We start from the raw sequence: 64,257 nt of genomic DNA, 5'->3' as shown, positions 1-64,257 counted from the left end.
AATCGATGATCAAGAGAGGATTATGTTACCAAGACGTTGGGCATAATCAATTTTGATTTAATCTAATCGTGAAACTAAATTGAGTAATTTGTAATCATACATGAAATTACCAAGAGAAGTGTTAGTATCGAGCAATAATAATAGTAGAAGAAATGAGAAGAATAGAAAAAGAGAAAAAGGACACAAAGATATAACGTGGTTCAGCACACAGTGTGTGTGCCTAGTCCACGGTTGCACTAGAGAAGAGCTTTATTACTTGGTATTTAGAAGTTTACAAGATGTCTATATATATAGCACTTAATGAGACATAACAGAAATAAAATAAGCGATGTGGGACTAATTTAGACCACACAACTCTAACAATTCTCCCACTTGGGGTCTAAGTTTCAAACAACAACAACTTCTTGTAAACATTGAGCTCATCTGCTCATTCCCTAGTGCAACGCCTTCGTCTTCAATTATCCTCGAAGGCCAGCTGAGGTTATGCAAAGCCTCAGCTTGTCAGTAGTGACAGTCTTGGTTAACATATCTGCTGGATTCTCTGATCCTGAGATCTTTAGCAATGACAACTCTCCATCATTTATTAGCTCCCTGATAAAATGGTATTTCAATTGAATATGCTTGCATCTAGAATGGAAGACTGGATTCTTAGCAAGAGATAGAGCACTCTGACTATCACTGAACAATGGAGCATCATCTTGTTCTTTCCCCAATTCTTTGAGAAAATTCTGCAACCAAATCATCTCCTTAGCTGCTTCTGAGATGGCTATGTACTCGGCTTCGGTGGTTGAGAGAGCAACACTATGTTGAAGTTTAGACTTCCAACTCACAGCCGTACCTCCCAAAGTGAAAATGTAACCGGTGGTGCTTTTTCGAGTATCTAAATCTCCTCCCAAATCTGCATCTGAAAAACCTTGTAAGGAGATATTACCTTTTCTGAAGCACAAACACATCTCTGATGTACCCTTCAAATATCTGAGTATCCATTTTACACCTTCCCAATGCTCCTTTGCTGGATTTGATAGGAACCTACTGACAACTCCCACTGCATGTGCTATATCAGGTCTGGTACACACCATAGCATACATCAAACTCCCAACTGCTGACGCATATGGTACTTTTGACATGTAACATTTTTCTTCATCTATCTGCGAAGACTGACTCTTTGAAAACTTCAAATGAGATCCCAGAGGAGTATTTCTGGTCTTGGCATCTTCAAGGCTAAATCTATCAAGTAACTTGTGTATATATTTCTCCTGAGACAATTTCAAAGTTCCTTCTGATCTGTTTCTGAGAATTCTCATACCAAGTATTTGTTTAGCTGGACCAAGATCCTTCATTTCAAAGTTTTCTGCTAACTTCTGCTTCAACCTGTTGATTTCCGCCATATTCGATCCTGCAATCAACATGTCATCAACATACACAGCAAGAATAATATAACTGTTAGCATATTTCTTAACATAGCAACAATGGTCCATGTTACATCTGTTGAATCCTGAGTTACTCATAAACTCATTAAACTTTTTGTACCACTGTCTCGGTGCTTGTTTCAAGCCATATAAACTCTTATTAAGCTTGCATACAAGATTCTCCTTGCCTGGAACTTCAAAACCTTCTGGCTGAGTCATGTAAATGTCTTCCTCTAAATCTCCATGTAAAAACGCAGTTTTGACATCTAACTGCTCTAAGTGAAGATTCTCTGCAGCTACAATACTCAAGATAACTCTGATGGTGGTCATCTTGACGACAGGAGAGAAGATCTCTGTGAAGTCAATTCCCTGTTTCTGTTGAAACCCTTTCACCACAAGTCTCGCCTTGTATCTTCTACTACCATCAGATTCTTCCTTTAACCTGTAGACCCATCTATTATGTAAAGCTTTCTTTTCTTTTGGCAACTTGGTCAAAGACCACGTTCCATTCTTTTCAAGAGATGTCATTTCATCTTTCATTGCTAGCTCCCACTTAATAGAGTCATTCCCCTGCATAGCTTCACTAAAACATTCTGGTTCACCAGCATCAGTTAACAACAAATAATGTAATGAGGGAGAATACCTATCTGGTGGTACTGACATTCTGCTAGATCTTCTCGGAGGAGTTGATGGTTCTGATTCTGACTCAACCTCAATACCTGTATTCTGGCTTTTAATGGCTATATCACTTTCTGAAATTTCTTCAAGTGTTGCCTTTTCAGGAAGTTCTGGTACTTTACTAGCACCCACAGATTCTGCAGAAAGTCTGTCCTTATAAAATGAATTTTCATTAAAAGTGACATTCCTGCTTCTGATGATTTTCTTGTTTTGGTCATCCCAAAACCTGTAGCCATACATGTCAGATCCATAACCAATGAAATAACACTTTCTTGCTTTCGGGTCCAGTTTATCTCTATTACAAGAGTCAATTAGTATATATGAAACACAACCAAAGATTCTTAAATGTGAAAGTTTTACCTCCTTTCCTGACCATACTTCTTCCGGCAATTGATAATTCAGAGGAACTGATGGTCCTCTATTGATGAGATATGCTGCTGTGTTTATTGCTTCTGCCCAAAATACTTTAGGCAAACCAGATTGGATCCGGATACATCTAGCTCTTTCGTTTAAGGTTCTGTTCATCCTTTCTGCAACACCATTTTGTTCAGGTGTTCCTGGTATTGTCTTAATCATTCTGATCCCATGTTCTGAACAGAAATCTTTAAACTCTTGACTATCATACTCTCCACCATTATCAGATTTCAGACTTTTAATCTTTAGACCTGTCTGATTTTCAACTTCTACTTTCCACCTTTTAAATACAGAAAACACATCTGATTTATTTTTAAGAAAATAAACCCATACCTTTCTGGTGGAGTCATCGATAAAGGTGATGTAATAGCATGAGCCTCCAATAGATTTCACCGGAGCTGGTCCCCAAACATCTGTATGCACCAATTCTAGCTTTTCAACTTTGGAATTCTTCCCTGTTCTTGAGAAGCTAACCTTTTTCTGCTTTCCAAAGATACAATGTTCACAGACACCAACATCAACATGCTTCAAGTTTGATAACTTACCCTTTGTTGCCATAAGTTTCATTCCTTTTTCACTCATGTGCCCAAGTCTTTGATGCCATAAGGATGAATTATTGACAACCTCAGTAACTGCTATCATATCTTCATCTGCAACCATGTAAAGAGACCCTTGCTTCTTACCACGAGCCACAATAAGATTACCTTTTGTTACCTTCCAAGCTCCATCTCCAAAAGTGGTGTAATGTCCTTCACTATCCAACTGCCCTATAGATATCAGATTTCTTTTTAAGGCTGGAATGTGTCTGACATTGTGCAATGTCCAAAGAGTTCCACTAGAGGTCCTGATGTCAATATTGCCCCTTCCGACAATGTCAAGAGGTTTTCCATCTGCAAGATAAACTTTTCCAAACCTTCCAGAAACATAATTAGATAACAATTCTTTACAAGGAGTGGTGTGGAATGACGCACCTGAATCCATAACCCATGAATCAACAGGACTATCCAAGCTACATATTAATGCATCATCAAATTCATCAGTTGCTGCATTTGCGGATTCATCATCATCATGCTTTTTATTTCTGTGACTCTTGTTCTTCTTTGGTGCCTTGCACTGATTGGTAAAGTGGCCTATCTTGTCACAATTCCAACAAACAATATCACTTCGAAACTTTGTCTGACCTTTCCCTCTTGACTTTGATCTACCTCGACCATTCTGAGACTTTTGAGTTGTCCTTCCTCTGCTTTCAGTATTCAATGCTGAATTAGAAACATGACTGGAAGACTCCCCTGAGGCTCTCCTGCGAACATCTTCGCTTAAGATCAAGTTACGGATGTCATTGAGCTTCAATGTGTTATCCCCTGTAGAACTACTGACTGCTGTAACAGTTGCATCCCAACTATCCGGTAGTGATGACAATAGGATCAGTGCTTTCACCTCATCCTCAAATTTAATCTGCACTGATTCCAACTGGGAGAGAATAGTATTAAATTCATTAATATGATTAGTTATAGAAATACCTTCTCCCATCTTGAGGTTGAACAACCGCCGCATCAAATATACTTTGTTGGCCGCAGACGGCTTCTCGTACATATCTGATAACGCCTTTATCAAACCTGCAGTAGTCGTCTCGTTCACAATGTTGAATGCAACATTCTTGGCCAATGTCAATCTGATCACGCCAAGAGCTTGTCGATCTAACAAAACCCAATCTTCCTGCTTCATGTCATCTGGCTTCTTCCCTGACAAGGGTTGATATAACTTCTTCTGGTAGAGATAATCCTCTATCTGCATCTTCCAGAAACTGAAGTCTCTGCCATCAAACCTCTCAATCTTCACCTTCCCTTCTTCTAACGCCATTGCTCGACTATCTCCTCTAAACTGAGAAGACTCCCACTAATTCCTCTAAACTAAGGAATTCCCTTGGAATAACCAAAGGCTCTGATACCAGTTGTTAGTATCGAGCAATAATAATAGTAGAAGAAATGAGAAGAATAGAAAAAGATTAAAAGGACACAAAGATATAACGTGGTTCAGCACACAGTGTGTGTGCCTAGTCCACGGTTGCACTAGAGAAGAGCTTTATTACTTGGTATTTAGAAGTTTACAAGATGTCTATATATATAGCACTTAATGAGACATAACAGAAAACCTTAAAGGCTCTGATACCACTGTTGGGTCATCACGAGGGGGCAGCCGGGGGATCATCCACATTGGGCTTAAGAACAACTCTACAAGTGAATTGGACACCACACTCTTACCCAAAACCTTAAGGTGTTAGGTTTATGGGTCCTCTCACTTATAAAGTGTTCAACCTCCACTTTTCTAAGCAATGTGGGACTTAACCACTCACACTTGCCACAACAATCTCCCCCTCAAGTGTGAGTCCATCCATTATTGGATATGCTCCCCCTCAAGCGGAAGCTTTCTTCATCCTACACTTGTACCGCCGTAAGCCACACTGCTCCACGGGACTCGCCGCCTGACCACCTTTGTCAGGAAGACTTCGATACAAGGAGCCAGTTCAACCCTTCGTCGAACCATCGGCTCTGATACCAGTTGTTAGTATCGAGCAATAATAATAGTAGAAGAAATGAGAAGAATAGAAAAAGAGAAAAAGGACACAAAGATATAACGTGGTTCAGCACACAGTGTGTGTGCCTAGTCCACGGTTGCACTAGAGAAGAGCTTTATTACTTGGTATTTAGAAGTTTACAAGATGTCTATATATATAGCACTTAATGAGACATAACAGAAATAAAATAAGCGATGTGGGACTAATTTAGACCACACAACTCTAACAGAGAAGTAGTAATTAGATGAACCAAAAGGATCAATCGCTTTTCTCCTATTGATTTTAATCTTAAGTTATTTCCAATTCTTGTGATCGAAATTTGAATCAACAAATTCCCCCCCCATTTTTACATTTAAATGTATATGTTTAAATATGAATTCAATTCGTTTTTGAATTACAACAATCCTTGTGGAAAGAACGATTTTTATACTACTTGACGGCTATTTATATACTTGCAAATTATTCATCAACGTGGTTCAAAAACTTACCATACAGATCAATTGACTCATGGAAGGTAACTATTTGTGCTCACATAATTCGTCTCATTTCATTCCTTGTATATGTCAACCGAAGTTGGTGGCTTCACTCAACGCCATCTCCAGGGAAAGAAGGAAACTCTTTGGAAATACATAGAAAGATTTATTAGGGAGGCCGTGGAAGTTAAAGAGCTGAGAATACACTTAAGTGGTTCAACTTTGAAAAAGGCTTGAGTACACGCTCAATGTTTAGAGAGAAGTTGGAACTGAAAGAGTTACAAACCATGAGCAAACTACTCACAAGATCTCAGATTTAGAGAAGCTCAACCTCTAACTTGAGCAACACTTAAGTTATTTTTTGTCAATATACTTGAGTTATTTTATTTGGATTATAACGCTAAACGATAAATAAGTAAAGGTTTATGTCCCACAGTTTTTATATATATTTTTCTTTTCTTTTTTTATTAATATATTAAGGAATTATAGGCAAAGGATGAGTGAAGTCTTCTTTGTCCCATGATGTTTAGATGTTCTTCGCTTATCTAAAAAATAAATAAAGGTAATTTAAGTAATTTTTAAAATTTAGTTTTAAAGATAAGATATAACAAAAAAAAATAACATTTTTAGTTTCTTGAGATATATATGCTACATAAAACTAATGAATAAAATATATTAAAAATTCTTCACCAAAAAAAAAAATTAAAAATTTAAAAGATATTAAAAACATAAATTTATTGAAATAAATTCTGTTGAAATTAAATTAAACAAAATAATAATAAATAGAAATAAAAATAAAAATAAAATATACGTTGATATATTTATGCCAACTAAAATAATTTATAGCAATTTCGCCAGATGGAATGAGTCTCGTCCTACTAACTAGTGCTAGTGAGACTCTATTTTCTAGATAATTTTCTTTTTGTCTTTTCTTTATTTTTCATTTTTTTTGAAAAACAGAAAAATTCAGAATAAATGTAAAAACAACAAAAATGTAGAATTTGAAAAAATGAATTTTTTATTAAAATATATTATGATAAAATTAAATTATACATTAACAAAGTATACCAAAAAATAATTATAATTTTGTTTTTAAGTGAAATAAGCTTTTTATTTATATATAAAATAATTAAACATGAACAAAATATAAGACAGACAACAAGTTGCGCGCAAGTGTTAAAGTAATATACACACATACATATAGACACACACTATATAGTAGTATATACTATACTATTGACAAACACACGTACATAGACACATGACCCCATTTGAATTAGCTTAATTTTGAGCTTATGCAAACAACTTATGCAATATAAATTAGGTTTTTTGTTATTTTATAAGTTCACACTAGTGAAATTTGTATTTTTATAAGTTATTTTATCATAAACTACCTTGACAAACTTATAATAATACATAAAAATTGCATAAGCTGTTTGCATAAACTCAAAAATAAGCTAATTCAAACGGGGCCTATGTAGGATATACTATACTATTGACAAACGTTTTAAGTTATGGGTTTACTCGAGAATTTAGGTCACTAAACTTTTTTGTCTAAGGTTAAATATTGTTATGGTCTCTCTATTAATTTTGTCTACATTGTAACTTTGTTCATCTTATTTTTAGTTGCGCAATTTTAATTTCTATTTTAGATTTTTTTTAATCAATCCATGATTTTGACTTTTTAATTTGATGACGTATAAATTAAGTGATATGGCATGAAAAACATCGGTGTAGCAGTTGAGAATCTCTAAAATACAGTGTTAAAATGAATTGTGAACAAACCTAGAGTATATAAAATTAAAATAAAATCAATTGAAATAATACACGAGTCGATAGTGAACAATTTATTGTCACGTCACTAGATCAAAACCACAAGTTAATAAAAGTTTATAAAATGTGGAGTCAAATTGTACAACTAAAAATTGGAAGATTAAAATTATAATTTAGCTAAAATAGAGACCGAAAATATACTTAAATCTTTTTATAAAAAAAATACACTCCCTCTTATCTCAAATAGAAGTAGAATTTTTTTATCAAACTTATTTTATTTAAGTAGAATTTTTTTATCAAACTTATTTTATTAAATCTATATTATAAATCAAATACATGAATTATTCAATTATTAAATGAATATGAAAAAAGAAATTTTATTTATGCATTATTCAAATTTTGCTTTGGTCAGCACTATTTTTTTAGTAATTTACAATGAACAAACACTTTTGCAACTGGTTAACTACCAAGTGTTTAGTTAGCGCGCAATCTGACTCTGAACACAAACACACCATAGCATCGAACATCTACGGCAAATTGAAAACTCGGTAGGCGCACGTTAACCCAATATGACACTCACCCCGCGTATGTTAGCTCTCACCCATTCTTCACACACCGTCTTCTCTCTTTCTCTCCCTTATCCTACGCACCTTTTCGTTCTCTTCTTCCCTTTCTTCTCTCCCACTCCTTTTAGGGTTAATTAGGTTTCATTCTCTCTCATTCTCTCTCGGTTAATTAGGGTTCCTTCGCTCTTCGCTGCCGAAAATTTTCCCATGGATCATAATAACAATTCCAATCACTCCCTTTCCTACTCCACTCTTTTCAATCTCCAGGTTCGTTCTTCTTTTCACCATTGTTACGTAGATTAGCTATGTACATTTTAATGAATACAATGATTAAATATTTTCGATGAATTTGAATGCATTGTTTTTTTGTAGTCTTTGGTGAATTTTCAACTTCCACAACATGATGATGAATTTGATTATTACGGGAATAGTAGTCAGGATGAAGAAGAAAGCAGAGATAGTCGTCGAGGTAAACATTATTACTCTTTATGATTATATATTGAATTTTGGATTCTAATATCTAATTGTCCCCGTGTTCGACACCGACACTTATGATCACATTGAATTATGTAATTTTTTTCAAATTATTATTGGTGTCAATGTCCGTGTGTCTGTGTCCGTGCTTCATAGTTCGTGAATAGTGGTTATGTGGTAAAGTTTGTTTATATTGTGTTTTGGATTCTGATTATTTGTTTGGATTGAATTACAATGCTTGTGAATAGTGGTTATGTGGTAAAGCTTACTATGTATCTTTGGGATGCTTCTCCATAAACAGGTGGTGGGGGGGCAATTGGAAATCACAGTAATGGGAATATGGATTCAAAGGATGTGAATTTGTCGAAGAAGAAAAGGGTGCGATCTCAAAACAGTGATGACGAGGACAAAGGAAGTTTTTACAGGGCATACGTGACAGAGGAGCAATATCGCTCAATGTTGGGTGACCATGCTCATAAATACAAGAGGAGGTCTAAGGATACTACCTCTAGTCATGCACAAAATCAGGGCGCTGTCCCGCATGTTAAAAGTAATAATAATGGATTAAAAGCTCATAAGTTAGGGAATGATAACCGGGGAGGATTGCACGCTGCTGAGACTTTATCTGAATGGTTATATAATTCCAATTCTCAGAAACATGGAAACTACCGTAATGCAGATTTAGTGCAGAGAAATGGCACTGATAGGTTTGCATTAATGTTTTGTTGGCTTGGTAGTGTCTTTTAGTAGTGAATCATTTTTTTATGTCAGAAAATTACCTTACGTTTTATAAACATCGTGCAGGGTTATGTATGAACCTTCTATTTTAGAAATTGGGGATGGTATCACATACAAGATTCCTCCAATTTATGATAAGCTGGCTACAACGCTGAACCTTCCAAGCTTCTCAGATATCCATGTGGATGAATTTTACTTGAAGGGTACTTTGGATTTAGGGTCATTGGCTGCAATGATGGCTGCTGACAAAAGGTTAGGAAATAAAATCCGAGCAGGCATGGGGGAACCCCTATTTCAATATCAATCGCTTCAGGAACGAATAAAGGCCATGTCAGCTTCTAATTCACCTCAAAAATTTAGTCTGAATGTGTCTGATATTGGTTTGAATTCATCCATTCCGGAGGGGGCTGCTGGAAGCATAAAGCGGTCTATTTTGTCCGAGGGTGGTGTATTGCAGGTTTATTATGTAAAGGTTTTGGAAAAAGGTGACACTTACGAGGTATGTATTGGTTGGGATTATGATTAGTTTTTTTTTCTCTTAATCTTTTATATTTATCTTTATTTTCTTCCTTATTCCTTTATATTCAGTTTTGACTTATAACTATTTCAGATCATTGAGCGAAGCCTACCCAAGAAGCAAAAGGTAAAGAAAGACCCTGCTTCAATTGAGAAGGAGGAAATGGATAGAATTGGAAAGATTTGGGTAAACATTGTAAGAAGAGACATACCAAAGCATCATAGGAATTTTACTACTCTTCATCGAAAGCAACTCATTGATGCCAAGAGGTGCTCAGAGTACTGTCAAAGAGAGGCATGTGCTATCCCTCCTACACATTGAATTTTTGTTTTTAACTTGTATACTTCACAGCTTATGCTATTTTTAGTTTTCTGTATTTTAACTTATTTAAATCTATTTTTCCGCAGGTTAGATTGAAAATTAGTAGATCACTTAAATGGAATAGGGGTGCTAGCATTCGCACCCGGAAACTAGCCAGAGACATGTTGCTGTTCTGGAAACGAATAGATAAGGAGATGGTACTTTTAAATTCCTCTGCGATGTTTATTGATTTCGTTTATGTGCTTTCGATATTCATATTCTGTTCGTTCTTGTTTATGCAATGGTTCTTACTAATGTTTGTAATCTATTGTATCAATGAAATTTTTGGAAAGGTAGCATAAGTTATCTTTACTTATCTGTAAATGATTGATCCACATTATTCTCATGAGGCAAATTACATTTTATAATCTGTTCAGCTTATTTGACTTTGGAGACTCAAATGGGAGGAATTGTGCTCTATTTAGTAGATATATTACACCCTGTTATATCTGATAGAAAAGGATGGTGTTTTTGGTAGACTTGCATATCTCACAATTTGTTCTTAGATTTATTTTTGAATCTGAAAATGTCACGGGTGTACATTCACATTTACATTTGGCTTAAGTTTGTTGTAACTTTACAATTTCATTCATTACAGGCCGAAGTGAGGAAAAGAGAGGAGAAAGAAGCTGCTGAAGCTTTAAGACGTGAACAGGAGCTCCGAGAAGCAAAGAGACAGCAGCAAAGGCTGAATTTTCTGATACAACAAACTGAGCTCTACAGTCACTTTATGCAGAACAAGTCAGATTTACTATCTTCGGAAGCTTTACCCATGGCAGAGGAAAAAACAAATGATCAAGATGCACCGTTCATCTCATCAGATGCTGGGCCTAACGAGGAAGAAGATCCAGAGGAGGCTGAATTGAAGAAAGAAGCTTTGAAGGCTGCTCAAGAAGCAGTCTTTAAGCAGAAAAAGTTGACTAATGCTTTTGACAGTGAATGTTTGAGGCTGCGGCAGGTGGGTGAAGCTGATCCACTTACGCAGGAAGTTGCAGGAGCGAGTAACATTGATTTGCAAACCCCGTGAGTTCTCTCTCTCTCTCTCTCTCTCTCTCTCTCTCGTTACATTGAGGATTGTGAAACTAGGCAATACATATCAGCTTAAATATTGTGTTGTCACATTGCAGATCAACCATGCCAGTGGCTTCCACAGTTCAAACACCTGAATTATTTAAAGGTTGTCTAAAAGAATACCAGCTGAAAGGTCTTCAATGGCTAGTTAATTGTTATGAGCAGGTTCTGGAGCAATTCAAAATAATTTCCTCATGATTTTATTTGTTTTCTCTTGTTCTGTTCTTTCCCCCTACTTTTTGGGTTGTTGATTTGAATTTTTTGGTCATCTTTCAGGGTTTAAATGGTATACTTGCTGATGAGATGGGACTTGGAAAGACCATACAAGCTATGGTTTTTTTAGCCCATTTAGCTGAGGTAAGCTATTCAAACTGGTGTGTTTGTGGATCTCTGCGTCATTATTTTAACTTGGGTGTGTTATGCAGGAGAAAAACATATGGGGGCCTTTTCTGGTTGTTGCACCTGCTTCTGTATTGAACAATTGGAATGAGGAACTTGAGCGCTTCTGCCCTGGACTTAAAAGACTTCCGTATTGGGGAGGGCTTTCGGAGAGGACAGTACTAAGGAAAAGTATTAACCCAAAGGACCTTTATCGTAGGTAATGATAATTTCTGTTTTATTTCCCTTTCCTTGTAAAAACCTGTGTCAGTAATAAATTTGTTTCTGGGCTAAATGGTAGTTTCATTCCTAGGGTGGATGTTTCTGAATTCTATATAGCTGAAATTACTATTGTAAGTTAATTATATGATGACCTGTGACCTTTTTATATAAAATTCAAAGATAGAATGACAATTGCCTTATAACTGCAATATATTTAACCTAGTAGTTTGAAATCATCTCTTAACAGTTAGAATTATTTTTCTTGTGTACCAGGGAAGCTAAATTTCACGTACTCATCACAAGCTATCAGCTATTAGTATCCGATGAGAAGTATTTTCGTCGCGTGAAATGGCAGTACATGGTTTTAGACGAAGCCCAGGCAATTAAAAGTGCAAACAGGTTTTATACAATCCCTGTATTTGAAGTCTGTAAGGCATACCTTATTTGTTGATTATTGTTCTTGACCATCCGTTGTTTTTATTTTTGTTATAAGAAAACTGTAACTGGTTTGAATTGTCTGTAATTTTATGACATACTTGCCGATTATTGTTATTCTAAACTTTTAATGGTAGAACTTGAGTTTATATTAACATCTGCGTTGTGGTTCTTCTACTTATTAAATTTCTCTTGATCTGACAGTATAAGGTGGAAAACACTTCTTAGCTTTAATTGCCGGAATCGTCTACTGCTGACTGGTACACCTATTCAGAATAATATGGCAGAGCTGTGGGCTCTTCTGCATTTCATCATGCCAACTTTATTTGACAGCCACGAGCAGTTTAACGAGTGGTTCTCAAAAGGGTATGTATTCCTCATTAATGTCCATCGGACAATATAGTTATTTAACTGTCTTACAGTTGATATAAAAAAAAAAAACTACAGTCTTACCTATTTTTATGACCAATCATATGCCAGAATTGAGAACCATGCAGAGCACGGGGGTACTTTGAATGAGCACCAGCTTAATAGATTGGTAAGTTTTCCTTTCCCGTTTGATATTCATAGTAAGCATATCAGTAAGATGTTCTACTATATTGTATTGTGTTTGGCTGTTTTCCAGCCTTTTTCTAATGAAAGTTTGTTTCCTATCAAAAAAAAAAAAGAAAGATGTTCCACTATATTATATTGAATTTTTGAAAATAATATATATATTTTTGGAACTTTGTACACATTATTTAGGCCATTTCTGTGTAGCTTTTTTGTGTAATGAGTAGTTCCATTGGGTTTTGCATTATCAGTAAACTATTATTGTACTGCTAGCCTATTTTGTTGTATATAAATGGATATACTTGCTTCCATTTGATATGGTTTCCAAAGGATCCCTTATTTATGCATAGTTGATGTCTCGTGATACATGTTTCAGGATGTGGTAATTATGATTAAAGCCACACCATAATGTAACATACCCTTATATTAAGCTGGGGTTGTTTTAAGTCCATTACATTTTTTCTTTAACTATTTTTTTATTGCATTTTGTTTTCTCTTATAAACAGCATTCAATTCTAAAACCTTTCATGCTAAGGCGTGTTAAAAAAGACGTAGTTTCTGAGTTGACACAAAAAACTGAGGTTATGGTGCATTGCAAGTTGAGCTCTCGGCAGCAGGCTTTCTACCAAGCAATTAAGAACAAGATATCTCTGGCTGAACTATTTGATAGTAATCGTGGGCAGCTTAACGAGAAGAAAATTCTAAATTTGATGAATATTGTTATTCAACTAAGGAAGGTAGATCAATAGTCGATATCATAAATGTTTTTTATTCCCCTTTTTCTTTTATTGGATTAAATTTTGCTTCGATCATTTCATTTTATTCCCCTCCTCCCCCAAAAGAACTTTTCCGGTAATAAATATTGCTATTGAAATATGGTAGGTTTGCAACCATCCAGAGTTGTTCGAAAGGAATGAGGGAAACACATATTTTTACTTTGGTGAGATTCCAAGTTCCCTTCCACCTCCTCCATTTGGCGAGTTGGAGGATGTTTACTATGCTGGAGGTCTCAACCCCATATCATTTCAGGTACTTCCTCAAATCTTATCTGCTATGTCAAAAGTTAAAACTTTCAATTTAATCATCTGCTTTTCTCTTTTCCTTTTTCAAGTTTTTAAGTTAATATTTTCCTTCTTTTGGTCCCCCAAGTAGTACAATCGTGTGTTTTTGGCCCCTTATGTTTTCCCTCTTTGTCCTTTGGTATAGTTCTCCTCCGAACTTTCTCCTAAAATTCATGTTGAGGTGGCATTATTTATTGATGTCATTGTCAACAAATGATGCCACCTTAGCAAAAATTTGAGGGAAAATTGGGTGTGGGACTCTATCTAATCATAAAGGGGATAACATATGGGGCCAAAATCGCTCAAAAGAGGGGGCCAAAATTGAGCGCATTACTTGGGTGACCAAAAGTGCAATCAAGCATATTTTATGCATGTTAGTTTATGTTGCTACTTGGTGTCTTGTGTTTTTGAAGGCCTTCATTTCTATTTCAGATTTAATTATACAGTATCAGCCATTGGGTTGGTTAAGTTACAGTCATAAACTGGTGTTTAGGCAAACGACAACTGTTTATGTTATGAAACTTGTTAACAAATTTTCTGTAAGACATGACAGTAAAGTTGAGTGAAATTGGGATTGCGTGTTTAACTTTGAAGTTATTTCGTATTTCCCCCATTTTTATGAAAATTTATCTGAGAATCAAGACAATACATAGGAATATGAAATAGCACTGTTCGTACTTAACAGTGTCAGGGTCGAGGTTATAAAAGAGTAACAAGCAAAGATCATAGATGCTACACTAAATTCTAATACTCTTCTATCAAAGCATGAAATTGATTTTTTCTGTTTTTGTATATCCTACTCCATTGGGTTATGGTCCTTTTTTGTTATCACATGTTCCCCCTTCTCCCTCCTTTTATGTTTTTGCAGATACCAAAGCTTGTCTATCAGGATATTATGCAAAGCTCTGAGACTCTCAGTTCAGCTGTTGGTCGTGGTGTCTCTAGAGAAACCTTTCAGAAACATTTTAATATTTTTGAACCAGAAAATGTCCATCGATCTATTTTCTCAGAAGAAACAAATGTTGAAAGTGGAAACTTTGGTTTTACCCATTTGATGGATTTGTCTCCGCAAGAGGTGGCATTTTTGGCCACTGGTTCTTTCATGGAGCGACTGTTATTTTCTATGATGAAATGGGAAAAAAATGTCTTTGACGAAGTTGGAGACTTTCTTACAGAATACATTGTAGATGATCCTGAATGTAATTTCCTCGAAAAAGGTAAAGTGAGAGCTGTTACAAGAATGTTATTGCTACCATCCAGATCTGAGACCAAGTTTCTTCAGAAAAGGTTTGCAACCGGGCCCTCCCATGCCCCTTTCGAGGGCTTGGTAGTCTTACATCAGGATAGGCTTTTATCTAACGCAAGACTTCTTCATTCAGCATACACATACATCCCACCAACAAGAGCTCCCCCTGTATGTGATGCTATTTTGATTTCTAGTCTTCAGTTATTTCCTCCAGAACAATTGCCTATATTTTTTCTAAAATGGTAGCTAACAATGGAACATTTTGCGTTGTTTTATTCTCTATAGATTGATGCTCATTGCTCTGATAGAAACTTCTCCTATAAAAAGATTGAAGAATTACATGATCCTTGGGTTAAGAGGTTTTTTGTTGGATTTGCACGTACATCTGAATGTAATGGGCCTAGAAAGCCCAATCACCATCATCATCATTATTTAATTCAAGAGATCGATTCTGAATTACCTGTTTCACAGCCTGCTCTGCAGTTAACTCACAGTATTTTTGGCTCCACACCACCTATGCGAAATTTTGACCCAGCAAAGTTGCTCACTGTAAGTGGTATTCTTGTTCCTTTTATTGTGTCTTGTTAAGGTCAACAACACTGGATGAGTCTCAACTATCACATTGGATTGATTATTTTTATGTTGTGTAATGTAGGACTCTGGGAAACTTCAAACACTTGATATATTACTGAAACGCTTACGCGCCGGAAATCATCGTGTTCTCTTGTTTGCTCAGATGACTAAGATGCTGAATATTTTGGAGGTATTATCGAAGTTGAACCTTTTGATATTGGTTTTGTAACAATGATCTCTGGTTTTATGCCTGAATGTGTTCAAAGATGTGAGTCTCAAAGTAGAGGGATATAGTTATTGTTATTACAAGAAACCTGGTGTCCCTTCAAGGTGACGGTTTCATGGAATTGCCTTGGGAGGATGCTTGGAAGTTGAAAGGCTAACTAGTGCCCCTAGGAGCATTAGTTAATGAAACAAAGATAGTAAAAATATCTTGGGATTTGTTTAGTCAAACTCTTAGAAGTATAAAAGGTTTTCAATATAAAACTTACTTCTTTAGTTCCTTAACTAGTGCCCCACGGGCACTACTTAGCATGACCCTTAAAATAATTAATGAGTGGGATGTGATTTTTCCTTTTCCATTTTGGTGGTTGCATCAGTGATTTGAAATTCGAAACAGTCCTACTATTCGGGATAAAACCAGAAAAAATTGATTGAGGTGGTGAAAATATAATACATGATAAATAAAATCAACAATGATTTATTTTTATTTTTAGTTTTTATATCAAATATAGTTTAATAAAAAAAATTACATAGTACAAAATTAATTAAAGCATACACACACATTGACATAGTCATCATTCTCGTCTTTTTTCTGTTTTTTTGTCATCTAAATAAATATATTTTAAATAAAGTGAAAAGTGATGTGGCCTTGACAGATTATTATTATAAAGCGAGACAAGCATTTTTTTTTACTAAAGCGAGACAAGCATTTGTGTGCATGTCGGTTCATTTAATTTATCTTTTATCAAAATTAATATTATGAGCTGTAGATGTAACCATTATGTATTCTTCATAAGGGGGTGAATTATTTTCTCATAAACAAATGGTAGGTAGTTTTTATTGTTGGGAGGTGGCAACGGCACCTAAAATGCTTATACTTAGGTCCGTCCCTGCCTACTATGCTTAAGTTCTATTTAGACAAGCAACATTGTTTTTGCACATGTGTTATTTGTTTGCTTTTTTGCTTTGATGGTTTTGTTTCATCTTTTATTGGTGACACTAACAGATAGATGGTTTAATCTTTCTTGCAGGACTATATGAACTACAGAAAATACAAGTATTTTAGACTTGATGGGTCATCTACAATTCAGGATCGCAGAGACATGGTCAAAGACTTCCAACAAAGGTAATTTCTTTGTTGACATGTGATGAAACTCTATTTTAGTCAGACTACTGAAAATGACTTGTTTCTTTATATATTTGATTGTGTTTTTTTAATATCTTTGTTGCAGGAGCGATATTTTTGTGTTCTTACTGAGTACAAGAGCTGGTGGATTGGGTATCAACTTGACAGCTGCTGACACGGTCATATTTTATGAGAGTGATTGGAATCCGACATTGGATCTTCAAGCAATGGATAGAGCTCATCGTTTGGGTCAGACAAGAGATGTTAGTTCCACTTTCCCTCCTACTTGAAGTGTACACATCTGTTGATATTATGGATTGCCATTTTGCATGAAGTTTTAAGACTTAAGTTTTAAGTTTTAACACTGGCTGAGGCTCCTTGTTTTCCTTTCTGTCTGAAATCTCTCCCAATTTACTTAAGATGTAGCACCGAGTTTCTAAATGGTTTACTTTTTTTGTTCAAAACAATTTTTATATGTATTTTGAAACTTGTAGGTTACAGTTTATCGACTTATATGTAAAGAGACTGTTGAAGAGAAGATTCTTCTTAGAGCAAGTCAAAAAAGTACCGTACAGAACCTTGTTATGACTGGTGGTTCTGTTGGCGGTGATCTTTTAGCTCCTGAGGATGTTGTATCTTTGCTTTTGGATGATGTCCAATTGCAACAAAAATTTAAGGAAATCCCTCTCCAGGTTAGTTTTGAATCTGGTAAACTGAAATTCGTATTGACAATACTTTGAAAGGGTCTGGTCATTAGTATGAAATAATAAGGAAAAGTACGGGTTTCATAATTCTCAAAACAATGAGATTCTTTCTAATTATATCTGACATCACTTATCATTCCAGGTAAAGGATAGGCAAAAGAGAAAACAATCAATGAAGGGCATTCGAGTAAGCGAAGATGGTGATGCATCTCTGGAAGATTTGACAAACTCTGTAGCTCAGAATATTGCAGATAATGATGCTTTTGTGGAGCCGGATGGGATAAAGTCCAGTAATAAAAAGGTATGATCATACTTCTTAAATTATTCGTGCCTAATGTTTGAATCTCATCTGAACTAATTCATATGATAATTAACTGTCTATTTGATGAGGAATCATCTTGTGGCTTGAAGATACCTTTCTAGGGGCTTTTGATTTGTTACATTGCAGTTCATCTGCATTGTTGCTTGCAGAAAGTAAGGATATAAAAACAAGCTAGCTATTACTTTAATAAATCAAGAAAAAACATGAAGTACTTTTGAAGAATCCAAGTAAAGTTATTGTTTTAAGCCTATTGTTTATAACACTTGTATTTAAACCTGTGCAATGCATGGGAAGATAATCACTTCTTTTACATTATTTATAGTACGTCAATTTTGTGGAGTAACACGATTAACTATCAATTTTGTGGAGTAATAATGTTATTGAAGAATATATGAATTCAGGTTAAGACGTGTAAAAAGTAAGTACCAAATTCCTTCCCCGATAATGGTATAAGCACCAAATTCCTTCACTGTATAATATCAGCCAACATATGCTTTGCCTTTCCAACATCAAACTTATTTGCTTTTCAGAATTCAATAAAACATGAAATAACTAAGTACATCAATTGTGTCATTTTTTACAAATATGGCAAACAAAGTACATCACTTTTCTTCAACACATGCATTCATCCAAAGCAATTGCATTGATAAATCCTACCACTGCCACCCACACTGACTCATATTCCCACATTTAGAAAGAATAAAAACGATCCAATAACAACTTAATTGCCAATATTGTACTTTTCTCTTCTCACCCGGATAAACTTTCTATTAAAATGGTTCAGGATAACATTTGTGGGATTTTCATCTGCGAGAACTAAGAGTATAAACATTTTAGTGTGGTGTCCCCTTTCTTTCATATTTAAGCTTTCTGAGTGGTACATTTTAATAAATCATACTTGTCTTTCTTTCATGAAAGACACACATTTGGTTACTTATTATAGCTGGTATACTTGATCAATTGTGCATCTGCTATGCACCTATAGAAATCCATGGATCTGTATTTAGGAAGATAGTTAAATCTTTGGAACCGTAGCATTTTGTTGGATTTATGTGATAAATTTCTGTAAATTTACAGAGAAAAGCAACTTCAGACAAGCAAACTTCAAGATCAAAGAATTCTAAAAAGATGAGTGAACTTGGCAATATGCCTATAAATGAACCGGATGATGTCCATCTAAATAATGATTCAGCAGGCCAGAAACCAAAGAGACCAAAGCGGACAAAGAAGAATGTAAATGAAAAGCATGAAGAAGTTTTTATTGGGACAGCCACCATTTTACCAGAGCAGACCCAATTTCCTCCTTCACAGGATTTCAGTTTTGGAGGTTCTAAAGCAGAGACAGTTCAAGACTCATGAAGACATGTTGAATTTTATCGGTAGAATCATTTATTAAATAAATACGGGAGGTATCATCATTCTATTAAATTCTTGAATTTACATTTTTGGAGAAATTTACAGGTCAGCTCTCTCATCATCATAAATACATAGTATTTTTTTGTTGGGGGGAATCCATTTTGGCTATAAATAGTTAGGGTAAAGCTGAGGCAAGACAAAATTTTCAAACATAGGGGTTGTATATATAGTGATATAATGCTAAGTATATGTTGGTTATAGGTCCACCCCCCTTCATTGTCCTGGTTTTGTGTATAGATTGAATTGAATTATCTTTGTTAGTGTGATTCATTTTTTGGCTGTAAGCAATGTTTATATCCAGTATAGTTAACTAATATCTGTTTGCGCGACTTCCACATGTATTACCACAATTGGCTTGGTTGCATAGGGTGAATAATGTTCGCTGATGACAGTCTTGCTTTAAATCATAATTAACAATATCATTGTGAAACCATTAGGCGATGTTGTGAGGTCACTTAACATGTAGTTTTAGAACGAACTTAATCTACTTCGTTGGATGGAAAATGACACCAATTCAATTCGTGGATGTTTGCTAGATCAAAGGTGTAGTAATTTTGTGAATGTAGTATAAAAAGGAAATGACCTATACAAAAGCAATGCTTCTGCTTCCACGTTATTTCTTAACACCACTATCCTAATACCCCATTTGTACAGAATATTTTTTTATCGGTCCCTATAAGCATACAAATAGGATGTAAAAGATTTAAGGTGTGGAGAATAAGGTGAAATGTTGCAATAGCTTTAGACAAGGCCAATTGCCAAACATTGTATCTTGTGAAATCTTGTCCTAAGCTATGGAAGAGGATCAAGTTGCATGAAGAACACATCATTTCTAAACATTGGGGCAGAAGTCAGTCAATGCAAGTTTCGATTTGATCATGTGGAAGGTGAAATGTAAATAGAAAAAGGCTCCATCCCATATATTGACTTAACTAGCAATACTAAGTTGGGTTGGCCTTATCTCATAAGAAGTTCAGAGTTGTGGTAAACGATCCAGCTCAACATGCAGGGGCGGAAGTATGTAGATAACAATAGGAGCCATGGGGAATGGTAGTCATTTTTATTATGTGAAGTCAGTTTCGTTTCCCCTAGAGATTGCTAGGGTTGAGTTTCTCCGGTGAATGAAGAACTTTTTTCCTTTCGATGCTTCCTTGTATCTTGCTAGGGTTCACATTTGGTGCTTATCTTCCCCTTTCTACTTGCATATCTTAATCCCTTGTGAGTGTGTCTTTCAATTTTTATTTTTTCTCCACCAGCTTTGTGTTGCCTCCTCTTGGCCCGCATCTCCAACAGTGGTGGCAGTGCCTCCACCTGCATCGTTTTGTCCTCCGTTGGAACCTCCTCTTCTGCTTCTAAGATGGCCCTCAAAACCTCATATTTAGTCTTCCACTCATCAGATATACATGTTAAATCAAGAAAGATTGGACTCACAAAACTTGGTGCCTATGAAAGCATGAGTAGTGGTGAAGTATCTGTACCGGGTACTTTACGGGTACCGGTACACACCTAAAACACTCATTTAAACACACTTTAATATTTTAATGTCACATCACCCATATTTTTAATGCCTACCTTTTAACTGGTTGAAAAAGTAAGAGATGATTTTTTTTAATTAAAAAATAAACAAGTTAACACATGTCTTCTCCAATTCTCTCCATCTCTTCTCTTGTAGCTCCAATCACATCCATGGATCTGTACTGCAGGTTCATCGTTTGGCAATCAACTAAAGATTTTATAACTACCAAAATTCTCATTGCCACATAACTTTTTTTGAACAAGCCTCATTGCCAGATAATTGTTTAGCAAAACATGAATCAATTGTATAATTACCAAAGATGGATACTCATATACCTTCTTCATAGAAGCAATTAAATTATAAAATACCAGCAAATCCATGAAATCAAATAGTTCACTCTCGATGGAGACGGCAACGGCCGCCGGAGCTCGTGGCAAAACCAATATGTACGCAACAAAGGGATGTGTGATTGAAGTTCTTGGAGATGAAGAGGATCGGAGAAGAAAGATGTTAAAGTTTTATTTTTTTTTTATTTTTTATTAAAAAAAAAAGGAAAATATATTTTGAACTTGTTGAACCGGTTGATAGGTAAAAATTATTTTTAAAAAAGGTGATGTGGCATTAATAGATTGGACTGTGTTTAAAGAAGTGTGTGAGAGAATGTGATGCTAGCACTCCTCTTAATGATGATGAACACTGCAAAAATGTGTCGGTGGAAAAATAGCATATTATCTTTTGATTTTTTATTGCATTTCAATTCTCTCTCTTTATTTTGGATGAAAATAATGTAGATAGTAGACAAAAAAAATAAACTTCTGAAGTGTAATGATAGTAATTTACTCAAAGTATATTCTATAATGTTATATATGACGTACATGTACCTTTGTTTTCTAACATTTGTCGTATATAACCGTACCGAGTATGGGTATTGTACGTGTACATATGCATCATAGCTTGCGTTTTGGATCTAGTGTATGTCATAAGTGCAAAGGAACCTACGCGATAAAGGCCGATAGGGATTAACACGTTTAAAGCGGAGATTGTAGTAAAAGATAAACCAATGTTGTTGCCTTTTTGTAAATTGTTAGTTTGTATTTGAAGAATAAATGATGTGTGTTTTTTTACTAAATGTGATGTTTATTTTTGTGTGTTTAAATCATATTTTTGTAATTTTAATATTTAATTAAAAAAAATTCTTGAAAACTAATTTTAGTAGTAATCTTCAACATGCCTAATTGTTTATTTGACATGACTTACATTTGTAATGATTATCAAAGTGCTCCCAATTTTGACCACGTTCATTACTATGCAGAGTCTTGAAGATCCTTTGAATTGCATTAAAACGGAGATTATAGGGATGAGCATGTTGAAAACGGAGATTATAGTAAAAAAATAAACCAATGTTTTTTTTTTTTTATAATTGTAAGTTTGTGTTTGAAGAATAAATGTTGTGTGTTTTTTACTAAATGTAATGTTATTTATTTTTGTGTGTTTAAGTCGTATTTCTGTAATTTAAATTTGTCAAAAAATAAAATTGATAAAATAAAATTGCTTGATCACTTTCAGTAGTAATGATGTTTCAATATGTTTACTCTCATTATTTTTTACCTTCTTCAAAAAAGTATAAGTATATATATGTCATAAGTGCAAACGAATTACCTACATGATAACGGGCGATAGAGATGAGCACACCAATATGGTCAACCTCAACAAGTAGGTTTTCAAGTTGTTCTCCACCATATCCAAACCTCACTGTTCCGATCATAGATGCCAAAGAAATCTAACAAACCTACCATGGGTGATCGTATTGACGCTTTAGAAGGACGTGTTGATGAAGTGCAAACCACTCTGCAATCGTTGGTTGCGCAGATGCAGACCCAAAGTCTTGCAATAAGTGAGATGAGCAAGCAATTGGGAAAACAGAAGACTGCACCAGAGAATGAAGCGTCTAGCGGAGGTTCGTCTCAAAACGAATCACGTTTAGCTGGAAGAAAGTGAAGCTACCTTTGTTTGATGGAGAATATCCGGTTGCGTGGATTACGCACGCTGAGATCTACTTTGATGTACAAGGTACTGCTGATGAGATGCGTGTGAAACTTGCTCGATTGAGCATGGAAGGATCTACCATCCATTGGTTCAACTTGTTAATGGAAACCGAGGATGATTTATCATGGGAGAAGCTTAAGAGATCGTTAATCGCATGTTATGGGGGCTGACGTTTAGAGAATCCTTTCGAGAAATTGGCAACGCTAAAACAGAGTGGTAGTGTGGAAGAGTTCGTGGAGTCGTTTGAGCTGTTGTCTTCACAGGTGGGTCGCCTCCTAGAAGATCAATATCTAGGCTATTTTATGAGTGGATTAAAGCCACAAATTCGCAGAATATTTCGTACGTCGAACCCTCAAAATCGTATGCAAATGATGCGTGTTGTGAAAAACGTGGAAGAGGAATTGAAAGACGATGACGAGGATGATGGAGGGAGGTACGTAAGTAAAAAAGGGGTGCAAAATACTAGTCAAAACGAATGGGCCGGATCGTTTCAATGAAATAAAAGTTCTGGATATGGGAAGGACCCGACCCGGATGTCTAATTTGGGCGGATCTAACCCTAATTCTAAAATTGGATTTAATGGATCTCGTGTCAATTCAACGGCATCTCTTGCTTCGACAGGGAGAAAAGGGGAAGGAGACTCTCGATCTGGTTGGAAAGGAATTCGCAGCGTGCCCAACAATGAAGTAGAAGAGAGGAGAGCTAAATGGCTGTACTTCAAGTGTGGGGTTCGATGGCATCCTACCCAACACAAATGCACAGAGAAAGCCCTTCGTGTTCTAATTTTGGGTTAAGGTGAAACAATGAATGAAGATGGAGAAATTGTTTCAATGGAGGAAACTCTTTCTGATATTGAGGAAGAAGAAGAGGAGGTAGAATGCAAATCGATGGGGTGTTAGGAAGTATGGTTGGTCATCAAACAATGAAGAATAAATGTTACTAAATGTAAGTTTGGGATTGAAGAATAAATGTTTTTTTTAAGTAGCCTAGTGGGTAACTCCTGCATATAAAGTGTGATGTCTCTACCGACTGAGTTACTAAATGTAATGTTGTTTATTTTTGTGTGTTTGTGTCATATTTTTATAATTTTAATATTTGATAAAATAAATTGCTTGAAGACTTTTAGTAGTAATAATGTTTCAATATGTTTACTCTCATTTGTTTACTCTCATTATTTGAAGACTTTTATATTTTTCTTGTTTATAACAATAAATACAACATGTGTCATACCCCAATTCTTGACATAGGATCCCGCCTCATATTCTTATCATTACATTCTATGCATCACTAACAAAAAATACAAAAAAATATCTTGTTTTGCTTGCTTCTTTGGTAAGACGTGGTTCAAGAAAGTCAAGAAAAGGTTCAAAAATCAAAGATTAAGGTTTTGAAATATTTTCTAAGTACAAACTTTCATGATCATCTATCCAACTTTACAAGAAAATTTTGAGCAATCTACAAATCCATTTAAGAAGCTTGATGGCTTCTTTTAATCGGACATTTGATACTACAAGTCGATGAAAAATTTGATGCATTTGATACCCCACATGCAGATATTGTAATGTACCAAGGGTTTGTGTAAAACACAGGTTTTGCTGAGATTTAGAAGCAACATAGGCTTGTAAAGCAAGATTACAATGTTGGATTTGGTTTGATCAAGAAATTTGACATAATTATGGACCTATAAATCAGCTTCACTGTGGCCACTTTGCCTCTTCGAAACTTGGTGCTCAAGCAAAAGAAATTCAGGCTCTTGATACATTTTCTTGACTTTGTTATGGTTTTGAAAATAGAATTACTCTACTTCGAGGGTAGAGAAGCCTCCTAAGAAGAAGATAAGAAGAAAAGACTAGATTCTCATTTTTCATAATGATTCCATAAACCAATACATAGGACCAAAATAATAACAAAATACTAACAAACTTATTCTAGAATGTGAATGAGTCACCACTTCTTTTATTTTTGGGCTTGACATGACTTGGGCCTTTAGATCATAACAGACTTTCTTGATTCAAAAATCATGTCTTACCAAAGAAGCAAACACAGCAAAATATCTTTTGTATTTTTTGTTATTGATCCATAAATGGTCTCATTACTTTTGAAATTCCCAAACACTTAGAAATTTTCTAAGAGTTTTGATCTTACCAAGTGCATGACTTTTATGGACAATTTGTGATTAATTCAAGCAATCATTTTTTCATGCTGGAGGGACTTATTTGAAAGTGACATGGCATATTTCCTTATTGTGGAAAAATTAAAATTTAGTTGTGACATTTTATTTTGCGAGTCAAAGTTAATCAGTAGCTCGACCTCCGAAAATCACTGCGATACATGGGTAATCAATTATTTGACATGACTTACGGTAGTGACTACATGAATGCTCCCAATTTGAAAGTCACGAATGTCCTATACGTTCAGTATTAAGAAAAGACTTGAAGATCATTTGAAATCGAATTCAAAAAATATAACTGTAAGTCATAAGCGAACACGAACCTACATGATAAAAGTCGATATGGACAAACACGTTGGAAACGAAGAATAAACCAATGTTGATTTTTTTTTAAAAGGTAAGTTTGTGTTTGAAGAATAAATGTTGTTGTGTGTTTTTTTACCAAATGTAATGTTTATTTTTGTGTATTTCAGTCATATTTTTGTACTTTTAATATTTGATAAAAAAAATTGCTTGAAAATTTTAGTATTAAAGTTGTTTATGTATTTTTTTTCAATGTTATAAATCATTAGCATCAGCTATGAGTGCATCTGATATGTTTACTCATTATTTTTTATGTAATGTTTTTCTTGTTTATAATAATAAACTCAACATGGATATATAATTGTTTATTTGGCATCACTTATATTGATAGTGACTACGTATGTTCCCCTGTAACACCCTAAACCCCTTACGCGTACTTATTAACTTAAATACATAACATGTAAGCATTTAAGTTTTACACATCGTCAAAAATAACATAAATCAGAGATATATTAGTTATACAACAACGAAAAATAATTCTTAATTCAACAACTAAGACTACATACAATGGTTCTCTTTCTCAACACCCTGCTTTTGCACTTTTTACACTCCGCATCATTTTCTCTCTCTTCCATCTAAAAATTCGACACTCATTCAACTTTTACTCACTACAATGGTTTTGTTTAATAAAATTCAACACCCTACCCCACCAATTTTATTTCATATTCTTATTTTCTTTTATGTTTTTGTTTTGTGATTATATATTAATAACAATTATCGATTGAAATTAAATTAAAATAATTAAGTTTTAAATAAATTTTTTTCTAATTTAATAATTTATTTGAATTTTATTTTTTTTAATTTGATATTCTTAAAAAAAAATCTTGCGATTTTGGGTGTTAAAAGGGTTATTGTTGGGATTCATTTCACTAAAAACACGTTTAGAGCTACAAACAAGAGTTTTTTGGAGACTAAATAAAAAAATTAGACGGAAAAATGTCATTCTTTTTTGTGTCCAAATCAAATGAACCAAGTCTCTATTTATAGATAAAAAATGATGAATTTGGGTGAAAAATAAATAAAAATTAATTTACTATGAAATAATTGATCCCAAATAATTAGGATAGGATAAAAATTTGAAAATCACATCAAACAATAAGAGTTTGGCAAGTAAAGTGGCCCACACTTCCTCCTTCAACGTGTTTAATTTTTTCAACCTCCAACAATCCACCCCACTTTCAACACCCCTTCAACACTCAATTGCAACACTTCAACTATTTAATATTTTTGGCTAAATTGTATTTTTGCCCCCTAAGTTTCAGAAAGTTGCAATTTTGGCCCCCTATGTTTCAAAATAACATTTTTGGCCACCTATGTTTGCCCCATTTTACAAAAGGTTAATTTTAACCAAGTCAATACTGATGTGACCAGTCACTTAAGTGACTTAGCTGCCACATCAGTTTTTTTCTTCATCTTATAATTAAAAAAATATATATAAAAAAAACGGAATGGAAGAGTCACACGTTTTGACTGTTAGTGATGGTCTCAGGTTAAAGAAATGAACCAGTTATGATAAAGCAATGCAAAAGTTAGATACAATAATTTTGATTACTTGATTTGTGCAAAGTTAATGTAATTTGTGATATCAAATTGATGTGAAAACTTTAAAAATTGACGATTTGGCATAAACCATTGAGATTATACAATGGCTACTTAATTTTGGTTCTGATTTGATTTCATCCATCTCTTTTCCCATTCTCAATTGGTTGGTTGTTTGCTTGTGACCATTCAACTTCTGTGGACAAGAAGTTGCAGGAAAGGCAGAAACAAGATGAATACTTTGTAAGATTCCATTGTCCATCATGGTTAAATAAATTTAATGTCTTGGAAAAAAAGAGGCACGAACAAATAAATGAGTACCTTTTCCTTCAATTTATGTATAATAGAGACTCGTGAACATCGTGATTAAGCTGTATTTGCTCAACCTCGGCATGCCTAGGTTGTTGGAAGATAGTAGATTCTGGAAGACTTTCGATCACTGACATGTTGCGGAAGATGACTCTTAATAATGATGTTTCATTAATGTTTACTCTTATTATTTCTACTAAGGTAACTTATGTAGATCTTGTACAAAATCAAAGGTAGTATTAATACAATTTGCCTTTTTTTTTAATATAAATTAAAAAATTATACAAATAAATGGTGGGTGGCTCGTAGGAGAGAAAACATGAGGAAAAATTGGATATACGAAAGAGTTTTGGTTTCTCCTTGTTTTTTAATAAACATTTGGGGTGTTACATATGTTTGTCGATTGTTAGAGTGTTAACGTAGTTAAGATATTAGGACGATGACAAATATAATGTCCTTTGATTTGTGTTTTTTTTTAAATGCCTAGCTAGAATCTAGTGCACCCCTTTTTGTTTTGGTTTAAGTGGAAAATCTTCCGCTCACACCCGTAGGGACTTATATTCTGAGTCTTTTGAACAAATAACTGGCAAACTTCCCTACATTTTTAACATTGTTGCATATTCAAAGTCACATTCAAATCTGATACTTTGGTTAAGTTAGAAGACACATGTAGGATAAGTCGTCTCATCTAGTTCACCCCTTTAGGTGCACAAGTTAGTTAATAGTTAATTATCACCAGAATTAACAACCAAAAATAATGGTACAATTTCTCGATTTGATCCCACTCTTTTTAATATTTATTTCATATATAGTGTTTTTTATCGCATAATATATGATCTTTAAATAGTAATAATATATTGTTGCTATATTTTATAATATCAATAGCCTACAATAATCTTATATAGAACCAAATAATTATACTGACATGTATTAGTTCAGAACATGGAATGCAGACATGAAAGAAATTCCAATTCATATGCATCCATGGTCAAATACAAACCAAAGTATCAAAATTCCAAAATAATAAATAGAGTGATGAGTAGATTCAGTAAAGTAAAACAGAACAGTTGAAGATCATCAGAGTACACACAACTTAATTAAGCCTTAAGAGCTTGAGCATGATGCTTGATGTGATCATCAATAAAGGTGGAAATAAAATAGTAGGAGTGATCATAACCAGGTTGAAGACGTAACAACAGCGGAACATTGCCATTCTTGCATGCCTCTTCAAACTTGTGAGGCAGCAGTTGATCATGCAAAAATTTGTCATCCTCCCCCTGAAAATTACAGCAATAGTAAGAAGGAGGAAACATTCAAGAGTATAATAAGCGCATCTATGTTATAACTTGAAACCTTGTTCTGTGACAAACATTATGTCGGTATTATATCTGGCCTACCGTTTTGATTTATTCAACTTGTTATCAAAAATTGATTTCTCAAATACAAATCTAATAAAGGAAATCAGCAGCTACAATTCTCACTCACTTTTATTATATCATTCACGATTAAAAAAAACGAAGTAAGTGAATAAAAATCACATGATCTCATACCTGATCAATCAAAATGGTGGTAGATACATTGGCATGCTTTCCCACCAAATAAGTGGCATCATAATCCTGCATTTTTCAATTGCTTATTATAATGAAATATATCAAGACTTAATAAGTAAAGAGAACATGAAAGTTTCCCCTCCAGTTTACCTCCCAATCAGATTTATTGTCACCAAGATAATTGGTGAATGCTTTCTGTCCCCAGGGACAATTAGTAGGATTTGCTACTGGTGCAAAGGCAGAAACTGACTGTAACAATAATGCAAAAAAAGAAACACAGAAGAATAAAAATAAGTTAGAATTCCCAACAATAATACAGTACTTATCATGACAGTTGACAAGTAACAAAGTAGTAGAGTTCTACGAACTCCAAAAACTTCACAAGAAGAATGAGATATTTGATTCTACTATAACTTGCAAAAATCTTATACATTCTCTTCTCCACCACACCTAAATTTGTGTTCTTACTGGCACTATAATGCTCAAATCATTGCAGGACTTTGAGAATGTTAGCCATTTTGCAATCACAAATTATATTGATTCGTTCTTTATATCATCCACCCAACTAAAATTTTTGGAGGTGCATTCCCATAACCATGTAAGATGGATATGAGATAGCTTAATACTGGCTGCAAGGGTGGTATGCAGAAATTCCCAGTTATTAGCTCCAGAACATTGTTAATAAGTTTGTAATTTCATACTCTACTGTACTATTACGTCAAATGAGAACTTATTCCGGTGTTTCTATTCAAGTCTCGACTTATAAATTAAAACAACCCTTAGATTCATCAAATAGAACTATTTCGTCTGTAGAAAACATACATTACTACACTAACTCTAAAATGTTTCTAAATCCAATAAAGTACATCCACCTATATGATACTGACCCTAGGTAATATAAACCTAATGATATAGGAAAGCCTCTTGTTGCACGACAATGCCAAATCAGAAGCTTCTCTATCATTCGATCACAGATCACCTAAAGAAATGGAACTTCCAAATGACTGTCGTATCCTAGCTTAACAGAGAAGAAAGATGATAGGGGTTAGAAAGCAGCATCCCTAATTGGAAAGTCACCACCAACAACAATCTAACCCAACTCCTTACTCGTCTTTAAGAAAACATGTGACCTCTTACTGCAATCATTGTATCATAAATTTGAAAAGATAAAAAAAATAAAAACCTATTGATGAACTTCAATAATATACCCTTCCAAAGAACAGTTACTACACCTATGTCCCCTGGATGCTAATAGATACATCATACATTACCTGTACCAAAAATCAATTCAGGGAAACACATGACCTCCAATAAACGTCTTTCATTTCTCAGACATTATTCAAAAATTTGAATATAAAAAAGGTAAGCTGTATACTCATAAAGACTACAAAATATCCTGAAAAATATCTGAAACCACAAACCTTATGCCAAATACATCTTTGAATATCTCAACTGTACAAATGCAATTGAGATTGCTAATTTGCTAGAAATGAAAAATATATTCATACACATAACACTAAGACAGTCAACTTGTAGTGCAAAAATATATTGATGGCAATATCTCAGTCAAGGAAAGCAATTAATAAGAAATAATCCGTTATCTCAACAGCAAAACTATCCAAAGTTTTTACTATTTAGAGCATTGCCTAGATTTTAAAAGTAACTCCTTCAGCTATATTGAGCCAAGAAGTTTTTGGTTGCCTTATGATCAATACCTTATATTTATCCAGATTTTTTAGGTAGATAGTTAGTGCACCATGTCCACCCATAGAATGGCCAAATATTGAAGCTTTTGATGTGTCAAGCTGTGGAAAATTATCTCTTAGAAGCTCTGGCAATTCCTTGACAACATAGTCATACATGCGCCAATTCTTCCATTTCTCTTGCGTAGCGTTGAGATAAAATCCTGCACCTGTTCCGGAAAGTAAAATAAGCAATTAAGATATCTTCTGCAAAGGAAAATGTGTATTGCACATCTCAAGGTAATTTTAGCTATAATAGACCACAACTAATAAACTAATCCCACAAAACAGCAATGCCGATTTTTTCCTATAATTTAAAAATTGATAGGATGTCAGTGGTATGAATTCAAACTCCTGTTTTGTTAAGCGCACATACAGGAGCAGGTGAACTGTTAATGCAAATTTAGTTGATATACTATAGAATGGAATTTTTTTAAAAAATGGGCTGTCTATTCTCTAACCAGTGTTGTCAATTGCAGATTGCGGAAAATAGCGATTTGTTCAAGTTCCTCTATGCTACAACACTATAGTTGCTATTTGACAACACTTTGTACTAAATAGCATATTGCGGAATTACACAGATTTGTTCAAAGTCTGCTGCGCTAAAATGTAAAGCGCTATAACGCAGCTATAACTGCTATCTGACAACATTATCTCTAACAACCAAAACTTTCCTCCCCATTATGTGCGATCAGCTATATGGATAAAAAAATGCTACTATGTTCTATTATTAACCAGTCTTGATAAATGTCATTTCGATCTAAGCCTATTTTAGTAGTTTCTAAATGATCTTTTGGTCTTCGACAACTAGTTATTGGATTATCTTCGACTTGGTTAACTCTCCTTGCTTCTATTAGTCTCTTCAAACATGACCAAACCATCTTAGGCGAAATTATATCATCCTTCCCCCAATAGATAGTACAACTTCAATCTTATATATTATTAATCGAGATATTTTCTTGTATGTCTGTTCTCCCACCGCAACAATATGTATTATCATAAAATATCATTTGCGTTGTAGTTAAGCAATAAATATTTCTTTAAGGTCAGTGCTAAAAGTTAAACTCAATACTTGTGATACCAAATGTGAAGTTAATCATTCAATTATTCAGCATTTAGATCATGGAATAATCTTAATGAGCTAATGAGTAAAGAAGGTTGATGTAGCAGCGTTGACTCCTCACAATCTGCAGCACTAAAACTCACCCAAGGGAGACTGAGTAATGTATATAAGACGATAAAAGAAAGTTATTGACAGGATGAATAGAGAATAAGAGAAGAGGACAGTAGAGAAGAGAAAAGGGGAGAGGGTGTGGGTCAAACGGTATGTTGAAGGAGAAATGGTTAGGTTGAGATACCAAATGGGTGGGATAGGGAAAAAATGGTTGAGTTGAAATCAAGCTCAATGATTTAACAAAATTGATGAATTAATTTTCCAAATGAGCATATTTGAACAAACAGAATAATCACAAAACGAAAAGAGAATACAATGGTAATGACATGACATGGCATGGAAAGATGGGGAGATATCAAAACAAATTTCAGAGTTAACCCTCAATTATTTTAAGGATGGGGCAAGGTATATATGTTGAAGGAAGACCCTACAAGCAAAGGGGAGGTGTTAGCCTAAGCTGTAAAGTTGAGCTACAAATAATAAGTGGAGGAGAGATTCTTAAATTAATTGAATCATTGCTGCACCAGCCACCAAGTAGAAGCTGCACATACATGAGTAGGAAAGGAAGTTCCAGGTTGCATTCAAAATTGTTTTGGTAGAATTTGCAGAGCTATTATTTCAGTCAGGCAGCAGCACTAGGCCTCACACAGGAGAGGAGACATGGTCATACTGATACATAGGGCGATGCTCCCAATTCGAGAAAAATGAAATTGAGAAGTTAGTGTCAGACAACTGGTATTATTGCTGAATTGAGGAAAGACTCTAACATACCATTTCTCTAATCTATCTTCTCTTTTTAATTGGTGTCATGCATGCCTTATTATTTCTATTAACTAACTCAGCCTAACTAACCAACTAACCAACTTAACTCCCAAATCCGATTCAATTAACTAATCTATCACCAACTTTGTAGAATTGATACTCTTTACCAAATCAACACAAGTGAATAATCACAAAAACAAAAACAAGAGTAAAATAATATGGAAGATTTTATAGAATACACTGAACTTCTTGACATTGGATACATACAAATACATATAACAATAGCATGCACACATAAATACATACATACCTACACCAAAGTCCCATGAATCGGATTCTCCTTCAACATTCAACCCTCCTGTATGCATGTTACAGTAATTGTATTATTGCATCATCAATCAATCAATCAATCGTCAATTACTACAGATTAGTACTATTCAGTTACTTCAATAATCAATAATAATAATAAATCAAAATAAATACTTGGAGAAGTGTCGGGGGCGATCAGGGCAACGCCGTGTTGGGAAGCGGCTCGCTGAGCGCCGGACTTGAAAATGAAATTCTCATCGGAGCAAGTGAGACCGGAGAGCCAATAGAGAACAGGGAATGGTTTATTATTATCGGAAATGTTGGGAGGGAAGTAAATGTGAAAGTTCATTGAACAGCTAAGAGTTTTACTGTAATGTTTGTATCTTTTATTGTAACCTCCAAACATCTTCCCGCTACTTATCTCCGTCACTCCAACCACCGACGCCATCTTCTTCTTCTTCCTTCTCTCTCTTTCTCTCTACAGACTGAAAGTGTAACGATGGAATATCCACTTCCGAGTTGTGTACAACCACCAACCGGGTTGACCCGACCATTATTTTGCTCTTGCATGGAACACGTGTCAAATCGTTGGTGTTTTTGTCATCCTAACGACAATTTTTTGTTTTCAAGTATTTCGATCACAGTTGTAGGAATCGAACCGTAATTTTTCCTACTAAGTCTAGTGTTAATCATCACTGAATTAACTAATGATTGATTTTATGATACATCTTTAAAATACTAACAAGTGCTCTGAGACATTTGTTAAGAAAGCAAATTTTATAAAAAAAATTGAAATTTGTATGTTCAACACTTTAGAAGTTTAAAATTAGATTTTTTCAATGCATATTTTTTCTTTTATTTCTTTTTTTTAATTCCTTAGTGTGTGTTTGGTTTGACGGTGAAAAGAATTGAGTTTGACAGAATTGATTTTGGTTAGAAGTGAATTGAACATAATTGATCTATGTTTGGATATATTAACAGAAAAATGATTATTGTAAACTCATGATGTTTGGATAGTTTGGATCAAAATTGAGTTTGAATCAGTGTTTTAAAAACCGGACCGGACCGGCCGGTTGAACCGGTTCAACCGTGAACCGGAGGGTTCGCCGGTCTGGTTCAAGTGTTGGATCGTTCATGCTGTTGACCCGGCAAGAACCGGCAAGAACCGGCAGAACCGGACAAAACCGGCGAACCGGCGGTTTTCAAAAACCGCCGGGTTAAATGCTTGCACCCATTTTTTTTCTTTTGTTTCTTAAAAAAAAAAAAAAAAAAAAAGAAGATGAAAATAGAAGTGAGAACAGAGAAGGTGAGCAATGGTCATTTCAGTCGGATCAGAACCGGAGAATCATCAATGACAAGATTTGAAGGATATTTTCGACCACATGGAGAGAGTGAGAATAAAGAAGATGAAGATCTAGAAAAAAAAAAAAAGGTAGAGAAGAAAGAACAATACATATGCCATACATACTTTCAAGAATCAAAAAGAAGATTTTAGAGTTGTTTATTTACATGTTACAATAAAAGAAAATAAGTGAATGAATTAGATGACTAGAATAGAGAAAATGAAAGAAAAAAAAAAAGAAATAAAAAGATGAAAGAATTGTGTTGTACTGTTGCCAAAAAGAAAGCAAACGGCGCTAACTTGCTGCTAAGCTAGAAGAAATAAAGAAACACACAATCTAGGGTTACTTTGCATTTAATATGGGCTTGGCCCAATAACACTTAAACATAGTGTGATTTTTTTTTTTTTTTTTAGTTTTGTTCAAAGTGTCACATAAACATAATAATAACAATAATAATATAAAATTCCATTAAAATAACTTATTGTAGATCAAATATTATAATGTATTGCATCAAAAAATATTATAACGTAGAGAACATTTAAGAAAAAAAAAATAACTACACATTCATTATATATTGTAGATTCTTTAAAAAAAAAAGGTTAGCTATTGTTTTTTTTTTAAAAAATTCTTACAAGATTTTCAATTTTTTTTAGTTGTGATGATTTTTTATATAGGTTTATTATTATATGATTTTTTATATAGGTTTAATAACTATATAGTTTTATTATAGAGACCGGTTCATTCCATCGGTTTAATCCGATTTAATCCGGTTTGTCATGCAGTTCGACCAGTGACCCAGTGGTTCGACCAATGAACCAGTGACCCAGTACCCTCACCGGTTCGATGACCGGTCCGGTTTTTAAAACACTGGTTTGAATGCACAATTACTAAAATGGGTATTGGTATCTACTTAAAATTATATTTCTATTTTTTTGTCCAGACTTTTTCCGTTTTTTTTATATCTAAGTCTCTTTATGCTAGGTGATTAAATAAAGAGTTAATTACATATTTGGTCCCTTATGTTTATTTTAGGTTTTAATTTGGTACCTTATGTTTAAAAAGTTTCAAGTTGGTCATTTACGTCAAATTTTCGTTTAAATCGTCGACTTATCTAATGAATTTGCGTATGTGGACTACTTAGGAGAGTACTATGTGAAAGTTTTAGAAGAAATTAACTCAAAATTTAACAAAAAGTTAGAAAAAAATAAACTCAAAATTTAACGAAAAGGACCAACTTATGTTGAGATAAATAACATAAGAGTCCAACTTGAAACTTTTTAAACATAAGAGATCAAATTGAAACCTAAAATAAATATAAGGGACTAAATATGCAATTAAGCCTTAAATAAAATATTGTCAATTTTGTTTTTGTTACAATAAAATATTATCAAATAAGTCTATCAAGTAAAACATAGTAATAATAATAAAACAATTGTACCGAGAATAATAATAATAATAATAATAATAATAATAATAATAATAATAATAATAATAATAATAATAATAATAAAACAGTATTGCCCACTCAAGGTTAACATTGTAAATATAAAATTGAATAAATACAAAAAAATGAGAATTGATTTTACTAATCGCAAAAGCTAGGAAACATAGTTTCTTGTAAACGTGAGTTTGAAGCTAGAATTGATTTGCTTTAGTAAAAGCCAAACACCTCAATTTATAGTCAAATCACGTTTGACCCATCTAGAATTGCTTTTGATGAGTACAAACATGGATCCAAAGAGGTACTTAGTTAATGCTCCTAAGCACTTTTTTAGATAAGTTAAAAGAATAGTTGACATCTTTAGTCTTACCAACAAGTTGGCACTGAACATAGACTCATGAGTTGTCTCGAAATCGATATAACCGACAACATGTTGAAGTATTTGGCCGGGTGCAGGTCTCAGGTCAAGAATTGCGAAAAATCAGGCATGAACGGTTGCATACGGGTCGGGCAGGTTCGAGTCTCTAAAATTCTATCTCTTCGTAACTGAAACCGGCCGAACAATCATTAAGGCTTCGTTTGAATTGATGGAATATAATTGAATGATGTAGAGCGGAGTAGAATATCCCAAATGGAGAGGATCTTAACTCTTATTGTTTGGATAATTTATGATGGAGTGGCAAAAGATTAACATCCAATTTTTTACCTCCCAAATTGGATGGAACAAAATTGAGGGGTAAAGTGATTGTATGCGATGAAATCCATTCCCACGTGTTGAATTCTTATTATTTATTTTTATAATCCAAACAATGGAACATTAATATATTCAATCTTTTCTCATTTCATTCCATCAATCCAAACATAGTTAAGATGGAAATTAATATTTTTTTTCCTCCCTCTTTCAATCTGGTATACTCTTCGCTTAGTTATTTTTATTCATCTTTAATATAAGAAAAAAATGTTACATTTTACAAGGTTATAATACGGATGTGTTAAATTGTAATATATATTCTAAATTTATTTAATTTTTAATTATTTCTCTTCTAGTTAATCTATTATTGTCTTTAGATTTGCAGATTTAAAACAAAGTAACTGCATCTCACCCTCTTTGTTTTTTCATTTAGTTCTTTTATCCTTTGTTGTATTGCATACGAGGTATTATATTATTTGAAGATCGATTAAAAAAAATTGGATAATGGAATTTTAGGTGTAAACAAAGTTTAAATCTAACCTATAATAACCGACCTGCTCTACCCGCCATCCGCATGGTCCGACACCCGAACAAATCGAAAATATAGATGATCGAAATTGAGTGTAAATTAAATGGTTGCGATTTTTACCAATTTGATAATTTTCAATCCGAACTGACTGATGCTGAAGCCTAGGCACGCCCAAAGAAGAAACGCTGAAATTTAGATACGAATGTAGTACAGTACTAGTACTATATTGCATGCATGATTGAGTCTTTTCTGTGCCCCCTGTTGGAAAATGAACATAGTAGTGTTCATTTAAGTGTGGAAGTTGAAACATTGTGATTGGAAATGGGATGAACACATTGGTCTTGTAGGACTTGGAACTAAGGAGTGTGAATTAAAAAAAGTGGGAAATGTCCTACATTGATAAGAACACTCTCTTTAGTAGTGTGTATATATTTATATCCCAAAGTGACTAGGTGAAACATTATTTTTTAGTCACAAAATTAATTAATTTTTGATTAATTAATTTGAAGGAGAAACTTGGTTCATGTTTGACCGGTGGCATCATAGTGCCAGCTCCTTCCAATCTGCTCATTGATTCTTTAACGGATCCAAAATGAATTCATTAATCCACACATATTGCATGTTCCCTACGTTACTATTTGGTTGTCCTCCAATTAATCCTTACATAATGATCATTATTTGCTTGAGTGCTAACCATATAATCATGTTTGCTTCTTCATTTTGAAAGACACACGACAACAAAACAACTTACTTACAATTCATATAACTCTCTCTTCTCCAAATTTTCTTCACCAAAATATTATTGGTTTCCTGCTGTGTTTCATTGGTTTTGTGAACTGGTATTGTTGTACCAGCACTGATATTGTTATATCAGTGAGATTGATATTGTTGTATCAATTTTCAAGTGGTTTTGTAGAACCATTTAAGAAGGTGTTCTTTCTCCGATCATTACAGTGCAGTAATTGATCGGTTCTGTGTTGAACAGGGCTGTTTTATCCTGGGGACGACGCGGTTGGATTGTCTGCTTTGCACAATTTGAGCAGTACCGCGAAACGTCTTAAAGAGAGCGACCTAGTACGCGACTCAGCCAATAAAATCTTCAGTTCTAATTTTTAGAATTTTTTTTTTCAATATCAAAAACAACAATTTTAAGACGTTTTCAAAACTGCTATGGATACTGAAGATGTTATTGGCAATTCGGTTGTTGGTGCAACTGAAAGACCGTTTAAGTTTGAAGGACTCCACTTCAAACGTTGGCAACAGAAAATGTTTTTCTTCTTAATCTTAAAAAAAGTTGTCTACGTTTTAAGTGATGAGATGCCTCTTGTTGTTTCTGCTGGTTCAAGTTCAGGAACAAATCAAACTCTCGCCATCAATGGTGAAAACGGTGAAAAATCTGATGCTGAAAAACAAAAAGAAAAGGATTCGATTGATCCTGCAGCACAAATTAACGCCCAAGAGCTTCAACTGAAAAAGGAACAACAAATATGGTTGCATAATGATTATTTATGCAAAGGCTATATCATAAATGGTCTCTGTGATGATTTGTATGACTATTATAGTACATACAACCGTGCTAAAGATGTTTGGGAGGCGCTGAAAAAGAAGTATGATACTGAGGAGGCTGGTGTGAAGAAGTATGCTGTTAGTAGGTACCTGAAGTACCAGATGGTGGATGAAAGATCTGTGGAGGCGCAATCCCATGAGCTCCAGAAAATTGCACATGAAATCATAATTGAAGGTATGCCTCTTGATGAACAATTTCAAATTGCAGTGATGATTGACAAACTGCCCCCGAGTTGGAAAGAATTCAAAAACCAACTTCGGCATAAAACAAAAGAATTTTCTATTGAAAGTCTGATTACCCGCCTCCGAATTGAGGAGGAATCGAGGAGACAAGATCAGAAAGAAGAAGAAAAGGCCTATGTGGTCACCGATAACAAAAAAATTTTCGGTGCGGTTCTGAAGCCTAAAGGCAAACAATTAAAGAATCAGAACCGTGGTCAAATGAACCAAAATAAGAATGGTAACCCTTCAAGGGCCCATAATGCTAAGCAGCAGCCACCAAGAAATGACAATGGTGCAAGTGGTGTAACATGTTTCACTTGTGGTAGACCTGGTCATTATGCTAAAACTTGTAGGCTTAGAAAAAAACATGTTGTCGCCTCTAATGCACAAGTTAACGTGACTGAAGAGCCATATGTGGCTATGATCACCGGAATCAATATGATTGGTGGTACCGATGGCTGGTGGATAGATACTGGCGCTACACGCCATATCTGTTTTGAACGTGCTATGTTTAAGACATACACGGCTGCTGAAAATAAGAAGGTGCAGATGGGTAATTCTCACACTTCTGATGTTGCTGGTATTGGGGATGTTGAATTGAAGTTCACATCTGGAAAGACTCTGATCTTGAAGGATGTCATGCATGTGCCTGACATGAGAAAGAATTTAGTTTCTGGTTTTCTTCTTAATAAGGCTGGGTTTAATCAGAATATTGGGGCAAATTTGTACACCATCACTAAGAATGGTATTTTTATTGGAAAAGGGTACGCCACTGATGGCATGTTTAAGCTTAATGTTGATTTGAATAAAATTTCTCCTTCCGTTTACTATGTGTGTGATTTTAATATTTGGCATGCTAGACTTTGTCATGTTGGAAAAAAATCTATGTTTAATCTAAGCAACGTAGGATTAATTCCAAAGTTTAATAATAATAATAATAATAATAACAACATAAAAAAATGTGAATTTTGTCGTCAAGCGAAAATAACTAAAACTTCACATAAATCAGTTATTAGAGAATCTGAATCATTAGATTTAATTCATTCTGATATATGTGAACTTGATGGAACTTTAACTAGAAATGGTAAACGATATTTTATCACTTTTATCGACGATTGCTCTGATTATACTGTTGTATATCTAATAAAGAATAAAAGTGAAGCGCTTGATATGATTAAAATTTTTGTGACTGAAATTGAAAATCAATTTAGTAAGAAAATTAAAAGGCTTCGTAGTGATAGGGGAACTGAGTATGATTCTATTTTGTGCAATGAATTTTATAAACAACATGGAATTATACACGAAACGATTGCGCCATATTCACCTGAAATGAATGGTAAAGCAGAAAGAAAAAATAGAACTCTTACTGAACTAGTTGAAGCTAGTATGCTCCACTCTGGTGCTGCCTCACACTGGTGGGGGGAAATTATATTGACTGTTTGCTATGTCCTGAATAGAATCCCCAAGGCTAATAATGTGGTCTCACCTTATGAGATATTAAAGAAAAGACAACCTAACTTGTCTTATTTGAGAACTTGGGGATGTCTAGCTTATGTCAGGATACCGGATCCAAAGCGGGTTAAACTCGCTAGTCGTGCCTATGAGTGTGTCTTCATTGGCTATGCGGCAAACAGTAAGGCTTATAGGTTTTTTGACCTAAATGCTAAAGTTACCATAGAATAGGTTGATGCTGATTTCTATGAAGATAAATTTCCTTTTAAATCAAGAAATAGTGGGGGCAATGAATCCACAAATAGTGGGGGCACCAAATCAAGTCACATTCCTGTGATAAGAAATTTTGAGAGCAACAAAGAAATAGAACTTCGAAGAAGTAAAAGAGTAAGAGTACCTAAAGATTATGGACCGGATTATTCGGTATATTCTTTAGAAGAAGACCCTACGAGTCTTCAAGATGCCTTATCATCTTTGGATGCAGATTTATGGCAAGAAGCTATAAATGATGAGATGGAATCTCTTGAATCTAACGGGACCTGACACTTAGTAGAGTTGCCTCCTGGTTGCAAACCAATTGGTTGTAAATGGATTTTGAAAAAGAAGCTAAAACCCGATGGCACTGTTGATAAATACAAGGCTCGCCTTGTGGCCAAAGGTTTTTGACAAAGAGAAAATATAGATTTCTTCGATACTTTTTCTCCGGTCACTCGAATAACATCCATAAGGGTACTATTTTCAATTGCCGCTATTTATAATCTAATAGTACACCAAATGGATGTTAAAACTGCTTTTTTAAATGGTGACTTAGAAGAAGAAATCTATATGGAACAACCTGAAGGATTTGTAATACATGGACAAGAACATAAGGTCTGTAAGTTAGATAAGTCCTTGTATGGACTTAAACAAGCGCCAAAACAATGGCATGTAAAGTTTGATGATTTGATGATCTCAAACGGATTCAAAGTGAATGAAAGTGACAAATGCATTTATTATAAATATGAAAATGGCATTTGCACTATTGTATGTCTCTATGTAGACGATTTACTCATCTTTGGATCAAACATGACTGCTGTAAACGCAGTGAAATCATTGTTGTGTAATAACTTTGATATGAAAGACCTCGGAGAGGCAAGTGTGATTCTTGGGATCAAGATCACTAGGTCAAAGGAGGGAATAACTTTAGATCAATCCCACTATGTGGAAAAGATTCTAAAGAAATATAATTACTTTGATTGTAAACCTGCTTGTACGCCGTATGATCCCAGTGTAAAATTGTTTAAGAACACTGGTAAAAGCGTAGGTCAAAGGAGGGAATAACTTTAGATCAATCCCACTATGTGGAAAAGATTCTAAAGAAATATAATTACTTTGATTGTAAACCTGCTTGTACGCCGTATGATCCCAGTGTAAAATTGTTTAAGAACACTGGTAAAAGCGTAAGACAAACTGAATATGCGAGCATCATTGGCAGTCTTAGGTATGCCACTGATTGTACCAGACCCGACATATCATATGTCGTCGGACTGTTGTGCAGGTTTACTAGTAGGCCAGTAATGAGCATTGATAAGCCATTGAGAGAGTCATGAGGTACCTTAAAAGGACCATGAATCTTGGATTGCATTATCAGAGATTTCCTCCTGTACTTGAAGGGTACAGTGATGCTGATTGGAACACCTTGTCGGATGATTCCAAAGCAACTAGTGGCTATATATTCAATATAGCTGGAGGAGCTGTGTCATGGAAATCAAAGAAACAGACTATATTGGCTCAGTCCACTATGGAGTCTGAAATGATAGCGCTTGCCACTGCTAGTGAAGAAGCAAGTTGGTTGAGATGCTTGCTATCTGAGATTCCCTTGTGGGAAAAACCTATGCCAGCTGTGTTGATCCACTGCGATAGTACCGCGGCTATTGCTAAAATTGAGAATCGATTCTATAATGGCAAGAAACGTCAAATAAGACGTAAGCACAGCACAGTGAGAGAGATGATCACTAAAGGTGCTGTGAGAGTGGATCATGTACGCACTGACGAAAATTTAGCGGATCCTTTGACGAAAGGACTAGCTATAGAGAATGTCCATAATACATCTAAAAAGATGGGACTAATGCCTATATGAATTTCTCATGATGGAACACCAACCTAAAAGACTGGAGATCCCAAGAATTAGGTTCAATGGGTAATAACAAGTCGTGAGGAGTTAATGATGATCATGCAAATAAAAATAAGAAAAGCATGATTCCTGAAAGCGAAAGGATGAGTTGAAACTCTTAATGAGATCTATACTCTGTATGAGTGGAGTACTGAGCTTCAGGAGTACTCTTGATAGACTCACCTATATGAATGTGGAACTGAGGCCGGATCCTATGGAATTTAGAGGCGAATTCCTAGAGCGTTCATGAAACCGGGATTAACGTGCAGGGCCACTAAAAGCACGAGCTATTAAGAAACACCTTGTGGAAAGGTTGTGTGCGGGTTTGAGAAAAATCTGAGATAGAGTTCAAGACAAGTGTCACTCTTGCTAAATCGGGCTCTTACTCGCTATGCAAAGGTTCAAGTCATAGACACCTTTGCTTATGCGCAATCTTTTAGAAACCTTTGAAACACTTTTTTAAATTCAAGTGGGGGATTGTTGGAAAATGAACATAGTAGTGTTCATTTAAGTGTGGAAGTTGAAACATTGTGATTGGAAATGGGATGAACACATTGGTCTTGTAGGACTTGGAACTAAGGAGTGTGAATTAAAAAAAGTGGGAAATGTCCTACATTGATAAGAACACTCTCTTTAGTAGTGTGTATATATTTATATCCCAAAGTGACTAGATGAAACATTATTTTTTAGTCACAAAATTAATTAATTTTTGATTAATTAATTTGAAGGAGAAACTTGGTTCATGTTTGACCGGTGGCATCATAGTGCCAGCTCCTTCCAATCTGCTCATTGATTCTTTAACGGATCCAAAATGAATTCATTAATCCACACATATTGCATGTTCCCTACGTTACTATTTGGTTGTCCTCCAATTAATCCTTACATAATGATCATTATTTGCTTGAGTGCTAACCATATAATCATGTTTGCTTCTTCATTTTGAAAGACACACGACAACAAAACAACTTACTTACAATTCATATAACTCTCTCTTCTCCAAATTTTCTTCACCAAAATATTATTGGTTTCCTGCTGTGTTTCATTGGTTTTGTGAACTGGTATTGTTGTACCAGCACTGATATTGTTATATCAGTGAGATTGATATTGTTGTATCAATTTTCAAGTGGTTTTGTAGAACCATTTAAGAAGGTGTTCTTTCTCCGATCATTACAGTGCAGTAATTGATCGGTTCTGTGTTGAACAGGGCTGTTTTATCCTGGGGACGACGCGGTTGGATTGTCTGCTTTGCACAATTTGAGCAGTACCGCGAAACATCTTAAAGAGAGCGACCTAGTACGCGACTCAGCCAATAAAATCTTCAGTTCTAATTTTTAGAAAATTATTTTTTCAATATCAAAAACAACACCCCTGAAGAGAAATGTATATATCAGATAATTATTTTGTTTAGCCAATGTGTAACATATATATCATGTATGTCTCATATTTTGCATTTTATTTCTCGATCAATGAAATCAACAGACTATGAATACATTCTCTATCAAAGAGCACCCACGAATGATATGGTGGTCCTGGTACTGGTATTAGATAACCTGACCATACATGGGCATTCAAAAATTTCTTTTAAAGTCAATTCAATAATTTAGAATTCAATGTTCAAACCACCCGTTTTATGGGTGTGAGGGTGACTAGCTTGTCATGACTCATGAGTCTTGTTTTGTATTTCTTACTATTTGATGTTGAATTTACGAATGAACTTAATAACAACTTTTTTGGTTTGTTTGCACCACCAATTTAATTTGGTTCGGGGTTAGTTTTCTAACATTAAGTGGTTTCAGCCCCTCCTAATCGCAGTTGCGGGAATCGAACTGTGGTCTCCCTACCAAGTTCAACGACAATCACCACTGAACCGACTAACGATTAGTAAACTTAATAACAATTTAATTAGTAAAGTCATAATTCTATATATTTTTTTACAATTATCATCTTTCTTAGTATGTGAAATGGTTAAAGCTTAGAGTTAAACAGAAGTTATTATGGGATCTGGATTTGGTGCTGTCCAAAAAGCACGCAGTTTCACGTTGTACTGTATCCTGACCGTCTGATCACAATCCAACGGATCAGATTTATAGTGATTACTTTTTATTGTATTTAATCTAAACTGTTTGATCGTGATTGAAATGTCAGGATACAGTACAGCGTGAAACTGCGTGCTTTTTAAACACCACCAAATCCAGATCCGTTATTATGGATCGAGGGAGTATAAATAAAGGGTAAAAATTAAAGGAGGAGGGGCAATCTTAAATGGGTAAGATCATAAGAGGGCACCCCACATGGAAACATGATTGGCAAAGTTATCCAAAATTAATGACCATTGCGGAAGTTGGCAGATTTACACACTAACCTCTTAATGCCATGCCGTATATGTTTTCAATTTTAACCTTATCTGTTTTTTTACCATCAACTTTCTACTGTCATTTAACATTTAACATTTAACCGTTGGGCTCGTTTGGTGCGCAGGATAGCATAGTGACAGGATAGGATATAAAACAGGATAAAGATAGGATAGGATAACAACAGGATAACAGTTATACTCAGTTATCATATCCTATGTTTGGTGCACACAGGATAACAAACATGATAACTATTGTATTTTGTTTTTAATACATACTTTCTCATAATAATATGATAAGATATATAACATATTTAATTGACAAAATTACTCTCGTAAAACAATTATTATTTTTTAAAAATTATTTTGATATACTTTGAATTTTATAAATAAAAAATATAAATAAGTAATCAAATAACTTTATATAATTTAAAATAAAAATCATGAGAAAATAATCAAGTTTAATTTTTTATATGAATCATACGTAAATAATAAAACTACTATTGCAAAAGAATTATATTTAATTTTTTATAAAATTTAAGTTAATATCCCTATTTGTCAATTTTTTAATAATCATTTTACTTTAAAATATTGTAATTTTAGTAAAATTTTGATTTTTTAGAATATATAAATTACAAAATTATCCCTGTGAGAAAATCACATACTCCCTCCGTCCCAAATTATAAGGGAAAAAAACCCATTTTTTTTGTCCCAAATTATAAGGGAGAAAGTCATTTTCAAGAATGTTTTTCCCTTATTCTCATAAAATTAAATGCAATTTGCATTTAATTTTCTCTCTCTACCATTTTCTCAATAAACAACATCCAATAAAAATTGTTTTTACATCTTCCTATGCAACTTATTCCAAAGAAAACCCACAAAAACATATTTCAAATTCTCATGTTTTACTTTTTCTTAATAAGTGTGATTTTTTTATTTTCTCTTATAATTTGGGACGGAGGGAGTATATATTTAAAAATTAATTATTTTATTATTTATATTTTATTAATTTTATTTTATGTATTTTAAAATATATTTTATAAAATAAATCAATACTTTTTTTGTCTTCTTATCCTATCCTGCTGGTAACCCAGCTCAAATTCAGGATAAGAATTATAACTAGAGAGACAGGATAGGATAAGCTTCAGGATTAACTTATCATATCCTGCTGTATCACCAAACACTGGATTGCGGCAGGATATGATGCAGTTATCATATCTTGTCTCTTATCCTGTGCACCAAACGGGCCCGTTAACGAGTACTATTTAAGCATTTTAATTTTTGGGTAAATTTACCCCCTGCAAAATAGGTCAGTTTTGCGTTACCCCCTGCAAATTTTTTTTTTGTGATTACCCCCTGTAAAATGAAGATTCCATCATTTACCCCCTCAGTCGATAACATGTATGCTGACTGGACAAAATTGATGACGTGGCACGTACAAGTGAAATTAATTTATTTTATATTTATTTTTTTATTGTCAATTCATTAATGAATGTATAATTATTATTTTTTTAATTAAAAAAAAGGTGAATACTTTTCTACCCTCACATAAATTGAGCGCATATGCCCTATGCTGATGTGGCACCAATGAAATTCATTCACATGTATCTAAGTCAAACATAAATAATATTTTACCGCAAAGTAATTTTAACTACTTTTATTTTCAATTAATTATATTTTAGGTTACTATTTTTCTTTAATTATATTTTAGGCTATTTGTGTAAACGCTTCACTTTACCATCAATTTTCATCACAACAAGCTTCAACCACCAAATTTTACGATCAACCACCAAATTTTCACTGCTTCTTTCTCCATTCTTATCATTGGCCACCAATTTTCCACTTCACTTGTGATCCTTCCTTCAACAAGACACTTCTTCTTCGTCGTGGTCTTCTTCTTCGCCGTGACCGCTTCTTCTCTTCTGCAATTGTCGTTGCCGTTTCTCCTCTTCTGCAATTGCCGCTTCTTCTTGCCCTTCCTTCAACCTTCAAACGCTCATTCACCTCTTCCGAAATCACTTGCCCATCATCGGCTACGTTTGTTCCAGAATCGGATTCGGCTAGGTAACATTGATTTTATTTTTTATTCTATTGTATGTTTTAATCACTCTCTAATTTCTTCTGAAGCTTGAAGGTTCCATACAAAAAATGAATCTGAAGCTTGAAGGTGAAATCAGAGAGCGAATCTGAAGGTGAAATCATAACGAAGATGAATTGAAAGTTTTTTGACGATAAAAAGAAAGCTTTTTTTTTATGCGAAGAAGAAAGTTATTTGAGACCGTAAAACAATTTGAAGAAAAAGCAAACAAATTAGAAGCAATTAGGATCAAAATGTAAATTCATAGAATATAATACTTAAAATATAATTAATTTAAAAATAAAAGTAGTTAAAATTATTTTTGGTAAAAAATTAATTATGTTTGACTTAAATACATGTGGATGAATTTAATTGGTGTCACATAATGTCACGTCAGCATAGGGCATATACCCTCAATTTATGAGAGGGTTAATTAGAAAAAACCTAAAAAAAAACTGAAAAAAAAAAAAGAAGAAAAAAACGATAGTAATTGGGGTTGAAGGTTCATCTTCTTCAATATTGCTATAATTTCATCCTTCTCTCCAAAAAAATCAACAACAACAAAAGTTATCCCCTCTCTAGGAAAAGAAAATCAATCAACACACCAATATACTCAACACCTAAATCTTCATCACTTACTTATTCATCATCTTCAAACCCAAATTTTCATCACTCAAACCCAAATCATCTAAACCTGTCATCTTGAACGAAACCAACATAAGCCTTCATCGTCACCTTCGCTGAAACCCACAGAAACCTTCATCGTCACCTTTGATTTTTGTTTTCAGATCTGGAAAATATTCATTAAACTTAAAGTTCTGGAAAATATTCCTTGTTAACACAAAAAAGTTCATCAAACTGTAGATCTGGAAAATATTCATTAAACTTAAATTAATAACTCAAACCTTTATCCAAGAATTGAAGAGTTTTGGAAAGTTTAAATTTTTTGTTACTTTGGCTTAGTTTTGTATCGTATAGTTGTGATTATAGAAGATAAATAATTTAGGGTTGTTAATAAGATGTGAAATTTGAGAGAAATTTGGGTAAGAAGATTTTGTTGATTATGTGGGATTTGATTTGTGATTACACCGAGAAGAAGAAGAACAAGAATGTTTATAAATAAATTCTATTAACAATTTTTTTAAATTTCTTTTTCTTTTTGAAAAATTAATAATTATATTAAGTTATTTATCTACTTGGCACATAAACTTTAATAAAAAATGAATGAAAAGCCACACATGCATCCCACGTCATTAATTTTGTCCAGTCAACATCCATGTTGTCGACTGAGGGGGGTAAATGATGAAATCTTCATTTTACATGGGGTAATCACAAAAAAAAAATTTGCAGGGGGTAACGCAAAACTGACCTATTTTGCAGGGGTAAAACCCTATTTACCCTTAATTTTTTTGATAAATTTAAGCATTTTATTTTAAAAAATTATTATTGTAAAATGTAAAATATTTCAATTATTAAAGCATTTACTTCACATATTTTTTTAAAATATATTTAAAAAAATTATTATTTTAAAATGTAAAATATTTCAATTTTCAAATCATTTACTTCACATATTTTTTTTAAAAATTTTATAAAATTTTACTATTTAAAATACTTAAAGAGTGTCACTTACTTGGTTAGCATTTTCGTATATTATGTTTTGTTCTTTCAATTAAGGAGTTAGAAATTAACCTCAAATCAGTAATCATCTCTTTAAGGGGGTTCTAAGACCAATTCATTGCTATAAACAACAATTATGTCTTAACCAATGTTACTATTATTAACCATTTTCTCTTGCAAGTTTTCCACATTGCATTATTAACGTATTGAATTCAATGCACATTTCAAACCATCACCTTTCTCACATGATTTTCACTTTCCTTTTGCATCCTATCTTCATATTTTAACCACCATTCTCTTCAACAAATCCACTTAGTTCTTCACATTTAAAGCAATAAATTTTTTATAGTAACTTTTACTTAACATAACTATGTTAGTTCCCAACACCCATGTTGTTTTTCATAATTTTGTTTTATTAATTCTAGTTGTGTTTTTTTGTTGGGGTAGATGAACAAACTCTAGACGGAGAAAACAAAGTTAGTACATTTTTTTTCTTCCATTTTTATCTTTTGGAATTGTGCTTCTTAGCTACATCAAATAAAGTTACATTTTTTTCATACATCTATGTTCTGTTTGATTTAAGTTCTGACTGAAAAAAGCTTCATTTTTCTGTCAAGATATCAGTTTGTTCAATTATTCATCTTGCAACAAGATAAGATTTTGATATCATAGGCACTGAAATTTGAAGCCTTGTATTGATTATTGGGTTTTAGAGCTTATTGGGTAGTTAGCATTATGGGTGTAGTTAGTAATAATTCAGACTCAGATGGATCTGTTCAGAATTGTATCAATGGTTTAGAGGAGAAACTTGACGAACTTCGCGGCCTTCTTGGTAAGACTAATGGTGATCCATTAAGAATAGTGAGTGTTGGAGCTGGTGCTTGGGGGAGTGTTTTTACAGCATTGTTACAAGACACTTATGGACAATTTCGCGACAAGGTGCAAATTAGGATATGGAGAAGGCAGTTAAAGGTAGTTGATAAAGCCACTGCTAAGCATTTGTTTGAAGTTATAAACTCTAGGGAAGATGTGTTGAGGAGGTTGATTCGGCGTTGCGCTTATTTGAAATATGTTGAAGCAAGGCTTGGTGATAGAACATTATTTGCTGATGAGATTCTGAAAGATGGGTTTTGTTTGAATATGATTGATACGCCGATTTGTCCTTTGAAGGTTGTTACAAACTTGCAGGAAGCTGTTTGGGATGCTGATATTGTTGTTAATGGATTGCCTTCGACAGAAACACGTGAGATTTTTGAAGAGATTAGTAAATATTGGAAGGAGAGAATCACAGTGCCTGTAATAATTTCTTTGGCAAAGGGTATAGAGGCTGCATTGGAGCCTGTTCCTCATATTATAACTCCCACAAAAATGATTCACCAAGCAAGTAAGAGTATTTTTAATCTCTTCTCTATGTCTATGGCTTTTATCTACCATTAGATAACATAAAAGCTCTCGTACTCTTTTTGCAGTTTTCGATCAGATTTAACTCTTTAAAATGTATACTTTTACAGCTGGAGTTTCGATGGAGAACATACTTTATCTTGGCGGTCCCAATATTGCATCAGAAATCTACCACAAGGAGTATGCCAATGCTAGAATATGTGGTGCTGAGAAATGGAGGAAGCCTCTTGCAAAGTTTCTGAGACAACCACATTTTATTGTTTGGGACAACAGTGACCTTGTCACCCATGAGGTCATGGGTGGCTTAAAAAATGTTTATGCGATCGGTGCCGGTAAGCTTCATATTAGTCATTATACATGTGTACTACTTGTATTCTCAATGCCTTTCCTATGTTATAATCATGTAAGTTAGGAAAAGCGTATGAAGGTTCTAGCATATGCTTTAACATGCTATCTTGGTATCCTAATTTTAGGGTTTTAAGATCGGCCACTATATGGTGCTATTTAGGATTGACAACTATGGGGCCTAAAACAAATCATGATGAAAATCACGGATAATAACCAGAATCATCGAACAGTTATTTTTAATGTAGTGTTATTAAAATTGAATTTTTTATGGTTTCAAACTGTGCTCGATTCTATCAGTACAAAGTATCTAGATCAGTGCATTCATAACTAGCATTTGGTGTGTCTTGCAAGTTTCAATACACTTTGGATCTGCAGTGATTTGGTTTAATGTTGTTGCTCTTTCATTGAGGTCGGAAATTGAAAACTTCAACTAATATAATACAATCTGGCCTTCTTCTCCATTTCCCTAGCGTACATTTTGTTTACGATTCACAATATATATGTCTTTTGTTTCTTATTGATGTCAGGAATGGTAGCAGCCCTTACCAATGAGAGTGCCACCAGCAAATCTGTATATTTTGCACACTGTACATCAGAGATGATATTTATCACTCACCTGTTGTCTGAAGAACCTGAAAAACTCGCGGGACCATTATTGGCTGATACTTACGTGACTCTATTGAAAGGTCGTAATGCTTGGTACGGCCAGATGCTAGCTAAGGGGGAATTAAGTCCTGACATGGGTGATAGCATAACAGGCAAAGGAATGATTCAGGTATTTGTTTTTGTACTTTTCCACTTCATAGTTTGTTCTATACATCAATGCTAAATTCCCAAGACATGCCAATTGCCTCTTTGGAGTAATTTTCTACTTATTGTTGATCATATAAGTGCTTATGCATAAGCTATTTCTTTAGAAAAAAAATAAAATAGTCAAACTATTGTCATATAAGCTATAAACTATTACATAAGCTATCTTGGAGAGCTTATGGAAATAAGTTGAAAACTGCTTATGAACATCATAAGTTGTTCAATAAGTTCTACCAAACAGTCTCACAAGTGTAAGTCAATAGATAAGCTCATATAAGCCAATCCAAAGTCCAAACTTGCCCTTTAGTTAGTATTACATTTGTCTGTTTTTCTTGTAGGAACATAAAATTCACATTTAGCTCACATGTGTCCTGCAATTAGAATTTTTGAAAATGGGAAAGTGAGTACAAATAGGATTCATTCAAATTCTTCTAAGAAAACAAAGAATGAAAGTAAAGAAAAGAAACAGTGACACTGCTATTTATGTTTGTAGGGTGTCTCTGCAGTAGAGGCTTTCTTTGAACTTTTGAGCCAATCAAGCCTGAATGTGTTGCACCCTGAAGAGAACAAGCCTGTTGCTCCTGTTGAGCTCTGCCCAATCTTGAAGACACTGTATACAATATTAATATCCAGGTATTTTCTTGTAACCATTTGCTCGAATCTTCGATACTTGACATGACACTCTGCGATTGGAATATGAGATTCTTTCCTGTGGTGAGAATGTTTTCATGTTGATGCAAATATTTTCAGGACAAACAACAAAAAATTTAACTAAAATAATATTTAAGTCTTGAATATATTTTATATGACCATGTATCTTTCTTGCCTATGGTTCATGTTGGTTTTTTTTAGGGAACAATCAACAAAAGCTATTCTTCAAGCTCTGAGGGATGAAAATCTGAACGATCCGCGTGAACGTATTGAGATTGCACAAAGCCATGCATTCTACAGACCTTCACTTCTTGGACAGCCTTGATTATAATTTATAAATGTAGAGCATTTGGCAATAATAGAATCATTTTTTATGAACTAGCTTATTATTATTTAATGGAAGATTTTGATACACATTGTATATATATGAAATGCAGAACATAACCCCCGTTGGCAATTGGACGTGTAATTGCTCAAAAACATAGTACTATAGTAGTAGTTTGATTCAATTGGAACCCTGAATCTCCGACTCTTTTAACCCTTAGCTCAACTAGTTCAACCAGTTGAGCTATTCATTCCACCCATATCACTGATAATGTTAATGTAGCATGTTTGTTTAGCCTTGGAGTCACGGTTACAATATTTTTATCGTAGTCAAAGTGACATAATTGTTAGACGGGTAATCTGTGTGGTGTCTTGGGATCTCCTATTTATGTGCGCGCGTTACCGTTCTATTTACAAACAAAAATGGGTCCCTTGATGGTTAAATATTTATCCTAAATTTGAGTTGAGTTAAAAACTAGCAAGATATAGAATAAAAATAAACTTAGAAGTTTGTGAGCAAAAACTATTACCAAACATTTTTTCGGATCGTAAAATTTTAAAAAAATCTCTATAAAAATAAGGCTATTTTAAATTTCATAAAAATTATTTTGAGAGATAATATTTTTTAAAATTGTGATTTTTATTAAGTTAAAATCTTTAACTTGAATATTTAAATGATGGAATGTCAAATTCACTCTTTTTATTCATAAAAAGATGAATTTTGTTTGCCACCCATTTGGGTCTCGCAAGGCTCGAGGATTAGTCTCTGCAGTTGCACACAGAGGATACCCAGTTTACACCAAAAAAAGATGAATTTGAAATAACTTTTACTCTTTTTAATCAAATTATCATAAAAATGATTTTTTTTTTAAAAAAAAGTACATAGAAAAATCACTTTTTTTAAAGTTAAAACAAGGCAAATGTTATCATGTGCACCTAAGGCACATGTTAAGAATACAAATATAGAAATATTTTCTCGAAACATGTGTATTATATCTTTTAAGCATTAAATTCGTTTATAATATTAAATGCAAATTTTTAATGATAGAAACCTTAACATGTGCCCTATATGCACATGTTAACAGCACCCTTAAAACAAAGGCATCCAATTTTTAATTTTTTTAAAAAAGTGATTTTATTTTAAAGAAAAGGATTTAACCAAAATTAAAATGATTTTATTTTAAAGAAAAGGGTTTAACCAGAAAAATAGGGGTGTGTAACGAGCAAAAATGTAATCTGTGAAAAGTATGGTTTGTTTGTGTAGAGTAAGAAGAGGAGAGAAGAGAAGAGAAGCAGAGGAAAGAGAAGAATGGTGGAATCGGTAGCAGTAAACGACTGGGAACTCACCTTAAAGCCTTTCTATCAGAGAGCTTCTCAAGCCGAGGTCACACTATATATATATACTCTCTCTTTCGTTTTTTTTTTTTTGAACGAACCTTGTTGCTGCTTCATAATGAATGACTCTTGTTGATAATCACTAGTCTTATATGGGGTTCAATTGTTTTTGTTTCACTTGTTCCACAAACAACACTATCAATAGGGTATTATATTTAGTAACTGATCCTCTCCGGACATGAGATCATATGGATAGTAAAGCTGTTTCCGGTTGTTGAATCCGGACCGTTGAACGGTAAACCTTATACTTACACTCCGACGATCAAGTCAGTAGGCGCCAAATGTGAGATGTAGGGTTTAGATATGACATACTGACCTATACCATGAGTTAGTCTTTTATAGACAGAGAATTAGGGTTTCAAGAGACCTAGAACCTTCTTGAACACCCCGGGGGAAAGGTGTAAGTGGATTACCTGCAGGGTAAAATCCTGCGGTACATGTGTCCTGAATGGATACGATCAGGTGTGCTTTAGGGCGTGTCCTTGATTTGGTCCGAGATGCTTTACTTTGTTTGGGTGACCCGGTCCAATCTGTGAGTGGACCTTGGCCTAGTAAGTAATTCTGCCGGTGAATCCAAGTATCCAACCAACCAACCTAGCTTATGTGAAACTCAACTTTGTGTGACTCTAGGTTATACTTAGTGGTGGAACAACACATCAGTGTAAAATTACAGAAACAAAGAATTGACCCTTAAATAGACGTTCTGTTTCCACAAATTTGCTTATATATTGTGCGATAATATGGATGATAGTTTTCACTATATTCCCTTGCAATAAAAAACAAAGATTTAAATGACATTTCCTTGTTCGAATTGGAAAAACTTCAAACTCTATATGATATAGCGAGTAGTGACATTGATATTAATCATATCATCATTATGTTGAAAATCAAATGACTCTTGTGGCCTATGTCCATCTGATCTTGTTCCTCTTGCCCCAAAAACTGAGTTACTTCATTATATCGTTCTATTTTTATTTTTTATTTTTTTCTAAGGCTTTTTCTATAAGTAAATTACTGAATGATTCTTACCACTGTATATTTTAGGATCGCATATCAAGACTTGAAGCTGCTATCCATAGTAGAAAAGGTAGGTGCTAAGTACACAACACAAAGCAAAAAAAGTGTTTTCAGGTTCAAGCCGGTTCCTAATATTATGAAACTAAATTACATTTGCTCTATCTTAGATACTGAGAATGAGGAACAGTTACAAAAGGTTAATGATCTTCAGTCAAAGCTAGAAGTAGCGAACTCTGAGTTAAAATCAGAAAAAGAAAAGGTTATACTCATTTACAAAGTTATATACATTTAATTTTTTGTAATGTGTATTGGGTTGTATCCTCTTACCAATGATTTGATTTTCAGGCTCAGATGCTTGCTACAGAAAATGAAAAACTTCAATACCGTATAATTCATCTTCTGCGATCACTTAAGAATGCTGAGCTGAAGTTAGAGCAAGTAAGTATCGCTTGTTTTTCTTTTAATTCTTAAAATATATATATCGATTAATTTGTTAATGCTTGCATAGTAAGTATGTGTTATTGGAATAGGAGTCTCCGGAAGATGGATTTAGAAATTTATGGCCATACAGTAACTTGGATGAAATTCTGTAGATGTTCAAATAAGACGAGGGAACTGTTTTGGGTACACTTTTGTTGAAACCTAAGGTTCACCTTCATTTGTTACTTTAAATCCAAAATAGGCATTAATCTGTTAACCTTAATTTTGTAGAAGAGATCATATAATTAAGGGACATGTAGAAATTTTAGACAGCATTCAATCTTATAATGAATGATTTTACGAAATTTACCCTGCTAAGGTTGAATAACTCTTATAAGCATAATATAGTATGATGGCACAAAACCAATCTTTAGTTGGTTCAGTGGTGATTGGTGTTGAACTTGGTAGGGAGGACCACGGTTCGAACCCCCGCAACTACAATCGGGAGGGGGCTGGAACCACTTGATGCCAGAACTGACCCTTGAACCAGATTAAACTGGTGGTGAAAGCCAAAAAAAATAGTATGATGGCACAAAGATTTAAATGTTAACCAAAAGAGTGCAAGTTAAGCTTGAATTCTCAAAAATGTGATTAGAATTGAATTGATATTTATGTTCATTATTCTTCATTGTATTTGTTTATCACATTTGTGTTTAGGCTAGTTGAATGGTTGAACTTATTTAAAGAAATGTTGTTCTATGGAATGTGACTCAAAGCTAAATTGTTGTTATTTCATTTCTTGACCATAGGTTACAGCGCGGGAGCAGCTGGAGAGCTTGAAATTGCAGGATTCTTGAACTTATGCGCTGAAATAGGCTGTTGCTCTTTTCTATTTTCTTTTTTTGGTTAATGTGTACTCTATCTTACTGGTTTTACAACATTGCAATTGAGATTTTTGTTTTTCTCATACATTACTTATAATAGACATTAGAATTTCCTCATACATCATCATAGACACTCTAATTACTTCAAAGCCGTAAAAAAATAGCTGCCTTTCAAAAACACAATTTTCTTGTTGTCATATATATCGCGAAGGATTGAATCGATGACTTTTTATAAGTTATGTAAAATCACACTATGTTTATATTATTAATATGCATAATTCCAAAGGGACACAAAACAGTCCATGGACTGCATTATGCAGTAAACCAGACCCATATTCTTTCTGCATAATCTAGTCTTTCTGCGGCATATAATCCATCGCTGTTACAGGCACATTATACCAGTGTGTTGTGGAAGCAAGGCAACTATGAATTACTTATATTTGTTTGTTTCTTGTTCTTTTACACCAATAACTTAACCATATCTTCTGTTTTATCAATGAATTAGGTATAGGTTCACTTTTATGAAATTCTTTTATCTTAACTTCTGCAACCAGAAATATATAAAAATTGTAGGGCAAAAATTCAAAAGCACTTAGAAAGGAAAGTTGGATAATAATAATAATAATAATAATAATAATAATAATAATAATAATAATAATAATAATAATAATAATAATAATGAGAGAATTAATCTAGTATCATTATCTCATGATCTTTTTTACGAAAAAAACAAATCTATCTTTTATTTGCACTAGTAGTAAAACATTGAAACTTTCCATCTGTATAATCTAATTGATTTTAAGTGTAATATGCAACACTGAACCAAATAAAAGTAAACTAGAGATCGATATTCTCCAAATAAAAAGGTAAGACACAACAATTTAACAGAAAATAATAATAACATCACTAAAGATGAAAGGTTCTTGAACCCATCAATATGTACCAAATTTTAGGGAATAATAATTCCCTTCAATACAAACAAATTTATGCCCTAAGTATAAAAGTTAATCTTCTTGATTTTATGCAATCTCATGTGTCGACCCATGTAAACCCTTGTTGGATGGAAAAAGAAATTGATCTTCTTGTTGTTATGAGTTGATGGCGGTGCCCTTATTATTGATCGCATCATGATGTGTCTTTTGTTTCTTGTTGTGAGATGATTTGTGGCCACCGAGTGCGTTGCCGGAGCTGAAGCTTTTGCCGCACAAATCACAATTGTACATTCTTGTTGAACCTTGTAAATTTGTTGAATAGTTAATTTTTGTATGCTGATTATCATCATGATAATAACGAGACCATGGATTATCAAAAGTAGAAGATGGAGTTATTTTCTTCCTCATGATCGATGGTGGATGGAGTGTAGTAGTGATGAAATCAAAGAGCTTTTTTTTTGACAAAGAAATCAAAGAGCTTAGAGAAAGAAGAAAGGTGGAGAATTTGAAAGGCGTTGAAGGGTGAGGTGAGTGAAAAGTGATATTTATAGGTTTGTAATCACGGCACATGTGTTTAGGTCAAATTTTAAATCTATCTTTATTTTCAACGTTTCTTTTTAACATATCTTTAACAATTTTATTTTCTCTCTCTTCCATATCTTTTTAACATATCTTTTAACAATTTTATTTTCTATCTCTTCCATATCTTTTTAACATATCTTTTAACAATTTTATTTTCTCTCTTTTCCATATCTTTTTAACATATCTTTTAACAATTTTATTTTCTCTCTCTTCCATATCTTTGTATTCTTGTACTAAAAGAAATTGAATTTATAAAATAACTAGCGGGCCAGGCAGGCGCGGAACGCGCCTGCCTGTGTCTAACTTATGTACCCAAAAAAAAATATACGCCTTATGTTATGGTGAGTTTGTTAATAAAAGATTTTTGTTGCTACTAAAAAAAAGCAAGGGTAATATTGGTATTATGAAAATTCTACCCCAAAACTCATGTATTCTTTTTATATATTATAGTATATAATAGATATAGATGAAAAAACCATAAAAAAAAAGAGAGGAAGTTAAGGGCAATTATGGAATAATTAAAAAACCATAAAGGAAGTTAAGGGCAAAATGGACCAAAAAAAATCCAGCCCAAACTCCCCTATCCCCTTTATATATTGTTATAGATTATATAGTATATAATAGATATAGATGAAAAAACCATAAAAAAAAAGAGAGGAAGTTAAGGGTAATTATGGAATAATTAAAAAACCATAAAGGAAGTTAAGGGCAAAATGGACCAAAAAAAATCCAGCCCAAACTCCCTTATCCCCTTTATATATTGTTATAGAATAGTATAAAATAGATATAGATGAAAAAACCATAAAAAAAAAAAAAGAGGAAGTTAAGGGCAATTATGGAATAATTAAAAAACCATAAAGGAAGTTAAGGGCAAAATGGACCAAAAAAAATCCAGCCCAAACTCCCTTATCCCCTTTATATATTGTTATAGATTATAGTATATAATAGATATAGATGAAAAAACCATAAAAAAAAAGATAGGAAGTTAAGGGCAATTATGGAATAATTAAAAAACCATAAAGGAAGTTAAGGGCAAAAGTTAAGGGCAATTATGGAATAATTAAAAAACCATAAAGGAAGTTAAGGGCAAAATGGACCAAAAAAAATCCAGCCCAAACTCCCCTATCCCCTTTATATATTGTTATAGATTATAGTATATAATAGATATAGATGAAAAAACCATAAAAAAAAAAGAGAGGAAGTTAAGGGTAATTATGGAATAATTAAAAAACCATAAAGGAAGTTAAGGGCAAAATGGACCAAAAAAAATCCAGCCCAAACTCCCTTATCCCCTTTATATATTGTTATAGAATAGTATAAAATAGATATAGATGAAAAAACCATAAAAAAAAAGAGAGGAAGTTAAGGGCAATTATGGAATAATTAAAAAACCATAAAGGAAGTTAAGGGCAAAATGGACCAAAAAAAATCCAGCCCAAACTCCCTTATCCCCTTTATATATTGTTATAGATAAATACATCTTTATTTACATATATTAACAAAAAAAATATAAAGTATGTTGACCTTCATCAACAAAATAATACAGAATTTAATTATTCAATTTTTTTATGTTGATAAAATAACATGTGGGTTGGGAACAAAGAGTGGAGTATCACTCTCCCATTCCACCATTCCTCTTTAAAATTTCTAAAATTTGTATCATTTTTCATATTTAAATAAATTATTACATTGAATACAAAATTAATTTTACATATAATAATAAAAACCCACTTGGGGTTGGTTTAGTGATGTTGGCTTGTGTCCTTGGAGTATGTTCCTCTCAAGGTCTCGGGTTCGATTCCTGGTGCCAATTTCGGTGGGCTAAGTCCATATTGAGAAAAAAAAAACTTTGGCTTTTAAATGGGCCCCTGCAAGTGGGCGGTGAGATTGATCCCCTTGAATTAGTCGGTCATAGGCCGAAATACCAAGTTTTCAAAAACAAAAAAATTACAAATAATTAAAAAATTACAAATTTCTTCAGATTGATCCACGGATAATTTATATTAGTTTATCTTTATATTCATGTTTTGTCTAGACTTGACCTTATATTCGATGTTTCTTTTTGAACATATCTTTTAAGAATTTTTTTCTCTCTCTTCCCAAATTTATCTTCCCTTTTTTTGGTCTTATTTTACCTTGCTAAGTTTGGATAATAATACTCCGTCCCTAATTATAAAAGTATCATTTCAAAGATAAAATTTGTCCCTAAATATAAGTCCCTTTTCAATTCCCTAGACACATTTATTATTACTTTTCCAAATATAACCCTACTTTACATTGAAATCCGAAAAGTCAACTACAAATACATCTTTTCACCAAGGATAATTTAGTAATTGTAATACCCAAAAAGTGCACATTTATTACACTACCAACTTTTCTTGATATGCGTAAAAAACCTCAATGGGGGCTTATATTAATGGACGGAGGGAGTATATCGTAACAACTCTTATAAGCATAAACTAGTATGATGGCACAACAACTTTGTCTCGTAAGATTTAAATGTTAATCAAAAGAGTATAAGTTAAGCTTGAATTCTCATATCTTCCCGAGTTTCTACATAATATATCGTAACAACTCTTAAAAGCATAAACTAGTATGATGGCACAACGACTTTGTCTTGTAAGATTTAAATGTTAACCAAAAGAGTGTAAGTTAAGCTTGAATTCTCAAAGATGTGATGAGAATTTGAATCGATGTTTATCAATGTTTATAGACATTACAATTGAGATTTTTGTTTTTCTCACATACTAGTATTTCTTATATTAGGCATTATAATTTTCTAATACATTATAACACACACTATAATTACTTCAAAGTAGTAAAAAAATCTATTTTTTTCAAAAAAAATCATTTTTTTATTTTACTTGTATTTGTTTCAGATTTTTTTAAAAATCATTTTAGTTAAAACAAAATCATTTTTTTCTTCAAAATCTATTTTTTTTTAAACCATTTTCTAAGAAAATTGATTTTTATGATTCTAAACAAATGGAAAATAACTTTAGATTTTCTTCAAAATCTCTACAAAAAAATCTTTAATTTTTTTTTAAAAAATTTGTTTTTTTTTAAAGCTTAAAAAACAGGTCCAGTGTCTAATTATCAATTGAACTACACTCGTTTGTTAGAAGAAGAATCGGCTTGTTATATTTTATAAAAAAAAATTATTTTTTATACTAAATAACGGGTCTGTTTATTTCAGCTTTAGGGCCTGTTTGTTATAGATTTTTTTAAAATAGATTCTTATAGTGTTACATAATTTTGTGTAAACAAATTTACAAAGAAATTTTTTATAAAAGCTTCAAATGAAAATTTGGTTTGAATAGTTATTATTAAAATGTGATTTTAGGTATTTGATCATTTTATTGAAACTTTTTTTGATATCAAAATTTCGAAAAATCACTTAATTTTGAAGCTATTTTAAATAGATTTTCATAAAAATCATTTTTGAAATACAGCATTTTGAAAAAGTTGTGATTTTGACTATGTTTTGATCTTCAATAATGTGTGTTTATGTTATATGACGTCAAAATTAGTGTTTCAATTTAAAAAAATAAACGAATATAAGAAAACTTATAATATTTCGAAATCCAGTTTTAGAAAATCAATTTTTAAAAATAAAAAGAAAAATTATTTTCTTAAAGTTGAAACAAACATGCCCTTAAGAAATCGATTTTTTTCTTTGTAATATGCAAAAAGTGAAAACTTTGTATAGAGTAAGAAGAGGAACGGCGTAAAAGTGAGTGAGTTAGTTGGTGGTGTTTGAGAGAAGAGAAGAGAAGAATGGTGGAATCTGTAGCAGTTAACGATTTGGAACTCACCTTAAAGCCTTTCTATCAGAGAGCTTCTGAAGCCGAGGTCACACTCTTTCATTTCATTTTCTTTTCTTTTTTATTTTACCGATTGAACGAACCTTCTTCGTCTCTGTTTCATGATTCCCTCCAACTATATACCCTAATAATACAACCAAAATAATTTTAACATCAATTTATAATCATAATTAATTACCACTTTATTGATTCATAATGAAATGCCTCTTGTTGATAATCACTTGTCTTTTGTGGGTTCAATTGTTTCACTTGTTCCACAAACAACACTGTCAATAGGATATTACACTCCGACGATCGAGTCAGTAGGCGCCAAATGTGAGATGTAGGGTTTAGATGTGATATACCATGAGTTAGGCTTTTATAGACAGAGAATTAGGGTTTCAAGAGACCTAGAACCTTATTGAACACCCCGGGGTAAAGGTGTAAGCCGATTACCTGCAGGGTAAAATCCTGCTTTAGGGTGTGTCCTTGATTTGGTCCGCGAAGCTTTATTTGGTTTTGGTGCCCCGGTCCAATCTGCGAGTAGACCTTGGCTCAGTAAGTAATTCCGCTGGCGAATCCAACCAACCAACCAACCTAGCTTATGTGAAACTCGACTTTGTGCGACTCTATGTTATACTTTGTCACGTACAATAGACATTCTGTTTCCACAAATTTGCTTATATATTGTGCCGATAATATGGATGATAGTTTTCACTATATTCCCTTGCAATAAAAAAAGTAAATTTAAATGGCATTTCCTTGTTCCAATTGAAAAAACTTCAACTCTATATGATATAGCGAGTACGTTGATGCTTCAGGTGTTGCTCGCCCGCGAGCCTAGTTTGCTTTCTGTTTTTGCTTATTTTATTTTCTGATGTATCAAAAAAAGTGACATTGATATTAATCATCATTATGTTGAAAATCAAATGACTCATGTGGCCTATGTCCATCTTATCTTGTTTCCTCTTGTCCCAAAAACTGAGTTGCTTCACTATAACATTCTATTTTTTATTCTGTTAAAGCTTTTTCTATAAGTAAATTACTGAATGATTCTTACCACTGTATATTTTAGGATCGCATATCAAGACTTGAAGCTGCTATCAATGGTAGAAAACGTAGGTGCTAAGTACAACACACAAGGCAAATAAAGTGTTTTCAGGTTCAAATCGGTTCCTAATATTATGAGACTAAATTACATTTCTATCACTCTATTTTAGATACTGGGAATGAGGAACAGTTACAACTGGTTGATTCACGCTATGATACTGGGAATGAGGAACAGTTACAACTGGTTAACGATCTTCAGTCAAAGCTAGAAGTAGCAAACTCTGAGTTAATTTCAGAAAAACAAAAGGTTATACTCATTCATGATTTATATACATTTAATATTTTGTAATGGGTTGTATCCTCTTACCAATGATTTAATTTTCAGGCTCAGACGCTTGCTGCAGAAAATGAAAAACTTCAATACCGTATAAGTCATCTTCTGCGATCAATTAAGAATGCTGATCTGAAATTAGAGCAAGTTAGTATAATTGGTTTTTCTTTCAATTCTTAAAATATATATCGATTAATTTGTTAATGCTTGCATAGTAAGTATGTGTTATTGGAATAGGAGTCTCCGAAAGATGGCTTTAGAAATATATGGCCATATGGTAACTTGGATGAAATTCTGTATATGTTCAAATAAGACGAGGGAATTGTTTTGGGAACACTTTTGTTTTGATGAAACCTAAGGTTCACCTTAATTTGTTGCTTTAAATCCAAAATAGGCATGATCTGTTAACCTTAATTTATAGAAGAGATAATATAATTAAGGGACATGTAGAAATTTTAGACAGCATTCATGTTATAATGAACGATTTTACAAAATTTACCTTGCTAAGGTTAGATAACTCTTATAAGCATAAACTAGTATGATGGCACAATGACTTTCTCTCATAAGATTTAAATGTTAACCAAAAGGGTGTAACTTAAGCTTGAATTCTCAAAGATGTGATGAGAATTTGAATCGATGTTTTTGTTCGTTTTTTTTTTTTTCATTGTATTTGTTTACCACATTTGTGTTTAGACTAACTTAGACATGCCATTTTTTAAACTCACTTACAAGAGGCAAGTTTTACAAATAGAAATAAACTTAGTTGAATGGTTTAGCATATTAAAAGAAGTGCTGTTATGGAATGTGACTCAAAGCTAAATTGTTGTTATTTCATTTCTTGACCTCAGGTTAAAGCGCAGGAGCAGCTGGAGAGCTTGAAATTGCAGGATTCTTGAACTTGTGAGCTGAAATCGGCTATTGCTAATTTCTATGTTTGTTTTTGGTTAATGTATTTTCTATCTTACTGGTTTTACAGAATTACAATTGAGATTTTTGTTTTTCTCATACATTACTTATAATAGATAGACATTAGAATTTCCTCATACATTATAATAGACACTATAATTACTTCAAAGCCGTAAAAAGTAGCCACTTTTAAAAAACACAATTTCTTGCGGTCATATATTGATATCACGAAGGATTGAATCGATGGTTTTTTATTAGTTATCTAATCACACACTATGTTTATATTAATATGCATAACTCCAAAGGAACACAAAACAGTCACTCGACTGCATTATGCAGTAATTATGCAGTAAACCAGTCCCACTTTCGTTCTGCACAATCTATTCTTTCTGCAGCATATAATCCATCGCTGTTACGGCCACATTATACCAAAGTGTTGTGGAAGCAAAGCAATTATGAATTATTATATTGTACCAATTAGAAGGCTTAAGCATGAAAGACATGATACTCTTGGTTCTTGCATATGGAAATCTATAAATGTTATAGTGAGAAGATAAAAGTACATTATATATTGGCTAGGATATTCTACAAATATAAAGCTCTAAAGAATCTTGATCTTTTGTCCTGCTTTTCCTTATTCTTTTGAGGAAAAAGATGATTAAAATTTTCTTTTACATGACATAATTTCACTTAATTTTTCTTAAACTTTTTAATACCAAAATATACAAAGTCTGCAATGTTATAAATAGTTGCCATAAAACCAGAACTTTCCCATTTATTTTTCCAAAAGTTCTTGTTTGTTTCTTGTTCTTTTACACCAATACCTTAACCATATGTTCTGTTTTATTAAAGAATTAGATACATGTTCACTTTTATGAAATTCTTTTATCTTAAAAATTGTAGTGCAAAAAATCAAAAGCACCTAGAAAGGTACCTTCAAGCCACATGATTTCTATGAAATAGATAAACAATAAACTACAATACTTTTTGGAATTGGATTGGATAATAATAATAATAATAATAATAATAATAATAATAATAATAATAATAATAATTTATTAATTAACAGTTAAATCTAATGATCTTTTGTTACCAAAAAAAATTTCATGATCTTTTTAACCAAAAAACAAATCTCATGATCTTTTATTTGCGCTAGTAGTCAAACATTGAAACTTTCC

At 33.4% G+C, this 64,257-nt stretch overlaps 5 protein-coding genes across 5 annotated transcripts; 4 read left to right on the top strand and 1 right to left on the bottom strand.

The window, feature by feature from the left end:
• The first annotated feature begins 7,767 nt into the window (after positions 1-7,767).
• Positions 7,768-19,593, top strand: LOC123902236 (chromatin-remodeling ATPase INO80-like). Its single transcript, XM_045951905.1, has 23 exons — positions 7,768-8,155; positions 8,261-8,357; positions 8,664-9,069; positions 9,167-9,599; positions 9,711-9,911; positions 10,025-10,135; positions 10,576-11,000; positions 11,105-11,213; positions 11,325-11,405; positions 11,474-11,646; positions 11,922-12,047; positions 12,288-12,449; positions 12,564-12,621; positions 13,142-13,372; positions 13,518-13,664; positions 14,565-15,110; positions 15,228-15,491; positions 15,598-15,705; positions 16,769-16,863; positions 16,970-17,126; positions 17,358-17,555; positions 17,710-17,868; positions 18,967-19,593. Exons 1-23 carry the CDS (start codon positions 8,096-8,098, stop codon positions 19,246-19,248), a joined length of 4,629 nt encoding a protein of 1,542 aa, XP_045807861.1. The 5' UTR covers positions 7,768-8,095; the 3' UTR covers positions 19,249-19,593.
• Positions 19,594-28,121: 8,528 nt separating this feature from the next.
• Positions 28,122-34,454, bottom strand: LOC123902235 (S-formylglutathione hydrolase-like). The gene is made up of 6 exons (XM_045951904.1): positions 32,960-34,454; positions 32,787-32,834; positions 30,514-30,710; positions 28,949-29,047; positions 28,799-28,864; positions 28,122-28,525 (listed from the first exon to the last, which is right to left on the bottom strand). Exons 1-6 carry the CDS (start codon positions 33,231-33,233, stop codon positions 28,346-28,348), a joined length of 864 nt encoding a protein of 287 aa, XP_045807860.1. The 5' UTR covers positions 33,234-34,454; the 3' UTR covers positions 28,122-28,345.
• A 13,813-nt stretch (positions 34,455-48,267) lies between these two features.
• LOC123902234 (glycerol-3-phosphate dehydrogenase [NAD(+)] GPDHC1, cytosolic-like) lies at positions 48,268-51,957 on the top strand. The gene is made up of 5 exons (XM_045951903.1): positions 48,268-49,609; positions 49,737-49,958; positions 50,502-50,749; positions 51,278-51,417; positions 51,637-51,957. Exons 1-5 carry the CDS (start codon positions 48,961-48,963, stop codon positions 51,758-51,760), a joined length of 1,383 nt encoding a protein of 460 aa, XP_045807859.1. The 5' UTR covers positions 48,268-48,960; the 3' UTR covers positions 51,761-51,957.
• A 1,029-nt stretch (positions 51,958-52,986) lies between these two features.
• Positions 52,987-55,594, top strand: LOC123902233. The gene is made up of 5 exons (XM_045951902.1): positions 52,987-53,143; positions 54,199-54,241; positions 54,339-54,430; positions 54,517-54,609; positions 55,401-55,594. Exons 1-5 carry the CDS (start codon positions 53,069-53,071, stop codon positions 55,446-55,448), a joined length of 351 nt encoding a protein of 116 aa, XP_045807858.1. The 5' UTR covers positions 52,987-53,068; the 3' UTR covers positions 55,449-55,594.
• Positions 55,595-60,681: 5,087 nt separating this feature from the next.
• LOC123902232 lies at positions 60,682-63,216 on the top strand. Its single transcript, XM_045951901.1, has 5 exons — positions 60,682-60,841; positions 61,868-61,910; positions 62,013-62,149; positions 62,228-62,320; positions 63,022-63,216. The coding sequence occupies exons 1-5, from the start codon at positions 60,767-60,769 to the stop codon at positions 63,067-63,069; spliced, it is 396 nt and encodes a 131-aa protein (XP_045807857.1). The 5' UTR covers positions 60,682-60,766; the 3' UTR covers positions 63,070-63,216.
• Positions 63,217-64,257: the final 1,041 nt, after the last annotated feature.

Source organism: Trifolium pratense, linkage group LG1 (genome assembly GCF_020283565.1).
Source record: "Trifolium pratense cultivar HEN17-A07 linkage group LG1, ARS_RC_1.1, whole genome shotgun sequence".
In the NCBI taxonomy this organism is placed as follows: Eukaryota; Viridiplantae; Streptophyta; class Magnoliopsida; order Fabales; family Fabaceae; genus Trifolium; species Trifolium pratense.
The sequence above is the reverse complement of the archived record's forward strand: the minus strand, read 5'-3'. Positions and strand labels throughout refer to the sequence as shown.

What these genes read in the sequence shown, in the direction of transcription:
- LOC123902236 (XM_045951905.1), top strand. Translation starts at nt 8,096, where the DNA reads ATGGATCATAATAACAATTCCAATCACTCCCTTTCCTACTCCACTCTT. An exon ending in CCACTCTTTTCAATCTCCAG is followed by an intron (nt 8,156 to 8,260) that starts GTTCGTTCTTCT and finishes GTTTTTTTGTAG; the next exon opens with TCTTTGGTGAATTTTCAACT. An exon ending in AACATTGATTTGCAAACCCC is followed by an intron (nt 11,001 to 11,104) that starts GTGAGTTCTCTC and finishes GTCACATTGCAG; the next exon opens with ATCAACCATGCCAGTGGCTT.
- LOC123902235 (XM_045951904.1), bottom strand. Translation starts at nt 33,233, where the DNA reads ATGGCGTCGGTGGTTGGAGTGACGGAGATAAGTAGCGGGAAGATGTTT. An exon ending in CGCCCCCGACACTTCTCCAA is followed by an intron (nt 32,835 to 32,959) that starts GTATTTATTTTG and finishes ACATGCATACAG; the next exon opens with GAGGGTTGAATGTTGAAGGA. An exon ending in AAAATCTGGATAAATATAAG is followed by an intron (nt 29,048 to 30,513) that starts GTATTGATCATA and finishes TTATTGTTACAG; the next exon opens with TCAGTTTCTGCCTTTGCACC.
- LOC123902234 (XM_045951903.1), top strand. Translation starts at nt 48,961, where the DNA reads ATGGGTGTAGTTAGTAATAATTCAGACTCAGATGGATCTGTTCAGAAT. An exon ending in TGTTTATGCGATCGGTGCCG is followed by an intron (nt 49,959 to 50,501) that starts GTAAGCTTCATA and finishes TATTGATGTCAG; the next exon opens with GAATGGTAGCAGCCCTTACC. An exon ending in CAGGCAAAGGAATGATTCAG is followed by an intron (nt 50,750 to 51,277) that starts GTATTTGTTTTT and finishes TTATGTTTGTAG; the next exon opens with GGTGTCTCTGCAGTAGAGGC.
- LOC123902233 (XM_045951902.1), top strand. Translation starts at nt 53,069, where the DNA reads ATGGTGGAATCGGTAGCAGTAAACGACTGGGAACTCACCTTAAAGCCT. An exon ending in TAAAATCAGAAAAAGAAAAG is followed by an intron (nt 54,431 to 54,516) that starts GTTATACTCATT and finishes TTTGATTTTCAG; the next exon opens with GCTCAGATGCTTGCTACAGA. An exon ending in CTGAGCTGAAGTTAGAGCAA is followed by an intron (nt 54,610 to 55,400) that starts GTAAGTATCGCT and finishes TCTTGACCATAG; the next exon opens with GTTACAGCGCGGGAGCAGCT.
- LOC123902232 (XM_045951901.1), top strand. Translation starts at nt 60,767, where the DNA reads ATGGTGGAATCTGTAGCAGTTAACGATTTGGAACTCACCTTAAAGCCT. An exon ending in TAATTTCAGAAAAACAAAAG is followed by an intron (nt 62,150 to 62,227) that starts GTTATACTCATT and finishes TTTAATTTTCAG; the next exon opens with GCTCAGACGCTTGCTGCAGA. An exon ending in CTGATCTGAAATTAGAGCAA is followed by an intron (nt 62,321 to 63,021) that starts GTTAGTATAATT and finishes TCTTGACCTCAG; the next exon opens with GTTAAAGCGCAGGAGCAGCT.